The sequence below is a fragment of the Pseudophryne corroboree genome, chromosome 3 (genome assembly GCF_028390025.1).
Source record: "Pseudophryne corroboree isolate aPseCor3 chromosome 3, aPseCor3.hap2, whole genome shotgun sequence".
NCBI classification, from domain to species: Eukaryota; Metazoa; Chordata; class Amphibia; order Anura; family Myobatrachidae; genus Pseudophryne; species Pseudophryne corroboree.
Window position 1 is genome coordinate 399,543,926 of NC_086446.1, and position 72,089 is coordinate 399,616,014.

General features: G+C 44.6%; 1 protein-coding gene across 1 annotated transcript; it reads right to left on the reverse strand.

The window, feature by feature from the left end:
- Positions 1 to 27,662: 27,662 nt before the first annotated feature.
- SOST (sclerostin) lies at positions 27,663 to 54,491 on the reverse strand. The gene is made up of 2 exons (XM_063960108.1): positions 54,084 to 54,491; positions 27,663 to 32,506 (listed from the first exon to the last, which is right to left on the reverse strand). The coding sequence occupies exons 1-2, from the start codon at positions 54,304 to 54,306 to the stop codon at positions 32,088 to 32,090; spliced, it is 642 nt and encodes a 213-aa protein (XP_063816178.1). The 5' UTR covers positions 54,307 to 54,491; the 3' UTR covers positions 27,663 to 32,087.
- Positions 54,492 to 72,089: the final 17,598 nt, after the last annotated feature.

The following is a 72,089-nucleotide window of genomic DNA, read 5'->3' on the forward strand; positions in this document are numbered from 1 at the left end:
CTGCTTCATACATTTACCCCGATGGCACAATAGGTGACATTGTCAGTGCAGGCAGGAATATCCAAGTGGGAGGGGCAAGGAGGATGAACAAGAAGGTCCTGTGTGTCGCCAGTGATATGGCCACAGTGTAATAGATGCTCCTTTAAAGCTCCTGCTGCAGCCTGAAGTTTCCAGATTTGATATCACAGGGAGCTGAGTAGCAGTGGGGATGCATTATGTGAACTGGGGCTACTATGCATACTTGGCTACTCTCTTGGAACAGGCAGGAGTCTACTGAAAATCTGGTGGTGGTGCTGCTGGCCACCTGAAAGAAAAGGCAAGTCTCCCAGAGCCAGCCGACACCTGCCCACTTTTGTGCTGAATCGCATCATTGAAGCTCCACCCTCCACTTCACAATGCTGGAAAATGCAACATTGTCTCATAACACCTACCTGCTCACCTATTTTCCCACGTTACGTCAGGGACATAACTCCCATGGAATTGCCTGCCTCTGGGCTCCAAGCCTTGAAGTGGCACCTGCATGTACATTAGCACCTGTGTTGCTCACAGCGGGATCCAACTGTGACCTCTGCTCTTCCAATACAGAGTTAATAAGTTCTGTCCTGGGATCCCTACTCACACCTAAAATAGGGGACAGGACAGCTCCTGCCTGGTACCGCTCAACCCGCTCTGCAGCAAGAGACGGTGCTCCTACGGCTGTTACTAGTTTATGTGATAGGACCCGCCAATGTAAGCTGATTCTGCATGCTACAGAGAGCTGAATCACAGCAGAGCTTGATCCCTGTGACTTCACTACCGTCTGCGGTCCCTGTAGACCAGCTGAGATCACTATCTATACAATTCTGTAAGTTATGTGTATGTGTGTATATATATTTATAAAATGGTGTGGTATATTGAGAAAGATATCACCCACATGATTGGACACATTAAATCACATGACCATGCATTATTTCCCAATGCCCTAATGTACTTCTAACTGTCATTTGAAACCTCATCACACAGCCACAGCTGTATCACTCCACAAGTGTAAACAGTAACAGCTCTCACACAGACACTGCTAACAGGGGAGCAGCACTCCTCACATGACTGATATTTCTGACAGAAACATTACCCAAAATGCCAAATTTACCATATAACTCAATTGATATCACATCAGACCTCATAACACATGACTTGTACAATGAGGATCTATTCAAGCAGCCACTTTAGAATCAGCAAACATCTGTGTTACCCTACATCATCTCCACATAGAACTATTTTGTCACAATAGGGACCATTTTAAAAGATAGATATACCACTGTTGGGTGTGCGGTCGCACTCTGATATGTGCACGCCCGGAGTGGTTGAATGCACTCAGCCTTCGGCCTCGTGTGTCACAATGCACACCAAGGCATGCGTATATCAGAAACTTCAACTTGCCTCCAGGCAACTGTGATGAACTTACGCCCCTGCGTCATGTCCCCCCACTAAGACAACCTTGCTCCCAGAGGGAGCAGCCAGGAAGTTGGAAAGTATATATTAAAACCGAAAAAAAATAGCGCTTTCGGTTTTAATATTCATTTGCATTGGGACTAACTATCCCTTATTCATTGGCTGCTTTTAGCAGAACTAGCTCATAATCAGTGCCAGACCAATTACTTGGTAAGTTGGCAAGTATGCCTGCTTGGTATAATGTGAACTGGAGGTCCTGTGTGACATATAGAGAACCTGCTACACTACAGTGTAACATAATGTAATGTGGACTGGAGGCACTTTTTTGTTTGGATGGAGGGTCTACACGACCCAGCCCACAGGAACCCACTTGCTATGTGTATATATATATAAACAAATTGACCAGCACTCCACTTTCCTTGTCATATCACCTGGGTGCCCTCCCACAGACCAGCGGACCCATGATAAATGTAGAAAAAAATGTGCAGTACTCCCCAGAATTCAAATAAGCGGACAAGCCAACAAGGATCCTGACGAAAGGTGTACAATAAACACACCTGAAACATTGATTATATACAAGTTGGCTTGTCGACTTATTTGAATTCCGGGGTGTACCGCCTGTTTTTATATATATATATATATATATATATACAGGTTGAGTATCCCATATACAAATATCTGAAATACGGAATATTCCGAAATACGGAATTTTTTGAGCGAGAGTGAGATAGTGAAACTTTTGTTTTTTGATGGCTCAATGTACACAAACCTTGTTTAATACACAAAGTTATTAAAAATATTGTATTAAATGACCTTCAGGCTGTGTGTATAAGGTGTATAAAAAACATAAATGAATTGTGTGAATGTACACACACTTTGTTTAATGCACAAAGTTATAAAAAATATTGGCTAAAATGACATTCAGGCTGTGTGTATAAGGTGTATATGAAACATAAATGCATTCTGTGCTTAGACTTGGGTCCCATCACCATGATATCTCATTATGGTATGCAATTATTCCAAATTACGGAATAATCCGATATCCAAAATACCTCTGGTCCCAAGCATTTTGGATAAGGGATACTCAACCTGTATAGGGCTGGTTTGAACCGTCACTCCGTGCTGAAGAAGATAACTCCTCGGTGCCTTCAGTGTAAATGATGAATAGTAGACATGGAGACTGCGGCACTCGGTATCAAAGTAGAAAGATTTTTTACTGGAGCATGTTAGGAAGTTACAGTATGCCTAAGCAAGGCCTTGCTTAGGCATACTGTAACTTCCTAACATGCTCCAGTAAAAAATCTTTCTACTTTGATACCGAGTGCCGCAGTCTCCATGTCTACTATATATATATATATATATATATATATATACACACTGCTCAAAAAAATAAAGGGAACACTAAAATAACACGTCCTAGATCTGAATGAATGAAATATTCTTATTAAATACTTTGTTCTTTACATAGTTGAATGTGCTGACAACAAAATCACACAAAAATTATCAATGGAAAGCAAATTTATTAACCCATGGAGGTCTGGATTTGGAGTCACCCTCAAAATTAAAGTGGAAAAACACACTACAGGCTGATCCAACTTTGATGTAATGTCCTTAAAACAAGTCAAAATGAGGCTCAGTAGTGTGTGTGGCCTCCACGTGCCTGAATGACCTCCCTACAATGCCTGGGCATGCTCCTCATGAGGTGGCGGATGGTCTCCTGAGGGATCTCCTCCCAGACCTGGACTAAAGGATCCGCCAACTCCTGGACAGTCTGTGGTGCAACGTAGCGTTGGTGGATGGAGCGAGACATGATGTCCCAGATGTGCTCAATTGGATTCAGGTCTGGGGAACAGGCGGGTCAGTCCATAGCATCAATGCCTTCGTCTTGCAGGAACTGCTGACACACTCCAGCCACATGAGGTCTAGCATTGTCTTGCATTAGGAGGAACCAAGGGCCAACCGCACCAGCATATGGTCTCACAAGGGGTCTGAAGATCTCGTCTCGGTACCTAATGGCAGTCAGGCTACCTCTGGCGAGCACATGGAGGGCTGTGCGGCCCCCCAAAGAAATGCCACCACACACCATTACTGACCCACTGCCAAACTGGTCATGCTGGAGGAAGTTGCAGGCAGCAGAACGTTCTCCTTGGCGTCTCCAGACTCTGTCACGTCTATCACATGTGCTCAGTGAGAACCTGCTTTCATCTGTGAAGAGCACAGGGCGCCAGTGGCGAATTTGCCAATCTTGGTGTTCTCTGGCAAATGCCAAACGTCCTGCACGGTGTTGGGCTGTAAGCACAACCCCCACCTGTGGACGTCGGGCCCTCATACCACCCTCATGGAGTCTGTTTCTGATCGTTTGAGTAGACACATGCACATTTGTGGCTTGCTGGAGGTCATTTTGCAGGGCTCTGGCAGTGCTCCTCCTGTTCCTCCTTGCACAAAGGCGGAGGTAGCGGTCCTGCTGCTGGGTTGTTGCCCTCCTACGGCCTCCTCCACGTCTCCTGATGTACTGGCCTGTCTCCTGGTAGCGCCTCCATGCTCTGGACACTACGCTGACAGAAACAGCAAACCTTCTTGCCACAGCTCGCATTGATGTGCCATCCTGGATGAGCTGCACTACCTGAGCCACTTGTGTGGGTTGTAGGGAGGTCATACATGCGTAAATATTGGAATCTATGAACACTGTACAGCCTTTCTTGAGAAAGATCCAGCATTGGGATTGAAACGTCCAGAAATATTTGAGGCTACAATAAAATCTTATAAGAAGACCATGGACGTTATAATTCTTTATGTGAGAGTGCACCCTCCACCTTGTGGAATTCTTTCTATATGAGCGGACTATATGAAAGTGCAGGATTCTCATATATATATATATATATAAATCCATATATTGCCGGCACTCACTTGTAAATCAGCATGCCCTGGTGCAGCATAATCCAATTCATAGTTCCATGTAAGAAATGGCACTCAGAGTCGGCATTAGTAAACAAGCAAACAAATCTGTATTGAAGTTGAGTACTTTCGGGGGACAGCACCCCGTCCTCAGAACTATACAGCAGATAAGACAGATAATGGAATAACAAACTTACCCGCAATTTAAACCCCCTATCACCAATCACCTCCAATACAGTCTCCCGCGGTCAAGACGGCGTCCACAGCTGTGTACTGACGAGCGTGACGTACACCCGGCGGAAGTAGTCACATCGCCATGGTAACAACCTGCCTGCGTTCCAATTAGAACGGAAGCCTGCGTTCCAGGACGTGTAACACTACCAAGGGCTGTCACTGCATCGCCAGTCATGTAACTGTGAAACTGAGCCGATCGCGGGGGATCCGAACACTGGGCTGGGACCTGCACCCCAATCCATGTGTACAATGTAGACCACAGTGCAAAATAATATACATAAAAATGCCCATACAAAAACATACAAAAAGATGCAAAAAAAATACATTAAAAAACATATATACTAGCAGCAATGTTGTGGAGACCAACTCCAACCGTGCAGTATGCTCCCTCAGTATACAGAGAGAACAAGTGCACAAAAGGAGACAGAATAAGGATAAAAAGTACATATCAACTATAGGACAAAAAAGAGGGTGATCTATACACCCACCATAGGATGACTCAAAGAACCAACAGTGAATGGTACCAATAATGCTCATAGACAGGAAATCTCCAATATATAAGGGGGCCAATCGTATAATAAGAGGCAGGAACCCAGACGGAACTAGTTTAAACTGTTCCAATTTATCTTGTCATTGAGACCGCCTGGTTTAATGGTACCAAGCCTCACTATCCATCGAGATTCTTTAAGTAAAAGAACCTTAGCTCTATCACCCCCTCGAGGTGATTCTGGGACATGGTCGATCAAAAAATATCTGATGTCCTCTAATTTATGATTAAGCAGCTTAAAATGACGGGGAACAGGTTGGTCAATATCTTTACCCGCTAGTGATAAACGTATCGCTGACCTATGTGCGTTCATACGTTCCTTGAATTTACGTGTGGTCTGCCCCACGTAGAATAACCCACATGGACAGACCACCACGTATATCACAAAGGACATATTACAGGTTAGGACAAACCTCATATCATACGTTTTGTCAACGTGTGGATGTTTAAATTTAGTACATTGAATCATAAAACGACAAGTAGTACAATCATGACATGAATAACATCCAAAGGGTTTCCTATATACATTCGGGGTCTGTGGGATATTACGACCTGTAATATCGGTATGTACCAACAGATCTTTAAGGTTACTCCCACGCCTAAACGCAGCCACTGGTCGTTTACCCCTGAACATTGGAAGTTCACCATCAGTGCTGACAATAGGCCACAACGCTTTAGTAGCCTGTTTGATTATCGGGCTGGCCACTGTATAGTCACTGACCCAAGGCAGAATCTGATCTTGGTCCCTGTTGTGTGGACTTAGTAATTCAGATCTAGACATATTCAACACCCTAGATTTATGAGCCATAAGGGACTTCCTATCATAGCCACGAACCAAAAATTTATCAACAACTTTATCTAGTTCCAAAGGAACCGTAGCAGAATTACTACAATTGCGGGCAACCCGCATCATCTGGGAAAGTGGTAACCCTTGTTTTAAGGCTGGCGGGTGGTGACTAGATGCTACTAGCAACGTGTTTCTATCAGTCGCCTTGGTGTATACTTCTGTAATGAAACGACCATTGGACAAAATCACATGAACATCCAAAAAATTGACATCCGTATAACTTGATGTATACGTAAACTTAATTGGAGTATCTAACCCATTGATGTCCAACATCATATTTTCAAATTCTTGTTGACCACCTGTCCATAACAGGAACACATCGTCTATGTAGCGCTTGTAGAGTAGGATGTTCCCCCGATAGCGACTATTCTGGAAGAACATCCGACTCTCAAGCGCAAACATAAACACATTTGCATAGGAGGGTGCTACGGGAGATCCCATAGCACACCCCCTGAGTTGCAAATAAAAACAACCATCAAAAATAAAATAATTCCTGCATAGTGTCAACTCAAGTAACTGCATGAACAGAGAATGATCAAACTGCTCATGTGGAACATAGGACTGTATAAATCCCCGCATAGCCTCCAGGCCTCCATCATGGGGAATACTAGTATATAAACTACTAATGTCCAAACAACACATTAGGGTTCCACGGGGGACATCTTGGAAATCATCTAGGAGCTTCAAGAAAGTAGTAGTGTCTTTGAGGAAGGTATCCTGAGCCACAAGACAAGGTTGCAAAGCACAGTCCAACAACTGGGAAACATTTGTGTACAAAGAGTCTCTGGCCGAGATTATTGGCCTTCCCGGGGGTTTCTGTCTATCCTTGTGCAATTTAGGAATTGTGTAGAGTACTGGCACCTTAGGAAACTTCACACATAGTACCTCACAGATCTTGCTAGTAATTCTGTGACTTTGAGCTGCCTCTTTAAGGATAGCACTTAGCTCACTCTGGAATTTGGACGTGGGATCCCCCTGTAATTTCTTATAGACAGACTGATCCGAGAGTTGCGCCAAAACTTCATTCTTATAGTCCTCCAGATTCTGGACGACTATGGCGCCCCCCTTATCCGCTGGTCGGATAGTAATATCTTCATAGGATTTGAGTTGTTGTAAAGCTCTAAACTCAAGTTTAGATAAGTTAGGTCTAATTTGATGCGGTACCTGTGTAAATTTATTAACTGATTCATCCAACAATCGACTAAATGATAGATGGGTTATATGAAACCGGATCAAATGTAGATCTAGAAGATTTTTTCAAAAAGGATGAAAATATTGGATTACCGCTATCGAACTGCTTCCCATGGAAATGTTCCTTCAGTCTCAGTTTGCGTGAAAATTGATGGAGATCCCGCTTCCAATTAAATTCATTGAAGAAATTAGTGGGTACAAAACTAAGACCCCTATTAAGAACTTGTAGTTCTAACGGACTCAAAGTTCTGTACCTCACAGAATTACTAGCAAGATCTGTGAGGTACTATGTGTGAAGTTTCCTAAGGTGCCAGTACTCTACACAATTCCTAAATTGCACAAGGATAGACAGAAACCCCCGGGAAGGCCAATAATCTCGGCCAGAGACTCTTTGTACACAAATGTTTCCCAGTTGTTGGACTGTGCTTTGCAACCTTGTCTTGTGGCTCAGGATACCTTCCTCAAAGACACTACTACTTTCTTGAAGCTCCTAGATGATTTCCAAGATGTCCCCCCGTGGAACCCTAATGTGTTGTTTGGACATTAGTAGTTTATATACTAGTATTCCCCATGATGGAGGCCTGGAGGCTATGCGGGGATTTATACAGTCCTATGTTCCACATGAGCAGTTTGATCATTCTCTGTTCATGCAGTTACTTGAGTTGACACTATGCAGGAATTATTTTATTTTGATGGTTGTTTTTATTTGCAACTCAGGGGGTGTGCTATGGGATCTCCCGTAGCACCCTCCTATGCAAATGTGTTTATGTTTGCGCTTGAGAGTCGGATGTTCTTCCAGAATAGTCGCTATCCGGGGAACATCCTACTCTACAAGCGCTACATAGACGATGTGTTCCTGTTATGGACAGGTGGTCAACAAGAATTTGAAAATATGATGTTGGACATCAATGGGTTAGATACTCCAATTAAGTTTACGTATACATCAAGTTATACGGATGTCAATTTTTTGGATGTTCATGTGATTTTGTCCAATGGTCGTTTCATTACAGAAGTATACACCAAGGCGACTGATAGAAACACGTTGCTAGTAGCATCTAGTCACCACCCGCCAGCCTTAAAACAAGGGTTACCACTTTCCCAGATGATGCGGGTTGCCCGCATTTGTAGTAATTCTGCTACGGTTCCTTTGGAACTAGATAAAGTTGTTGATAAATTTTTGGTTCGTGGCTATGATAGGAAGTCCCTTATGGCTCATAAATCTAGGGTGTTGAATATGTCTAGATCTGAATTACTAAGTCCACACAACAGGGACCAAGATCAGATTCTGCCTTGGGTCAGTGACTATACAGTGGCCAGCCCGATAATCAAACAGGCTACTAAAGCGTTGTGGCCTATTGTCAGCACTGATGGTGAACTTCCAATGTTCAGGGGTAAACGACCAGTGGCTGCGTTTAGGCGTGGGAGTAACCTTAAAGATCTGTTGGTACATACCGATATTACAGGTCGTAATATCCCACAGACCCCGAATGTATATAGGAAACCCTTTGGATGTTATTCATGTCATGATTGTACTACTTGTCGTTTTATGATTCAATGTACTAAATTTAAACATCCACACGTTGACAAAACGTATGATATGAGGTTTGTCCTAACCTGTAATATGTCCTTTGTGATATACGTGGTGGTCTGTCCGTGTGGGTTATTCTACGTGGGGCAGACCACACGTAAATTCAAGGAACGTATGAACGCACATAGGTCAGCGATACGTTTATCACTAGCGGGTAAAGATATTGACCAACCTGTTCCCCGTCATTTTAAGCTGCTTAATCATAAATTAGAGGACATCAGATATTTTTTGATCGACCATGTTCCAGAATCACCTCGAGGGGGTGATAGAGCTAAGGTTCTTTTACTTAAAGAATCTCGATGGATAGTGAGGCTTGGTACCATTAAACCAGGCGGTCTCAATGACAAGATAAATTGGAACAGTTTAAACTAGTTCCGTCTGGGTTCCTGCCTCTTATTGTACGATTGGCCCCCTTATATATTGGAGATTTCCTGTCTATGAGCATTATTGGTACCATTCACTGTTGGTTCTTTGAGTCATCCTATGGTGGGTGTATAGATCACCCTCTTTTTTGTCCTAAAGTTTATATGTACTTTTTATCCTTATTCTGTCTCCTTTTGTGTGTCACAACTGAGGGCCTGAGCTGACGGAAGGCAGCCTCAGTTGTAGGGGCTGAGATGTACCGGAACCTGGGAGGTTGTATCAGACCCCTGGACATGTAAGTAACATGAAGAGAAACCGCCCGAAGGCGTGACCACGACAACTTGAGTAAAAGTCAATGATATTTATTTATGACAAACTCCATGCATCACAGTAGCAGTAAAAAGAAACATAAAAATCAGCAGAGAAACAATAATACAGTTCCTGGGTACTACAGGGTGGCAGGGGCCACAGAGCTCTGGTGGTATGAGACAGTTCTTATTATCTGCAAGTTGGAAAGTCCTTACCAGGCTCAACTGTAGCAATGAGGAAAGCCCAGGGTCGTACCAGCTGGTGTTCCAGGGAAAGCTGGACTGCTGTAGATAAAATGCTGCTGTGGGTACTGGTTAGAACCAGACAGGTGTTGGCACGGAGTGGATACTGGCTGGAACCAGTTAAATAATAAATAAAGCTTGAGAGCGATGCAATATAGATGAAATGTAGAATTTGAGAGCGGAGAAATAATAATACCGGTGGAGAGTGGTAAACTGCAGAAAGGACACCGGCCCTTTAAGAGAAGCTGTACACTGCTGGAAGCTGAGCTGGAAGCAGGTGATGTTGTAGCTGGAAACAGGTGAGTCCAGAATGGATCGGAGAGTCAGGCTACACCGCAGATGGAATGCTGGTGCGGGTCTCTATAGCAGAAGTCTGGAGACAGGAGCTGGAACCTGGAAGACAATCACAGGAGAGAGACAAACTGGAACTAGGTTTGACAACCAAAGCACTGACGCCTTCCTTGCTCAGACACAACCTATTTATACCTGCAGCAAGGAAGGCATTGGCTAGGCAATTATGCAAATTAATAATACTGACAACGGATTGGTAGGAAAGATCAGCTGACAGAATCCAAGATGGCTGCGCCCATGCAGACACTTGGAGGGAAGTTTGGATTGTAATCCATGTGGTCTGGAAAACAGTAATGGCGGCGCCGGCCACCGGAGACAGGAGACGCCAGGCTGACAGATGCACATCCGACCACGCGGACACAGCGGTGGCCGCGGCTGACGTAATCGCCACTCTGAATGCAGAAGCTCAGGGACGGCGGCGGAGGCCGCGGGAGACGCCATGCCAGATGTATAAGGCGTTACTGTGACTGCGTCCAGAGAGACAGGAGAGGATGCGGGAATGTGCACATCAGGATAACAGATGGGATCCGGTCCTGGAGCGCTGAGCCAGCCTTAGGAGGCATCTGATAGGTAAGAAATGGCGTCCAGATACCCGGATCGTGACAGCACCCCCCCCTTTAGGAGTGGCCCCAGGACACTTCTTTGGCTTTTGAGGAAACTTGGAATGGAATCTCCGGACCAAGGCAGGAGCATGGACATCAGAAGCATTGGTCCATAAACGTTCCTCAGGGCCATAACCCTTCCAGTCAATAAGATACTGAAGTTGACCGTAACGGTGACGTGAGTCCAGGATCTTGGCTACTTCATACTCAACGCCTCGTTGAGTTTGGACTTTCGGAGTTGGAGGAAGTGAGGAATGAAACCGATTCAAGATTAGCGGTTTCAACAGGGAAACATGGAATGTCCTGGGTATTTTTAAGAAGGGAGGCAACTGGAGTCTGTAAGCAACAGGATTGATGACTTGATCAATTTTAAAAGGACCGATGTAGCGAGGTGCAAACTTCATACTGGGAACTCTTAACCTCAAATTCTTCGTGGATAACCATACCCGATCACCCACCTTGAGAGCAGGAACTGCTCGACGCTTCTTATCCGCAAACTTCTTGTACCTGAACGATGCCTTGAGCAGAGCTGATCGTACGCTCTTCCAGATATTGGCAAACTGATGCAAGGTGATATCCACTGCGGGAACAGAAGTTGCTGGAAGCGGTTGGAACTCAGGGACTTTAGGGTGGAATCCAAAGTTGGTGAAGAATGGTGTTGAAGAAGATGAAGAATGATACTGGTTGTTATGACAGAACTCGGCCCAGGGAAGTAATTGAACCCAGTCATCTTGAGAGGAGGACACATAGATGTGGAGGAAGGACTCCAAGTCCTGATTCACCCTCTCAGTTTGACCATTGGTCTGAGGATGGTAAGCCGTGGAAAACTTTAGCTTGACTTGGAGGACTTGACATAAACTTCGCCAGAATTTGGCTGTGAATTGAACTCCTCGGTCTGAGATAATTTCTTCTGGAAGACCGTGGAGTCGAAAGATCTCTTGTGTGAATACTTGAGCCAACTTGGAAGCTGACGGAAGACCGGTAAGAGGAATGAAGTGTGCCATCTTGGTGAACCGGTCAACTACCACCCAGATGGTATTAAACTTGTTGCACATGGGCAAATCTGTAATAAAATCCATCGACAAATGGGTCCATGGTCGACGGGGAACAGATAGTGGAACCAGTTTCCCCGCAGGCGACTGGCGGGTTACTTTATGTTGAGCACACTTTGGGCAAGATGCAATAAACTACAAAACGTCCTTTTTCAGAGTTGGCCACCAATAGGACCTAGAGATAAACTCCAGGGTTTTTTGGATACCTGTATGTCCGGCAAAGCGGGAAGCATGGGCCCAATGCATGAGCTTCTTCCTTAGTGTCGGCTTCACAAAACTTTTCCCTGATGGGGGCGTAGAGTCCATCCCTACCGTGGAGAATGCCAACGGATTTATAATAGGATGCTTGTCTGAAGACTCTGACTCATTTTCTTGCTCCCATGAGCGGGAAAGGGCATCGGCCTTGCGATTCTGAGAGCCCGGACAGAACTGGAGTTTAAAGTCGAACCTGGAAAAGAAAAGTGCCCATCTGGCCTGACGAGGGTTGAGACATTGTGCGCCTTTCAGATATAGAAGGTTCTTGTGGTCTGTAAGGATGGTGATTGAATGAGAAGCTCCCTCCAACAGATATCTCCACTCCTCTAGAGCGAGCTTGGTGGCTAGCAACTCCTGGTCGCCAATGGCATAGTTGCGCTCCGCTGGGGAGAACTTCCGTGAGAAGAAACTGCAAGGATGTAAATGGCCATCTTTAGCCCTCTGAGATAACACCGCTCCTACTCCAACGGAGGAGGCATCCACCTCTAAGATGAAAGGAGAGTCGATGTCAGGCTGTTTCAGGACAGGCGCAGAGATGAACCTCTGTTTTAAAAGATGAAAAGCTTGCATGGCTTCTTCAGACCACTTGGACGGGTTAGCACCCTTCTTGGTGAAAGCAGTAATAGGCGCCACAGTGGTGGAAAAGTCTCGTATAAACTTTCGGTAATAATTGGCGAACCCTAAGAACCTCTGGACCCCTTTGAGGGTTAAGGGTACCGGCCAATTCTGGATTGCTTGTAGTTTCTCAGGATCCATCTCTAGTCCGGAACCGGACACAATGTACCCTAGAAACGCAATGGACTTGACTTCAAAGACGCATTTCTCTAATTTGCAATAGAGATGATTGACACGGAGACGGGACAGAACCTCCTTTACCCAAAAACGATGTTCCTCTAAATTGTTGGCAAAAATGAGGATATCATCTAGATAGACCACGACATGACGGTATAGAATGTCTCTGAAAATCTCATTGACGAAATGCTGGAAGACAGCTGGAGCATTGCTCAATCCGAAGGGCATGACGAGGTACTCATAATGTCTGTCACGGGTGTTAAATGAGGTCTTCCACTCGTCACCCTCACGGATCCGGATGAGATTGTATGCACCTCTCAAGTCCAGCTTTGTAAAGATGGTAGCTCCGCTAACTCTGTCAAAGAGCTCAGTAATCAGGGGTAAAGGATAGCGGTTCTTGATGGTAATGTCGTTCAAACCTCTGTAGTCGATGCACGGCCGCAGACCACCATCTTTCTTTTTTACAAAAAAGAAGCCTGCGCCGGCTGGAGAAGAAGAAGGTCGAATGAACCCCTTTGCTAGGTTCTCTTTCATGTATTCCTCCATAGAATGCGTCTCAGGCAGAGACAACGGGTAAGTTCGGCCTCGAGGTGGAACCTTCCCTGGAACGAGATCAATCGGGCAGTCCCATTCTCTATGAGGAGGAAGGATATCAGCAGAAGCTTTACTGAACACATCCGTGAAACCTTGATATGGAGGAGGTGGAACATCAGACGACCTGGGGGAGGAAGAACAGACAGGCAACACTTTAAACAAACATGTCTCAGCACAGGAGGGACCCCATGCCAGAATTTGCGTAGTCGTCCAATCGATTGTAGGATTGTGAAGACGGAGCCATGGAAGGCCCAGGACCACAGGATGTGTGGCTCTTGGAATCACTAAAAGTGAAATAAGTTCGGAATGAAGAACTCCCACTCTCAGACGAACTGGTAGAGTCCTTAGAGCAATAACTGTATCAAAAATTTTACTGCCATCCACGGCAGTTAAGGAAAAGGAGGAAGGAAGTCTCTCGGTGGGTAGGGACCACCGTTTAACATAGGCTTCGGTAATAAAGTTCCCAGCTGCTTCGGAATCCAGGAGGGCAATGACGTTCTGATAACGTTGAGCAACTTGAAGCGAGACTGGGAGATTACAATCTTGAGGAGATGGAGAGGAGATCATTACTCCTAGCCGGCGCTCCTTGGCGAGCTAGGATTTGGAGTTTCCCGGACGTTTGGGACAGGCATTAATAGTGTGAGACGGAGCTGCACAATACAGACAGAGAGACTCAGAGAGACGTCTTCGGCGCTCAGCAGGAGTTAAACGGGAACGGCCAATTTGCATGGGTTCATCTTTAGTTGGTGACAGTTGACGAGGAGGAGGAGCAGAAGATTTTGGAGCAGATGATCTTCCACGCTCAGTTGCTCTCTCTCTGAAACGTAAGTCAACTTTTGTACAAAGTGAGATTAGCTCATCTAACTTGGAGGGTAAGTCTCTGGTAGCTAACTCATCTTTAATACGCTCGGATAAACCATGCCAGAATGCAGCATACAGGGCCTCGTCGTTCCATGCCAGTTCAGATGCCAGAATCTGGAACTGTATAAGATATTGTCCTACAGTACGTGATCCCTGGCGTAAACGGAGAATCTCAGACGAAGCTGAAGTTACCCTGCCTGGCTCGTCGAAGATGCGCCTGAATGTTGACACGAATGCAGTGTAAGAAGATAGCAGGGTGTCGGACCTCTCCCATAACGGTGATGCCCAGTCGAGGGCTGAGCCACTGAGAAGAGAGATGATGTAGGCAATTTTTGTACGGTCACTGGGAAAATTGCCAGGTTGTAGCTCAAACTGAATCTCACACTGGTTGAGAAATCCCCTGCAGAATCTTGGAGATCCGTCAAATTTTGCTGGCGTTGGAAGATGAAGACGTGGAGCAGAAACGGGTAAGGTGGGTGGGGTTATAGTTGGAGTCACTGTGGTTGACGCCCCAGATGCGCCTGATCCACGGAGAGTTGTCTGAATCCCATCCAGCCGAGTAGAGAGATCCTGGAGACAGCGGATGATGTGGCCCTGTGCAGCCTCCTGATGTTCAAGTCGGGCTGCCAGTTCTTGCATCGGCCTGGCCGCTTGATCCTGGTCTCCGGCTGGATTCATTTGGTCAGTGCTTACTGTCACAACTGAGGGCCTGAGCTGACGGAAGGCAGCCTCAGTTGTAGGGGCTGAGATGTACCGGAACCTGGGAGGTTGTATCAGACCCCTGGACATGTAAGTAACATGAAGAGAAACCGCCCGAAGGCGTGACCACGACAACTTGAGTAAAAGTCAATGATATTTATTTATGACAAACTCCATGCATCACAGTAGCAGTAAAAAGAAACATAAAAATCAGCAGAGAAATAATAATACAGTTCCTGGGTACTACAGGGTGGCAGGGGCCACAGAGCTCTGGTGGTATGAGACAGTTCTTATTATCTGCAAGTTGGAAAGTCCTTACCAGGCTCAACTGTAGCAATGAGGAAAGCCCAGGGTCGTACCAGCTGGTGTTCCAGGGAAAGCTGGACTGCTGTAGATAAAATGCTGCTGTGGGTACTGGTTAGAACCAGACAGGTGTTGGCACGGAGTGGATACTGGCTGGAACCAGTTAAATAATAAATAAAGCTTGAGAGCGATGCAATATAGATGAAATGTAGAATTTGAGAGCGGAGAAATAATAATACCGGTGGAGAGTGGTAAACTGCAGAAAGGACACCGGCCCTTTAAGAGAAGCTGTACACTGCTGGAAGCTGAGCTGGAAGCAGGTGATGTTGTAGCTGGAAACAGGTGAGTCCAGAATGGATCGGAGAGTCAGGCTACACCGCAGATGGAATGCTGGTGCGGGTCTCTATAGCAGAAGTCTGGAGACAGGAGCTGGAACCTGGAAGACAATCACAGGAGAGAGACAAACTGGAACTAGGTTTGACAACCAAAGCACTGACGCCTTCCTTGCTCAGACACAACCTATTTATACCTGCAGCAAGGAAGGCATTGGCTAGGCAATTATGCAAATTAATAATACTGACAACGGATTGGTAGGAAAGATCAGCTGACAGAATCCAAGATGGCTGCGCCCATGCAGACACTTGGAGGGAAGTTTGGATTGTAATCCATGTGGTCTGGAAAACAGTAATGGCGGCGCCGGCCACCGGAGACAGGAGACGCCAGGCTGACAGATGCACATCCGACCACGCGGACACAGCGGTGGCCGCGGCTGACGTAATCGCCACTCTGAATGCAGAAGCTCAGGGACGGCGGCGGAGGCCGCGGGAGACGCCATGCCAGATGTATAAGGCGTTACTGTGACTGCGTCCAGAGAGACAGGAGAGGATGCGGGAATGTGCACATCAGGATAACAGATGGGATCCGGTCCTGGAGCGCTGAGCCAGCCTTAGGAGGCATCTGATAGGTAAGAAATGGCGTCCAGATACCCGGATCGTGACAGCACCCCCCCCCTTTAGGAGTGGCCCCAGGACACTTCTTTGGCTTTTGAGGAAACTTGGAATGGAATCTCCGGACCAAGGCAGGAGCATGGACATCAGAAGCATTGGTCCATAAACGTTCCTCAGGGCCATAACCCTTCCAGTCAATAAGATACTGAAGTTGACCGTAACGGTGACGTGAGTCCAGGATCTTGGCTACTTCATACTCAACGCCTCGTTGAGTTTGGACTTTCGGAGTTGGAGGAAGTGAGGAATGAAACCGATTCAAGATTAGCGGTTTCAACAGGGAAACATGGAATGTCCTGGGTATTTTTAAGAAGGGAGGCAACTGGAGTCTGTAAGCAACAGGATTGATGACTTGATCAATTTTAAAAGGACCGATGTAGCGAGGTGCAAACTTCATACTGGGAACTCTTAACCTCAAATTCTTCGTGGATAACCATACCCGATCACCCACCTTGAGAGCAGGAACTGTTCGACGCTTCTTATCCGCAAACTTCTTGTACCTGAACGATGCCTTGAGCAGAGCTGATCGTACGCTCTTCCAGATATTGGCAAACTGATGCAAGGTGATATCCACTGCGGGAACAGAAGTTGCTGGAAGCGGTTGGAACTCAGGGACTTTAGGGTGGAATCCAAAGTTGGTGAAGAATGGTGTTGAAGAAGATGAAGAATGATACTGGTTGTTATGACAGAACTCGGCCCAGGGAAGTAATTGAACCCAGTCATCTTGAGAGGAGGACACATAGATGCGGAGGAAGGACTCCAAGTCCTGATTCACCCTCTCAGTTTGACCATTGGTCTGAGGATGGTAAGCCGTGGAAAACTTTAGCTTGACTTGGAGGACTTGACATAAACTTCGCCAGAATTTGGCTGTGAATTGAACTCCTCGGTCTGAGATAATTTCTTCTGGAAGACCGTGGAGTCGAAAGATCTCTTGTGTGAATACTTGAGCCAACTTGGAAGCTGACGGAAGACCGGTAAGAGGAATGAAGTGTGCCATCTTGGTGAACCGGTCAACTGCCACCCAGATGGTATTAAACTTGTTGCACATGGGCAAATCTGTAATAAAATCCATCGACAAATGGGTCCATGGTCGACGGGGAACAGATAGTGGAACCAGTTTCCCCGCAGGCGACTGGCGGGTTACTTTATGTTGAGCACACTTTGGGCAAGATGCAATAAACTCCAAAACGTCCTTTTTCAGAGTTGGCCACCAATAGGACCTAGAGATAAACTCCAGGGTTTTTTGGATACCTGTATGTCCGGCAAAGCGGGAAGCATGGGCCCAATGCATGAGCTTCTTCCTTAGTGTCGGCTTCACAAAACTTTTCCCTGATGGGGGCGTAGAGTCCATCCCTACCGTGGAGAATGCCAACGGATTTATAATAGGATGCTTGTCTGAAGACTCTGACTCATTTTCTTGCTCCCATGAGCGGGAAAGGGCATCGGCCTTGCGATTCTGAGAGCCCGGACAGAACTGGAGTTTAAAGTCGAACCTGGAAAAGAAAAGTGCCCATCTGGCCTGACGAGGGTTGAGACATTGTGCGCCTTTCAGATATAGAAGGTTCTTGTGGTCTGTAAGGATGGTGATTGAATGAGAAGCTCCCTCCAACAGATATCTCCACTCCTCTAGAGCGAGCTTGGTGGCTAGCAACTCCTGGTCGCCAATGGCATAGTTGCGCTCCGCTGGGGAGAACTTCCGTGAGAAGAAACTGCAAGGATGTAAATGGCCATCTTTAGCCCTCTGAGATAACACCGCTCCTACTCCAACGGAGGAGGCATCCACCTCTAAGATGAAAGGAGAGTCGATGTCAGGCTGTTTCAGGACAGGCGCAGAGATGAACCTCTGTTTTAAAAGATGAAAAGCTTGCATGGCTTCTTCAGACCACTTGGACGGGTTAGCACCCTTCTTGGTGAAAGCAGTAATAGGCGCCACAGTGGTGGAAAAGTCTCGTATAAACTTTCGGTAATAATTGGCGAACCCTAAGAACCTCTGGACCCCTTTGAGGGTTAAGGGTACCGGCCAATTCTGGATTGCTTGTAGTTTCTCAGGATCCATCTCTAGTCCGGAACCGGACACAATGTACCCTAGAAACGCAATGGACTTGACTTCAAAGACGCATTTCTCTAATTTGCAATAGAGATGATTGACACGGAGACGGGACAGAACCTCCTTTACCCAAAAACGATGTTCCTCTAAATTGTTGGCAAAAATGAGGATATCATCTAGATAGACCACGACATGACGGTATAGAATGTCTCTGAAAATCTCATTGACGAAATGCTGGAAGACAGCTGGAGCATTGCTCAATCCGAAGGGCATGACGAGGTACTCATAATGTCCGTCACGGGTGTTAAATGCGGTCTTCCACTCGTCACCCTCACGGATCCGGATGAGATTGTATGCACCTCTCAAGTCCAGCTTTGTAAAGATGGTAGCTCCGCTAACTCTGTCAAAGAGCTCAGTAATCAGGGGTAAAGGATAGCGGTTCTTGATGGTAATGTCGTTCAAACCTCTGTAGTCGATGCACGGCCGCAGACCACCATCTTTCTTTTTTACAAAAAAGAAGCCTGCGCCGGCTGGAGAAGAAGAAGGTCGAATGAACCCCTTTGCTAGGTTCTCTTTAATGTATTCCTCCATAGAATGCGTCTCAGGCAGAGACAACGGGTAAGTTCGGCCTCGAGGTGGAACCTTCCCTGGAACGAGATCAATCGGGCAGTCCCATTCTCTATGAGGAGGAAGGATATCAGCAGAAGCTTTACTGAACACATCCGTGAAATCTTGATATGGAGGAGGTGGAACATCAGACGACCTGGGGGAGGAAGAACAGACAGGCAACACTTTAAACAAACATGTCTCAGCACAGGAGGGACCCCATGCCAGAATTTGCGTAGTCGTCCAATCGATTGTAGGATTGTGAAGACGGAGCCATGGAAGGCCCAGGACCACAGGATGTGTGGCTCTTGGAATCACTAAAAGTGAAATAAGTTCGGAATGAAGAACTCCCACTCTCAGACGAACTGGTAGAGTCCTTAGAGCAATAACTGTATCAAAAATTTTACTGCCATCCACGGCAGTTAAGGAAAAGGAGGAAGGAAGTCTCTCGGTGGGTAGGGACCACCGTTTAACATAGGCTTCGGTAATAAAGTTCCCAGCTGCTTCGGAATCCAGGAGGGCAATGACGTTCTGATAACGTTGAGCAACTTGAAGCGAGACTGGGAGATTACAATCTTGAGGAGATGGAGGGGAGATCATTACTCCTAGCCGGCGCTCCTTGGCGAGCTAGGATTTGGAGTTTCCCGGACGTTTGGGACAGGCATTAATAGTGTGAGACGGAGCTGCACAATACAGACAGAGAGACTCAGAGAGACGTCTTCGGCGCTCAGCAGGAGTTAAACGGGAACGGCCAATTTGCATGGGTTCATCTTTAGTTGGTGACAGTTGACGAGGAGGAGGAGCAGAAGATTTTGGAGCAGATGATCTTCCACGCTCAGTTGCTCTCTCTCTGAAACGTAAGTCAACTTTCGTACAAAGTGAGATTAGCTCATCTAACTTGGAGGGTAAGTCTCTGGTAGCTAACTCATCTTTAATACGCTCGGATAAACCATGCCAGAATGCAGCATACAGGGCCTCGTCGTTCCATGCCAGTTCAGATGCCAGAATCTGGAACTGTATAAGATATTGTCCTACAGTACGTGATCCCTGGCGTAAACGGAGAATCTCAGACGAAGCTGAAGTTACCCTGCCTGGCTCGTCGAAGATGCGCCTGAATGTTGACACGAATGCAGTGTAAGAAGATAGCAGGGTGTCGGACCTCTCCCATAACGGTGATGCCCAGTCGAGGGCTGAGCCACTGAGAAGAGAGATGATGTAGGCAATTTTTGTACGGTCACTGGGAAAATTGCCAGGTTGTAGCTCAAACTGAATCTCACACTGGTTGAGAAATCCCCTGCAGAATCTTGGAGATCCGTCAAATTTTGCTGGCGTTGGAAGATGAAGACGTGGAGCAGAAACGGGTAAGGTGGGTGGGGTTATAGTTGGAGTCACTGTGGTTGACGCCCCAGATGCGCCTGATCCACGGAGAGTTGTCTGAATCCCATCCAGCCGAGTAGAGAGATCCTGGAGACAGCGGATGATGTGGCCCTGTGCAGCCTCCTGATGTTCAAGTCGGGCTGCCAGTTCTTGCATCGGCCTGGCCGCTTGATCCTGGTCTCCGGCTGGATTCATTTGGTCAGTGCTTACTGTCACAACTGAGGGCCTGAGCTGACGGAAGGCAGCCTCAGTTGTAGGGGCTGAGATGTACCGGAACCTGGGAGGTTGTATCAGACCCCTGGACATGTAAGTAACATGAAGAGAAACCGCCCGAAGGCGTGACCACGACAACTTGAGTAAAAGTCAATGATATTTATTTATGACAAACTCCATGCATCACAGTAGCAGTAAAAAGAAACATAAAAATCAGCAGAGAAATAATAATACAGTTCCTGGGTACTACAGGGTGGCAGGGGCCACAGAGCTCTGGTGGTATGAGACAGTTCTTATTATCTGCAAGTTGGAAAGTCCTTACCAGGCTCAACTGTAGCAATGAGGAAAGCCCAGGGTCGTACCAGCTGGTGTTCCAGGGAAAGCTGGACTGCTGTAGATAAAATGCTGCTGTGGGTACTGGTTAGAACCAGACAGGTGTTGGCACGGAGTGGATACTGGCTGGAACCAGTTAAATAATAAATAAAGCTTGAGAGCGATGCAATATAGATGAAATGTAGAATTTGAGAGCGGAGAAATAATAATACCGGTGGAGAGTGGTAAACTGCAGAAAGGACACCGGCCCTTTAAGAGAAGCTGTACACTGCTGGAAGCTGAGCTGGAAGCAGGTGATGTTGTAGCTGGAAACAGGTGAGTCCAGAATGGATCGGAGAGTCAGGCTACACCGCAGATGGAATGCTGGTGCGGGTCTCTATAGCAGAAGTCTGGAGACAGGAGCTGGAACCTGGAAGACAATCACAGGAGAGAGACAAACTGGAACTAGGTTTGACAACCAAAGCACTGACGCCTTCCTTGCTCAGACACAACCTATTTATACCTGCAGCAAGGAAGGCATTGGCTAGGCAATTATGCAAATTAATAATACTGACAACGGATTGGTAGGAAAGATCAGCTGACAGAATCCAAGATGGCTGCGCCCATGCAGACACTTGGAGGGAAGTTTGGATTGTAATCCATGTGGTCTGGAAAACAGTAATGGCGGCGCCGGCCACCGGAGACAGGAGACGCCAGGCTGACAGATGCACATCCGACCACGCGGACACAGCGGTGGCCGCGGCTGACGTAATCGCCACTCTGAATGCAGAAGCTCAGGGACGGCGGCGGAGGCCGCGGGAGACGCCATGCCAGATGTATAAGGCGTTACTGTGACTGCGTCCAGAGAGACAGGAGAGGATGCGGGAATGTGCACATCAGGATAACAGATGGGATCCGGTCCTGGAGCGCTGAGCCAGCCTTAGGAGGCATCTGATAGGTAAGAAATGGCGTCCAGATACCCGGATCGTGACATTGTGCACTTGTTCTCTCTGTATACTGAGGGAGCATACTGCACGGTTGGAGTTGGTCTCCACAACATTGTTGCTAGTATATATGTTTTTTAATGTATTTTTTTTGCATCTTTTTGTATGTTTTTGTATGGGCATTTTTATGTATATTATTTTGCACTGTGGTCTACATTGTACACATGGATTGGGGTGCAGGTCCCAGCCCAGTGTTCGGATCCCCCGCGATCGGCTCAGTTTCACAGTTACGCGACTGGCGATGCAGTGACAGCCCTTGGTAGTGTTACACGTCCTGGAACGCAGGCTTCCGTTCTAATTGGAACGCAGGCAGGTTGTTACCATGGCGATGTGACTACTTCCGCCGGGTGTACGTCACGCTCGTCAGTACACAGCTGTGGACGCCGTCTTGACCGCGGGAGACTGTATTGGAGGTGATTGGTGATAGGGGGTTTAAATTGCGGGTAAGTTTGTTATTCCATTATCTGTCTTATCTGCTGTATAGTTCTGAGGACGGGGTGCTGTCCCCGAAAGTACTCAACTTCAATACAGATTCGTTTGCTTGTTTACTAATGCCGACTCTGAGTGCCATTTCTTACATGGAACTATATATATATATATATATATATATATATATATATAAAAACAGGCAGAACACCCCGGAATTCAAATAAGTCGACAAGCCAACTTGTATATAATCAATGTTTCAGGTGTGTTTATTGTACACCTTTCATCAGGATCCTTGTTGGCTTGTCCGCTTATTTGAATTCTGGGGAGTATATATATATATATATATATATATATATATATATATATAAAACAGGGATAAGAGCAGAGCTGCCATCTCCTGGGGTAGATGGCAGCATGCAGCAGCTGAGAGATCACACAAGTTCGTTGGTTCGGTTCAACTGGCCTCAACCAGTTTTATTGTGCAAAAAAATGGAAATAAACATCAAAATAAATACCTTGCCATCCAGCACTAACAGGATAATCTTAACTCACTAGAAAACAATACAAGAAGTTTTTACCAGGCACAGCCTACTGCATTTCACGTTTCCCTCACAGACGGCCTAATTCACTAGTGATTGGAAATGCAGTCCTTAGAATTGCAAATGCTGGAGGACGTGCATACCACCTCCTCCCTGCATTGCGATGCAATTGCACCTCTCTACGATGGCAGGATGAGTAAGCTTCAGCTTTCTCAGACTTGCCGTCGCAGTGCAGCATCCGAGGCCAAGGTAACTGCATCTCGCGATGAAGTCCTTGGCCTCGCCACTCCCAGAAATACCAGACTCCCCCGCCACCGTCCCTCCCCACAAATACCTCTGCCTGTCAATCATGCAGAGGCATTCACATATCTGTGCCGAGATCGCAGTGTCTATTCTGCACATGCGTAGAACAGGTCCTGTTGTGTGCATCACTCAAATATCGGGGAAATAAAGTAAGTATCGCATCATGATCCTTACTAAATTAGCCCCAGAGACTCCATAGACTTTCTTTTTCCCTAAGCAGTATGAGAGACAAATGATCAGGCTGGTAGCCTTTTTAACATGTTATTCGGAAGTAGGTGATGTATATGTATTATATTTCTAGAGGATAGGATCATAGGTAATACTGTCATTAAGGCAGACACAAGGTTTAGAACATTGAAGAGACTCCTTGCACCTCCCCAGCAATGGTAATTGGTGTGGGACCATTGGCCTAATTCAGACCTGATCGCTGTTGTGCGAAATCGCACAGCGGGCAATTATCGAAGCAACGGAATATGCTGCACTATATAAGAAACTGCTAATAAATAAATAAACTTCATTGATCGTTTCCCCAGCTGAGTAGGGAGGAGGAACAAAGAGTGGTGTCTTTCCTATGGGCGTAAATGACTTTGGAAACCACCATAAGCAGAAGCAAGCTGCAGCTTCCTGTGACTTTAAAGGCGTGAGTACTGGAGCTGTCCTGGAATGATGGTGCTGACTGACCACAAGAGCCTGCAGGGCTTGTAACCCAAATCTATCTCAGATACCAGATACTTCAATAAAAGAGTGTAAGGTCACATACATTGTATTCTACAAAGCAACAGGCCAGAAAACTGTAACTTTAAAAAACAACAACTTCTTTATACATTTATACTGTATGTTTTTTTAGAGCTCAGAGCAGCAGTATTATTACTAATCACACTATCAAGTGATAAAGATGTATCCTGCATAGAAGTGGAGCTGTCAGGAAAACTCTAGAGCAAACAACACTCAAAAGAGCACAAAGTGAAGAGTACAAGGCCCCGACCAATTAAACTAAAAAGAAAACAAAAGACTAAAATTTATAGATTATAGGACGAGGACAGAGCAGCATACCTTATTACCTATGCTTCTGCAGTGTAGAACAGTAACACACTTCACAATTTGCATTGACTATATAAAACTGCAAAGAGCACATCTACAGTACTGTAACTAGAGCTCAGCTACACTGTTACAGAGTATAATGGATCTACTGTATAGGCAAATAACTGTATTTAAATCTATCAAACCTGTGTCACATTCTCTGTAATAATTATGCCACTATATATATATATATATATATATATATACTTCCAGTGTTAGCCGGCACTCACAACCAGGGATCAGCTTGCTTCGGTGCCTGTTTAAACAGCATAATATCGATCCAGATGGAACGGCACTCGGAGACCATAAAAAGTGGAAAATGTATTTCACGTCATTAATGTTTCGGGGCAGCAAGCCCCGTCCTCAGAATGAACACTGCTGTGTTCATTCTGAGGACGGGGCTTGCTGCCCCGAAACGTTAATGACGTGAAATAAATTTTCCACTTTTTATGGTCTCCGAGTGCCGTTCCATCTGGATCGATATATATATATATATATATATATATATATATATATATACACTGCTCAAAAAAATAAAGGGAACACTAAAATAACACATCCTAGATCTGAATGAATGAAATATTCTTATTAAATACTTTGTTCTTTACATAGTTGAATGTGCTGACAACAAAATCACACAAAAATTATCAATGGAAATCAAATTTATTAACTCATGGAGGTCTGGATTTGGAGTCACCCTCAAAATTAAAGTGGAAAAACACACTACAGGCTGATCAAACTTTGATGTAATGTCATTAAAACAAGTCAAAATGAGGCTCAGTAGTGTGTGTGGCCTCCACGTGCCTGTATTACCTCTCTACAACCCACACAAGTGGCTCAGGTAGTGCAGCTCATCCAGGATGGCACATCAATGCGATCTGTGGCAAGAAGGTTTGCTGTGTCTGTCAACGTAGTATCCAGAGCATGGAGGCGCTACCAGGAGATTGGCCAGTACATCAGGAGACGTGGAGGAGGCCGTAGGAGGGCAACAACCCAGCAGCAGGACCGCTACCTCCGCCTTTGTGCAAGGAGGAACAGAAGGAGCACTGCCAGAGCCCTGCAAAATGACCTCCAGCAAGCCACAAATGTGCATGTGTCTACTCAAACGATCAGAAACAGACTCCATGAGGGTGGTATGAGGGCCCGACGCCCACAGGTGGGGGTTGTGCTTACAGCCCAACACCGTGCAGGACGTTTGGCATTTGCCAGAGAACACCAGGATTGGCAAATTTGCCACTGGCGCCCTGTGCTCTTCACAGATGAAAGCAGGTTCTCACTGAGCACATGTGACAGACGTGACAGAGTCTGGAGACACCAAGGAGAACGTTCTGCTGCCTGCAACTTCCTCCAGCATGACCGGTTTAGCAGTGGGTCAGTAATGGTGTGGTGTGGCATTTCTTTGGGGGGCCGCACAGCCCTCCATGTGCTCGCCAGAGGTAGCCTGACTGCCATTAGGTACCGAGATGAGATCCTCAGACCCCTTGTGAGACCATATGCTGGTGCGGTTGGCCCTGGGTTCCTCCTAATGCAAGACAATGCTAGACCTCATGTGGCTGGAATGTGTCAGCAGTTCCTGCAAGATGAAGGCACTGATGCTATGGACTGGCCCATCCGTTCCCCAGACCTGAATCCAATTGAGCACATCTGGGACATCATGTCTCGCTCCATCCACCAATGCCACGTTGCACCACAGACTGTCCAGGAGTTGGCGGATGCTTTAGTCCAGGTCTGGGAGGAGATCCCTAAGGAGACCATCCGCCACCTCATCAGGAGCATGCCCAGGCGTTGTAGGGAGGTCATACAGGCACGAGGAGGCCACAGACACTACTGAGCCTCATTTTGGCTTGTTTTAAGGACATTACATCAAAGTTGGATCAGCCTGTAGTGTGTTTTTCCACTTCAATTTTGAGGGTGACTCCAAATCCAGACCTTCATGGGTTAATAAATTTGATTTCCATTGATAATTTTTGTGTGATTTTGTTGTCAGCACATTCAACTATGTAAAGAACAAAGTATATAATAAGAATATTTCATTCATTCAGATCTAGGATGTGTTATTTTAGTGTTCCCTTTATTTTTTTGAGCAGTGTATATATATATATACATACTCATTTCTTTACATGTATTTGGGAGACATTTATGGATTGAGCAGCTGGCATTATATGGCAATTTAAAGCCTAAAAATGTCCCTATTTGCAGTTATGACTGTGAAACGTTGATCAGTTTAGAACTAGTCTGAAATGGTTTGGAAGATCAGGTTTTTCTTCTCAGACTGTTAACAAATTAAATTTCATACACAGATGCTGAACTTTAATCAATGGTTTATTAACAATATATTCAAACATTTGGGATACAATTAATATACTCTGTAAAGCGATATTAATTTTCAATCTTTAATGTAATACATGTATACATAAATAAATAACCGAAAAATAAATACATAATCCATCTTTTATCGTGGGAAGCACATTAACATATAGGCTTACTCTAGAGTACTAAAAACTAAGGGGGACATTTTACTAAGCAGTGATAAGAGTGGGGAAGTGCCCATGGCAACCAATCAGCACTGAAGTAACATCTATAATTTGCATACTATAAAATTATACAGAGCTGCTGATTGGTTGATGGGGAAACTTCTCCACTGGCTCACTTCTCTGCTCTCATCACTGCTTAGTAAAAGTCCCCCTAAGACCTGATTATTTAAAAGTGAGGGTAATGGCTAAGGACTGAAACACTACAGAAAGCACAGAAGCTAATGGCCAGTGTTTCCACTTTGAAATTCAGGATTTTTCTACTTGTTTTTCCTAGTCCAAATCTGAATTTTCCCTGCCACATTCTTTTCTTAAAATACTATGGAATTGTACATAAAATACATAAAATAAATTATAGATTTGACTTGAACACTAACAAAACCATAAATCATTTTATGTTATATCCTTTGTTCTTGTAGCGTTCATAAACTACAGTGAGAGACTGCTGCATAATCTTTCCAATTATTTTTTTATCACACTTCCCTCTGCTGTCTCTTCCCCATCCCATCCCCTGTCTCCTCCACCTCAACTTGACTGTCTCCTGTCCTTCCCCATCCTGCTGTGACCTTGTGGGGGGAGCCTAAAGAGAACATTCCTCCCAATGCATACGTAGAGAAGACTATTAAAGCTCAGCTGGTGATGGTGGTCATTTTATTACTATTATTAAAGTGAAAAACAAATGTATATGTTAGAAGGAAAAAAAAAAACATTTTCAGGAAAATTTCACAATTGTCCAATTCGGTATCAGACTTCTCGGTAATCAGGTGATAAACACTAAATGGAAACACTGTTCATAACTGTACCTACAGATGTATTCACGCGCAGCTCTGCCACAGTGCGTCCTAGTCGTGGCAAAGCTGGCGCAGCTAGTGTGCCCATGACTATGATGACACACACATGTGTATGCACGTGCATGCCATGAGAATACATGGGGCTATGAATAGGCGCAGCCCAATGTACCTAGTCGCACCCACAGCATGCTGCGGAACATGTGCCTGTACAGCGGTTCTGCTTTGGTTTCATTTCTAAGGGAATTGATATTGGAACCCCCCCCCCCCCCCCATATATACAGGCTTTAGTATATAAAAGCAAGAATGCATATACTGATGTATTGTGTTCTGCTATCACTACACCTGGCTGCCTTAAATACATTTAAAGAGACCAAATTATGTTTTCTACAAATTATGGGGTCTATTTACTAAGCCTTGGATGTTGATAAAGTGGCTAAAGATAAAGTACCAGCCAAACAGCTCCTGTCATTTTTAAACCCATCCTGTGACATGGCAGTTAGACACTGATTGGCTGGTACTTAGTCCAAGGCTTAGTAAATAGACCCCTAAGTTTATATTAGACAACAATATATTTTGATCTTTCTGGCATTTATTTACTCATATAATAACATTTTGCAGTGTGTTATATCAGTACTGAATGCAACAAGGATATATGTATGTACTAGAAAGGTTTGTTATCATCTAGGTCTTCAATATGGTTTAATATACTATGGGGGTCATTCCGAGTTGTTCGCTCGCAAGCCGTTTTTTGCAGCTTTGCACACGCTAAGCCTACGCCTACTGGGAGTGAATCTTAGCATAGTAAAATTGCGAACGAAAGATTCGCAATATTGCGAAAAGACATCTCTGTGCAGTTTCTGAGTAGCTCCAGACTTACTCGGCATCTGCGATCAGTTCAGAGCTTGTCGTTCCTGGTTTGACGTCACAAACACACCCAGCGTTCGCCCAGCCACTCCTCCGTTTCTCCAGCCACTCCCGCGTTTTTCCCAGAAACGGTAGCGTTTTTTCTCACACGCCCATAAAACGGCCTGTTTCCGCCCATAAACACCCACTTCCTGTCAATCACATTACGATCGCCTGAACGAAGAAAAAGCCGTGAGTAAAATACCTAACTTCATAGCAAATTTACTTGGCGCAGTCGCAGTGCGAACATTGCGCATGCGCACTAAGCGGAAAATCGCTGCGATGCGATGAAATTTACCGAGCAAACAACTCGGAATGACCCCCTATATACTAAACAGACATACATAATCCCAAACCTATATGTTTATCTAGTACTAGACATCCATCTCTAAGCTACTATAGCAAATAAGTTATGTTACAGTATCTCCGGTACATACTTTTAAAAGTGGAACAAAAATATTGAAACAATGCATTTTTGTTTTATCATCAAAATTTATTTAAAGAGATAATTCCATATTTTGAGAAGTCTTTATTGCATAATTTCTGAGTTACATTACTTTTATACCTGTGGCAGTTTTTTACATTATACTTTATAAATGTATATTTTTTGCTTTAGCTTTGTATTAGACAAACATGTTACTTATTATTTACAGTATTTGGTGAATGTCTGAGAATAATCTTTGAAATTCTGATATGTATTTGTTTTCCTTAGTGTACTTCATTTTTAAGAAACATATAGAAGAATTTAAGGGTAAAATTCCATAGAATTATGTATTTCAATCATTGTTTTTATAGCAACCAGATCAAGAGAAATGTCAAAAAGATATTTCTTATGGCTCGTCATTGGCTAGCTGTCTTCTTTTTTTTTTTTTTTAGGTATACAGGTTGAGTATCCCATATCCAAATATTCCGAAATACGGAATATTCCGAAATACGGACTTTTTTGACTTAGAGTGAGATAGTGAAACCTTTGTTTTTTGATGGCTCAATGTACACAAACTTTGCTTAATACACAAAGTTATTAAAAATATTGTATTAAATGACCTTCAGGCTGTGTGTATAAGGTGTATATGAAACATAAATGAATTGTGTGAATGCATACACACTTTGTTTAATGCACAAAGTTATAAAAAATATTGGCTAAAATGACCTTCAGGCTGTGTGTATAAGGTGTATATGTAACATAAATGCATTCTGTGCTTAGATTTAGGTCCCATCACCATGATATCTCATTATGGTATGCAATTATTCCAAAATACGGAAATATCCGATATCCAAAATAGCTCTGGTCCCAAGCATTTTGGATAAGGGATACTCAACCTGTATACTATTTTTATTTAATTTTTTTCATTTTTGTTTAGCTCTACCTCCACTCCTTTCATTGTACTTACAGGGATTTAAATTGGTTTAGACTTAAGTGCCATAGTGACCAGCATATGATTGGTTGTTAGCAATGGCGGCTCCAGAAGTGGGGCTGCAGCACAGTCCAAAATTCAAATAGGGGAGCCACACCATCTGCCACACCAAACACTGACAAACATCACCATTCAGGACTCACTGGCAGTTGGTGTGGCTCCCCTATGCACTGCAGCCCCACCTCTGGAGCCGCCACTGGTTGTTAGGCACCCACAACTCAGGACCAGATTAAGGGAGGGGCGAAAGGGGCGGTCGTCCCGGGGCCCCCACACATTTGGGGCCCCCACACTCAGGACCGTGGTAGTCTCCCCCCTCCCGGAGGCTCAGCTCAGCTGTTCATTAACAGCGCCACCGAGGAGGTGTAACTGGCACAGCATTTAATACTCTCGCCGGATTTCAATGCAGCATCCCACGAGACTATTAAATGCTGTGCAAGGTGTTAATGAACAGCTGAGCTGCCGGGAGGGGGGGGAGACTACTACGCTCCTGGGTGTGGGGCCCTGACTCCGGCATCCGCTGCACCGCAGGGCGGACAGGTAGCGTGAGCGCATATGTGTGTGTGTGTACGTCTGTGTGTGTGTTGTGTGCAACATGGGTGTAAGTGTGTGTTGTGTGCAGCATAGTTGTGTGTGTGTGTGTGTGTGTGTGTGTGTGTGTGTGTGTGTGTGTGTGTGTGTTGTGTGCAGCATGGGTGTATGTGTGTGTGTGTGTAAGGGGGGGCTCAGGGGTCTGTCATCTACTGTAGTGGGGGCCCTCACAACTTCATTGCCCGGGGTCCCCACCATGCTTAATCCGGCCCTGACACAACTGATCCTACACCATCCACTTTGGTATTTATTATTAATTTCAGACACATATTTCTCATTAATGTCACATGCAGTTACTGGCATTTAAAGTTTGGGATGTTTTTATCTTGTGTGAAACGTGGAATGGAAAGCAGCTTTAAAGATGCTCATAGATAATCAGAGGGAGAGATTACATATGCTTAGAGCGTAGCTTTTACAGTCTTTAGACAATAAATACTAAGTGGATTGTGTAACATATGAAGAACATTTCTATTACACGTCACTTTTAATACATTTATAAAATATGTTTCATTTAAGACATAATAGAATATAAAAATGGCATACTCTTCTGATAATGTGTTACATTAAGTTCACTTATAAAGCATTTTGTTCTGAATAATATACAATGTTATAAGTATTAAAGGCCTACATATATTATACCTTTACTTTCCAACATTATTCTCTTTAAGGGCTGGTAAATACATTTCATAATGATAATGTAAATAAAAAGGCCCTGTGCACACACTTTCTGACAAGCATTTCTTTAATGCCAATGTGCATATACTGCAACACTTACCGTAGTTCACAGTAATGTGGGCTGAAATTGTGTTTTCTTTCGTTTTTCTTTTCTTTTCTTTTCTTTTATAAATCAAGTTATTTAACATAAATTACTGCATTTGAAAATAAGCAGGAAGAAACATAAAATATTTGTTCAAATTTCATATTGGAGGGTATGTAAACTGAGATAAAACAATATACGTGTATAGATATATATTTAGATTGAGGTATGGACTCTATTAGCTTCAGTTATTCAGTAAATTCAGAAAAATAAAAATATTTGAGGAGGATACTCAATGATTATGTCACAAAAAACAGACATTATATCACCAAGGGTTCTCTCCTACTGACACTGGGAAGAGTACAGTTAAACAATGTAATGAGTATGGGAAAAGGAGAAGAGAAAGGCAAAGGTAATTTTTAAAAATATAATTTAGAATATTCTAGTCATTATGCTCCAATATATGGAGAAATAAATATTCCTCATCAAAACTCTGAACCCCAAGCTTTTTAGATATATACAGTATATATATATATATATATATATATATAAAACAGCAAACCCAGTAAAATCATAAATCAGTCTTATAAAGATTATCATATAAAGCATATATATGCAATTAGTCTTAAACTCCATTCTCATGTCTTAAATTATCCATAAGAGACAAGTATCTCCTCCTATACATTTGTGCAGTAGTCTATTAACCTGTGCCCCTCTGCCTCAGTCTGGTGACCAATTCAACAAGCAGGTTGCCCTTATATACACTAAGTAACTAAATGGTGTAACTGCAGTATGACATAAAATACTGTTACAAAAATAATATGCTCAATATTTTCTCTCCTACTTCAGTTCAGCCTTCCTTTCTTATCTCTCTTTATTTGCCTTCTCAGTATAATCTGTGGATAATAGATCAGCCATAATCTAAACTTGCTAAAGCAACTCCTCAGACTTTAATCTTTACGTGTTGCATAACTCAACACTGTCAGCTTATCATAACCACATATAAATAGCATCTGCATTTATTGTGCATGATTAATATGCATTTTCAAGTTCATGGTGGTTTGATTTGCTCCTCATCCTGGCAAGTCGCGGCTTCTTATTCTTGATAGGTCTCACTGTGTCTTTTCCAAAGTCTTTAAGTTCTGACTGGTTATGGAAACGGGTATAGCGCTTGCATCGGCATGATGTCACCACTCTGATTTTGTATATCCTCACTTCATTGTCAGGGCACAGCAGCTGAATGCGTTGTGTGTGGCTATGAGCAGGCACGCAGCGGTAATCCATTGAGCTCTGACGCCACCATTTTCCCCGGCCAATGGAGTTTGGTAGAAGGTGAGATGGTAAACACTGGCCTGAACAAACCAGCTCCTTGATTGGTTTGAGACTGCGACAAGGCCCATCAGTGATAAACTGAGTGGAACGCAACTCTCTGCAACTGAATTCTGATGGATCTGAAGACAAAGAGAAAAGTAAATATATATTTATTATTAATTGTTAAATGACACAGCAGTTATGAGCATACTAAATTGAAAAATAGAAACTTGTCATGTACAATGCAAAGTAAAAAATGCTCAGTTATATTAAACTATGCCCATCATCTGTACAAGACGTGAAGACTGCCATTTTGTAGGTGGAAACAATATACATGAGAATACATCAATTCATCATAAAATTAGTAACAGCCTGTATAGGGCCGAGTGATATCATTAGTTCCTAGTAAAATGATAGGTTGCTTTTTTGATTACAGGTTCAACCTATAAAATTTACAAAATGGCTGCTCCACCTGTGTTTACTGTAGGTGACTGATACACATTAAAGCATCAATGGGTTTGGTTAAGGCTTTCATGTGTCCAGTTTTTCCCAGAACTACTGTATTACTTTTACCCAAAAAAAAAACCCACAATATTTCTTTTCCCATAATTTTAAATCCAAATGAAATCAACATAACTGGACAAACTAGTATAGGTTTTCTTTATGTATATTGTCACATTTGAGACCTTAACAAAATAAGAGGTGGATTTTATATCCTGGGCAAGTTTAAGGCCTTATGGTTGTTATAGTTTTTTTTTCATTTTTTTTTTTTTTCATTTTAAAATTATGGCAGTCAGAAAAATTGGCAGGGAGGCAATTCCAGCACTCTGGTATCTGCTGGGCACCTGCTGCTCAGTCTGCATAGCATGGCACAGATGGACAGATGGATGGATGGGGGGCAGAGACATACAGAACACCATATACGGACATAAATGGATAGATGGACTGATGGATGCGGGGCGGGAATAGATGAACAGATGGATGGAGGGAAGGATGTAGCCGGGCAGAGCACTATTTGGGGGCATAAATGGATAGATGGAAAGACAGACGTGGAGGGGCATAGACAGACAGATAGACAGAGCACCATATGGGTCATAGATGGACAGACAAATGGGCATTGGACAAAGACTTACAGATGGATGGGGCGGGCATAGATGCACAGATGGATGGGCATAGACAGACAGGGTACTACATGGAGGCATAAATGGATAGATTGACAGAAGGACACGGGGGGACATAGACAGAACACCATATGGGGACATACTGTAGATGGATAGATGGATGGGGTCCAGACAGGGCATAGACAGACAGGGGGATAGACAGACAGATAGGTAGGGCAGAGGGGTGTTCACCATAATCGGGAGTATGCGGCACAGATCATCAGCAGCGCAGCTATGCTTCCTGTTTCCCTCCAACAAGCTACAGCTCCGGTCACACATTGAGGTCGGCTCTGCACTCTGCCTCCCATCTGCCCCCCCCCCCCTTCCTCCCAGGAAGTAAAGTGCCAGGACCTGAACCCAGCGCACAGCAGTACTAATTAGACATTTTTGTATTTTTTTTTGGTGCAGTGGGATTGCTTGCTGGGCCATAGCAATTGCATCTCCTGCACCCTCTATAGTTATGCCACTGCTACCAACTGTCCCAATTTTGGTGGCACAGTCCCATTTTTGGGCACTGTCCCACCTGCGGGCAGTTGAAAGGCTTCCTGTCACTCACAGCTCTGCTTAGCACACAGTATCTATTCCCTGGCAGACAGGAACAGGGCAGTGATGCTCAGTGAGGTGGGGCAGGTGGGGCAGGTGAGGCAGAGCCTTTCCTGTGATACTTACCTATACACCAGAGTTTTGACTGTATAAAGTATATGAAAAATACAAAGAATATATTTGAAATATCCTCTTTATTATTCTAATCATTTTTATAGCCAAAACTCTGGAGTAAAATGTCTACGGCAGGTGCGCTTATCTTTTCCGCACATCTCTGATCACAACTCATCAGATATCCAGCAGTATATACTGCCACACCTTTGTATAATGCCCACATAAACCCTTTGGCTTATATATTATGTGTAAATCTGGCTCTGGTACTAGCCAGTGCCCCCTGAGCCATTTACCTCACCGCACGTGCCTGGAACAGGGGGCATGGCCAGCAGTTCACAGAGCACGTATCTCGTTCTTATATATTAACCTTAGTTTGAAATGTATGTATAGATGTCTCCTACTTAAAGTTTTAATACATATTCTATAAATGTTTGTGTTAAAACTATGACTGGCTGAGAGTTGTATAATATTGCATTGGGGAATTCCAGCACAGTTTTTGCTGAGCTAAAGGTTAGTGCTAGTAAGTGCTTATATTGATAATGTATGTAAGTACCTATACGCAGTAGCGGATCTTGCTACGGGCAAGCAGGATTTTTGCCCAGGGCGCCGCCTTCTGGAGGGTGCCGCTGTCCGAAGGGCACCGCCGCCGTGGCAAGATCCGCTACTGGTGCCGGTGCTGTGCAGTGCGCGATTAAGTCATTGCGCACCCGCACTGCATTGTGGGAGCGGCACATAGACGCTAGAGGTCATAATTGACCTCTAGTGTCTATGCGGTGCTATGGGAGAGACGTCATGACGTCTCTCCCATAGATCCGAGGAGCGGCGCCGGCGGCCGGAGACGGAGGGCAGCAGCGGTTGGGAAGCAGGAGTGGAGATTGTAAGTATTCATTTATTTTTTTGTAAGCGGCGCAACTAGGGGCAACAACTCTACAGGGGGCACAGTACTAGGGGCAATACTACTGGGGGCACAACTCTAGAAATCTTCAATATTTTTTAAAAAATGTCACAGCATATAGTTTCTGAAAATAAAAAGGAAATATGTTGATATTCTATCCAGTACTGTAATTCCCTCTTAGTTGGTGATCACACACATACTGTAAAATACGCAATTTTAATAATGAAAACTGGAAAGAAAAATGTGTTCTATTTCTTAAAGTATATATTATGTGCCCTGGGGGCATCACATCTAATTCAAATGCTTCATCAGATTAATGGGTTTGTAAATCCAACATATCAAGCTTTACAGAACTTTGGAGTTACATGGTCTGATGCTTCAAAGCACATTTCAAATGTGCCTTGTGGCCAATAAAACAGGATTTGCTTTATAAATCGTTTATTATATGTGCTGGAGTAAACAGACCAAATGCACCATCTAGATGTGAAGCTTCTGCTTCTCTGATTTCTGTAATTGATTCCTGCAACATTCTATGCGCTGTTTATAGTAAATAAATTTTACATGGGGAAATATTTATCTGTAGTCAAAATGCACATATTTTATATAGCTATATACTGTAGTAATTATTCATGTTAGTTACAATGGTATCCGGACTCCAGGTCGACACCACTTAGGTCGACACCTGAAATAGGTCGACATGGACAAAAGTTTGACATGCAAAAAAGTCGACGTGAGTTTTTCACACAAAAAATTAAATTTTTTTGAACTTTTTCATACTTTACAATCCACGTGGACCATGATTGGGAACAGTAACCTTGTCCAAAGCATGGCGAGCGAAGCGAGCCATGTGAGGGGACACGGTGCACTAATTGGGGTTCCCGGTCACATTACGGAGAAAACAACACAAAAAAACCCCATAAGAAACTCATGTCGACCTTTTTTTTCATGTCGACCATGTTCATGTCAACTTTTGTCCATGTCGACCTATTTCAGGTGTCGACCTAAGGTGTGTCGACCTTGGGTCCCATACCCATTTACAATAACCACATATATTAATAACAAATGCCTATGTAGTTCTGCTCTTTTCATCTGTCCCTCAAAAAGTCAAGTCTATAGTAATCTCCTTTCTACAGTACTATACTATGGTCCATGGGGGTCATTCCGAGTTGATCGCTCGCTAGCAGTTTTTAGCAGCTGTGCAAATGCTATGCTGCCGCTCACTGGGAGTGTATTTTAGCTTAGCAGAAGTGTGAACGGTTGTATCGCAGAGCGCCTGCCCAAAAATTTAGTGTAGTTTCAGGAGTAGCTCAAAACCTACTCAGCGCTTGCAATCAATTCAGGCTATTCAGTTCCAGATTTGACGTCACATAACCTATCGTTTGCCCAGCCACGCCTGCGTTTTTCCTAGCATGCCTGCGTTTTTCCAAACACTCCCTGAATACGGTCAGTTGCCACCTAGAAATGCCCACTCCATGTCACTCACTCTGCGGCAACCAGTGTGACTGAAATGCATCGCTAGAGCCTGTGCAAAACGACATCATTCGTTGTGCCCGTACGTTGCGCGCATTGGGGGTCATTCCGAGTTGTTCGCTCGCAAGCTGCTTTTAGCAGCTTTGCACACGCTAAGCCGCCGCCTACTGGGAGTGTATCTTAGCTTATCAAAATTGCGAACGAAAGATTAGCAGAATTGCGAATAGACACTTCTTAGCAGTTTCTGAGTAGCTCCAAACTTACTCGGCATCTGCGATCAGTTCAGTGCTTGTCGTTCCTGGTTTGACGTCACAAACACACCCAGCGTTCGCCCAGACACTCCTCCGTTTCTCCAGCCACTCCCGCGTTTTTCCCAGAAACAGTAGCGTTTTTTCGCACACACCCACAAAACGGCCAGTTTCCGCCCAGAAACACCCACTTCCTGTCAATCACATTACGATCACCAGAACGAAGAAAAAACCTCGTAATGCCGTGAGTAAAATTCCTAACTGCATAGCAAATTTACTTGGCGCAGTCGCACTGCGGACATTGCGCATGCGCATTAGCGACTAATCGCTCCGTTACGAGAAAAAAATAACGAGCGAACAACTCGGAATGACCCCCATTGTGCCACATACGCATGCACAGAACTGCCGTTTTTGAGCCTGATCGCTGCGCTGCGAACAAATGCAGCTAGCGATCAACTCGGAATGACCCCCCATATACAGTAGTAAGCAGTAGTAAAGTGCAGCACACATCACTAACTTCTGTTTCCCCACACAGCCTCCTGTCAGGACCCTGAGCAGACAGCCAGAAGCTGCAAGATGGCCACCGCCCACCTGAGTCAGCAGGCGATGGCCAAGCAGCATTAGTTCCCTCAGCATACTGCAAACCACAACACTGACTGGAACCCCCTTGCCCCCCTCACCCCCGTACTGGCACTTCTCTGCACACTGTGTTAGTGCACTTCAATAAAATAAACATTTTCTTATACGACAAGGGGGGCGCGTGCCTTGATGCTCCCCCCACCCTGAAACCACCTATTGTTTTTTGAATTTAAGCACTTACAATTTCCCTTTAGGATATGTTTTGGAATCACATTAAACAAAGCGCAAGGCCAGTCCTTTAATGTTGTTGGTGTGGACTTGCACAGCAAGGTCTCCTCACATGGTCAGTTATATGTGGGTCTCTCCCGTAACAGTAATGCCACCAGTCAGATCCTACTCTTAACTGATGCCAAGACACGTAATGTGGTTTATTATGAGGTGTTTACAAGCTGAAGGAATAGGTAAATAATAAGAAAAGAAAATTAAAGTTTTACTACAGAAGATATTAAAACAGATGAGTGAACTAAATAAAATGGGAAAGAAAAACGCATACTTCAAATTTAAAAAAAAAAATATATATAAAATTATTCACTTGACAATGATGGCTAGACACTGCTAGTTTATTTATAAATGAGGTATGGTGGTTACATTCACATTCTAAGGAGGTATGGGGATGGGGTGTTCATTCACAACATAAGGGAGGTACAGTATGGGGATGGTGTATTCATTCACACCATAAGGGAGGTACAGTATGGTGATGGTGTATTCATTCACACCATAGGGAGGTATAGGTATGGTGGGTTCATTCAAACAATAAGGAAGGTATGGGTATGGTGGGTACATTCACATCAATAGGGAGGTATGTGTATGGCGGATTCATCCACACCATAGGGAGGTATTGGTATGGTGAATTCATTTATACAATAAGGGAGATACAGGTATGGTGGGTTCTTTCACATCATAAAGGAAGTACTGTATGTGGATGATGTATTCGTCCACATCATAAATGGAGGATGGATATGGTATTTTCATTCTTAATATAGGTATGTTTAATTAGCGTATACAAAAACAGACTACAAAACCAGTAATAGTAAAGGAATAACATTAACTTGAATCCCAGAGACAAATTATATTTCTCTGACGTCCTAGTGGATGCTGGGAACTCCGTAAGGACCATGGGGAATAGACGGCTCCGCAGGAGACTGGGCACATCTAAAGAAAGAATTAGGACTATCTGGTGTGCACTGGCTCCTCCCCCCATGACCCTCCTCCCAGTTAGATTTCTGTTAGATTTCTGTGCCCGGCTGAGCTGGATGCACACTAGGGGCTCTCCTGAGCTCCTAGAAAGAAAGTATAATTTAGGTTTTTTATTTTACAGTGAGACCTGCTGGCAACAGGCTCACTGCACCGAGGGACTAAGGGGAGAAGAAGCGAACCTACCTAAGTGGTGGTAGCTTGGGCTTCTTAGGCTACTGGACACCATTAGCTCCAGAGGGATCGCACACAGGACCCGACCTCGTCGTCCGTTCCCGGAGCCGCGCCGCCGTCCCCCTTACAGAGCCAGAAGCAAGAAGGTCCGTAAAATCGGCGGCTGAAGACTTCTGTCTTCTCCAAGGTAGCGCACAGCACTGCAGCTGTGCGCCATTGCTCCTCATGCACACCACACACTGCGGTCACTGATGGGTGCAGGGCGCTGGGGGGGGGGCGCCCTGAGCAGCAATAAATAACACCTTGGCTGGCAAACTGACACCATATATAGCCCCAGAGGCTATATAGGTGTACATTAACCCCTGCCAGAAATCTTAAAATTGCGGGAGAAAGCCCGCCGAAAAAGGGGCGGAGCCATCTTCCTCAGCACACTAGCGCCATTTTCCCTCACAGCTCCGCTGGAAGGATCGCTCCCTGGCTCTCCCCTGCAGTCCTGCACTACAGAAAGGGTAAAAAAGAGAGGGGGGGCACAAATTTAGGCGCAGTATAATATAATGCAGCTATAAGGGAAAAACACACTTTATAGGTGATATCCCTGTGGTATATAGCGCTCTGGTGTGTGCTGGCATACTCTCCCTCTGTTTTCCCAAAGGGCTTTGTGGGGTCCTGTCCTCTGTCAGAGCATTCCCTGTGTGTGTGCTGTGTGTCGGTACCGCTGTGTCGACATGTATGATGAGGAAAATGATGTGGAGGCAGAGCAAATGCCTGTAAGTGTGTTGTCACCCCCTGAAGGGTCGACACCTGTGTGGATGGACTTATGGAAGGAATTACGTGACAGTGTCAGCTCCTTACATAAAAGGTTTGACGACATAGGACAGCCGGCTACTCAGCTTGTGACTGTTCCAGCGTCTCAAATGTCATCAGGCGCTTTAAAACGCCCGCTACCTCAGATGGCAGACACAGATGTCGACACGGATACCGACTCCAGTGTCGACGACGATGAGACAAATGTACCCTCCAATAGGTCCACCCGTTACATGATTGAGGCAATGAAAAATGTATTACACATTTCTGATAGTACCCCAGGTACCACAAAAAAGGGTATTATGTTCGGTGAGAAAAAACTCCCAGTAGTTTTTCCTGCATCTGAGGAATTAAATGAGGTGTGTGCGGAAGCCTGGACTTCCCCCGATAAGAAATTGATCATTTCTAAACGGTTATTGGCAGCGTACCCTTTCCCGCCAGAGGATAGGTCACGTTGGGAAACATCCCCTAGGGTAGATAAAGTGCTTACACGTTTATCAAAACAGGTGGCACTACCGTCTCCGGATACGGCCGCCCTAAAGGATCCTGCCGATAGAAAGCAGGAAGCTACCCTAAAAGCTATATATACACACACGGGCATTATATTGCGACCAGCGATTGCATCAGCATGGATGTGCAGTGCTGCTGCGGCGTGGTCAGATTCCCTGTTGGATAATATTGATACCCTAGATAGGGACAATATTTTGCTGACAGTAGAGCATATAAAAGACGCTGTCTTATACATGCGTGATGCACAGAGGGATATTTGCCGGCTGGCATCAAAAATAAGTGCAATGTCCATTGCCGCCAGAAGGGGGTTATGGACTCGACAGTGGTCCAGTGATGCCGATTCAAAAAGGCACATGGAAGTTTTGCCTTATAAGGGGGTAGAACTGTTTGGGGATGGTCTCTCAGACCTCGTTTCCACAGCTACGGCTGGGAAATCGACATTTTTGCCACAAGCTACCCCACAGCAAAAGAAAGCACAGTATTATCAAGTACAGTCCTTTCGGCCCCAAAAACACAAGAGGGCTCGAGGCGCGTCCTTTCTGCCGAGAGGCAAAGGTAGAAAGAAAAAGCTGCAGCATACAGCCAGTTCCCAAGAGCAAAAGTCCTCCCCCGCGTCAGGTAAGTCCACAGCATGTCACTGGGGCTTCACAGGCGGACCCGGGTACGGTGGGGGCTCGTCTCAGAAATTTCAGCACACAGTGGGCTCTCTCACAGGTGGATCCCTGGACCCTTCAAGTAGTATCTCAGGGGTACAGGCTGGAATTCGAGACGTTCCCCCCCCCCCCGCCGTTTTCTAAAATCTGCCTTACCAGCAACTACCTCTGCCAAGGAGGCAGTGTTGGTGGCTATCCAAAAACTGTATTCACAGCAAGTGATTGTCAAGGTACCCCTCCTTCAGCAAGGAAAGGGTTACTATTCCACAATGTTTGTGGTACCGAAACCGGACGGTTCGGTGAGACCCATCTTAAATTTAAAAGCCTTGAACACTTATATCAAAAAGTTCAAGTTCAAGATAAAATCGCTCAGGGCGGTTATTGCGAGCCTGGAAGAGGGGGATTACATGGTCTCCCTGGACATCAAGGATGCGTACCTACATGTCCCCATTTACCCCCCTCACCAGGAGTACCTCAGATTTGTAGTACAGGACTGTCACTATCAGTTCCAGACGCTGCCGTTTGGGTTATCCACGGCACCGAGGGTCTTTACCAAGGTAATGGCCGAAATTATGATACTCCTTCGCAAGAAAGGAGTTTTAATTATCCCGTACTTGGACGATCTCCTGATAAAGGCAAGGTCCAAAGAACAGTTGGTAGTGGGGGTAGCACTTTCTCGGGAAGTGCTACAACAGCACGGCTGGGTTCTCAATATTCCAAAGTCACAGCTGGTCCCGACGACACGTCTTCTGTTCCTGGGAATGATTCTGGACACAGACCAGAAAAAAGTGTTTCTTCCAGTGGAAAAAGCCGAGGAGTTGTCATCTCTAGTCAGAGACCTCCTAAAACCAGGACAGGTGTCGGTACATCAATGCACACGAGTCCTTTGAAAAATGGTCGCTTCGTACGAAGCAATTCCATTCGGAAGGTTCCACGCAAGGATTTTCCAGTGGGACCTGTTGGACAAATGGTCCGGGTCCCATCTCCAGATGCAACAGCGGATAACCCTGTCGGCAAGGACCAGGGTGTCGCTGCTGTGGTGGCTGCAGAGGGCTCATCTACTAGAGGGCCGCAGATTCGGAATACAGGACTGGGTCCTGGTGACCACGAATGCCAGCCTTCGGGGCTGGGGGGCAGTCACACAGGGAAGAAATTTCCAAGGACTGTGGTCAGATCAGAAGATTTCGCTTCACATAAATATTCTGGAGCTAAGGGCCATCTACAATGCCCTAAGCCAAGCAAGGCCCCTGCTTCAGAACCAGTCGGTACTGATCCAATCAGACAACATCACGGCGGTTGCCCATGTAAACAGACAGGGCGGCACAAGAAGCAGGAGGGCAATGGCAGAAGCCACAAGGATTCTCCGATGGGCGGAAAATCATGTGTTAGCACTGACAGCAGTGTTCATTCCGGGAGTGGACAACTGGGAAGCGACCTCCACCCGGGAGAATGGGGACTTCATCCAGAAGTCTTCCAAATGATTGTACACCGGTGGGAAAGACCACAGATGGACATGATGGCGTCCCGCCTCAACAAAAAGCTAAAAAGATATTGCACCAGGTCAAGGGACCCTCAGGCGATCGCTGTGGACGCTCTAGTGACACCGTGGGTGTACCAGTCGGTTTATGTGTTTCCTCCTCTGCCTCTCATTCCCAAGGTACTGAGAATAATTCGAAGACGAGGAGTGAAAACTATACTCGTGGTTCCGGATTGGCCAAGAAGAGCTTGGTACCAGGAACTTCAATAGATGCTTTCAGAGGACCCTTGGCCTCTGCCGCTCAGACAGGACCTGCTGCAGCAGGGGCCCTGTCTGTTCCAAGACTTACCGCGGCTGCGTTTGACGGCATGGCGGTTGAACACCGGATCCTGAAGGAAAAGGGTATTCCGGAGGAAGTCATTCCTACCCTGATCAAAGCCAGGAAGGATGTCACCGCGAACCATTATCACCGCATTTGGCGAAAATATGTTGCGTGGTGTGAGGCCAGGAAGGCCCCAACTGAGGAATTTCAACTGGGTCGATTCCTGCATTTCCTGCAAACTGGGCCTCAAATTGGGGTCCATTAAGGTCCAGATTTCGGCCCTGTTGATTTTCTTCCAGAAAGAACTGGCTTCCCTGCCTGAAGTTCAGACTTTTGTCAAGGGAGTTCTGCATATTCAGCCTCCTTTTGTGCCCCCAGTGGCACCTTGGGATCTCAATGTGGTTTTGGAGTTCCTGAAATCACTTTGGTTTGAACCACTTAAGACTGTGGATTTGAAATATCTCACGTGGAAAGTGGTCATGCTGTTGGCCCTGGCTTCAGCCAGGCGTGTGTCAGAATTGGCGGCTTTGTCCTATAAAAGCCCTTATCTGATTTTCCATATGGATAGGGCAGAATTGAGGACTCGTCCTCAATTTCTCCCGAAGGTGGTATCAGCTTTTCACTTGAACCAACCTATTGTGGTGCCTGCGGCTACTGGGAACTTGGAGGATTCCAAGTTACTGGACGTAGTCAGGGCCCTGAAAATTTATGTTTCCAGGACGGCTGGAGTCAGGAAAACTGACTCGCTGTTTATCCTGTATGCACCCAACAAACTGGGTGCTCCTGCTTCTAAGCAGACTATTGCGCGCTGGATTTGTAGCACTATTCAGCTGGCGCATTCTGCGGTAGGACTACCGCAGCCTAAATCTGTAAAAGCCCATTCCACAAGGAAGGTGGGCTCTTCTTGGGCGGCTGCCCGAGGGGTCTCGGCTTTACAACTTTGCCGAGCTGCTACTTGGTCAGGGGCAAACACGTTTGCAAAATTCTACAAATTTGATACCCTGGCAGAGGAGGACCTGGAGTTCTCTCATTCGGTGTTGCAGAGTCGTCCGCACTCTCCCGCCCGTTTGGGAGCTTTGGTATAATCCCCATGGTCCTTACGGAGTTCCCAGCATCCACTAGGACGTCAGAGAAAATAAGAATTTACTCACCGGTAATTCTATTTCTCGTAGTCCGTAGTGGATGCTGGGCGCCCATCCCAAGTGCGGATTGTCTGCAATACTTGTAAATAGTTATTGTTATACAAATCAAGTTATTATTGCGAGCCATCTGTTCAGAGGCTCCTTTTGTTATCATACTGTTAACCGGGGTTTCCTATCACGAGTTATACGGTGTGATTGGTGTGGCTGGTATGAGTCTTACCCGGGATTCAAAATCCTTCCTTATTGTGTCAGCTCTTCCGGGCACAGTGTCCTAACTGAGGCTTGGAGGAGGGTCATGGGGGGAGGAGCCAGTGCACACCAGATAGTCCTAATTCTTTCTTTAGATGTGCCCAGTCTCCTGCGGAGCCGTCTATTCCCCATGGTCCTTACGGAGTTCCCAGCATCCACTACGGACTACGAGAAATAGAATTACCGGTGAGTAAATTCTTATTTTAATATAGCTCAAAATTATGTCCATATAATACAATGGTTTTCTTCTAAGTAAATATATGTGCTGTGACAACCAATCAGTAAAAAAGAAAATGCTAAATTTGATCGGTTGCCATGAGTTACAACATATATGCGTATATTACACAATACCGAATAAACTTCATAAATTGTTTTAATTACAGTACGTTAGATATGGTAATGCTAAGTACAAAATTCTGTGAGTAAAATAAGTGAGCAGATTTATGTAGCATACATTGCTCAGTTAATTCACTGCAGTCTACTAAGCCTAGTTATCCCCATGGTAACCTCACTTTCAGCAGGTCAGTGTCTCAGTGCACTTGTGCTACAAGGGCCAATGTAAAATAGGTTGAACACCAGTGTTTTACCCACAACCATTGCTGCTTTGTCACAATGTTTGCCCTATTAGAGGTCATCAGCTATGATAACCCCTGGGTCCCTTTTCTCTTTGGTGGTTGTCAGAAGATTGTCAATGTAAATGCTTCTCAGCATGTGCCTGTTTGCTCATTGTATTTCTACATACCACCAATGGACATGAAAGAACTCTGATTTAATTGGCAGCTTTTAAATGGATTGCCCTGGTTGAAATTAATTAAAACCAGAATGCAGACTGTACAGCAGCATTTGAAAAATCCATTCAAACATTTTCTGTGTGGGTGTTTAAGACATTTTTCTACTGAGAATGGTATCAGTCACTGTATAAAAGAACATTTATTCTCAGTTTTAACACAGGAATCATTTATAACCAGAGTAAACTGTGGAAATGAGATTATGTGTGTTGGGATTCAGTCTACAGACCAACAAATCATAATACCACTGTATCACTTTTCCTGCATAAATGTTGTTTTCCATGTCGTAAAGTATGATTTCACAGCCATTTCTCTTACTAGCCTTGAAAATATTTATATAAGCTGGCCCATGCTTATTATATAAACCACTATGGTGCTGATTGAGAATTGCATACAATTCCACCACATTCCATGCCCAGATTTAAATGATGACCTCCATCTGTATTCAAAGTTAGCCAAATGTATATGGCCTCGAAGCCCTATACTGTACATCTACTTGTGAAAGTAACGGCACATCACTACTGTATATCAATATGCACGTGCAGCAGCCCCATCCTTGGTGAAAGAGATTTGCCTGAAATGAATTCCACCTACATGCCATGACTCCAGAGGCGTCACAAGAGGGGTGCGGACTGCACCAGGGTTTTGCCCTCCCAAGGAGTGACACAAAATGCGCATGCGCACAGCATCTATTCACTGGAGTCAGAGGGAGAGGGGGAATGCCAACAGCTCACAGAGCGCTGGGCATGCCCCCTCAGTGACGAAAATGGGGCGTGGCTAGCAATCGCGGGTCATCCACGAAGCCACACCCCTTTTCTTAGGCTGCGCCCCTTTTTCAGGAGTGTCCCTCTTCTGCAAAATCAAAAGTTGGGAGGTATGTCATGGGCCTGGGGCTGAAAATGTTCAAAAAGCGGGAGTGCTATCAGCCCCAATGTCTCCTTAAATATGTAACAGTACAAAAATTGCATAAATTTTGTGTGGAAAATAGAAATACAATTTCATGCTTATGATTTATAGCTGTGTGGTTAGCTGCGCAGCTGGTGGCTGGTGATCATCATGCTGTCATGATGGGCCTATTTTTATGTGGAGGCATGGAGCTGTCACTCCATCCACCCCATTGTTAATCTGGCCCTGTCCAGAAATCGCCACAGCATGACACGCCGTAGTTGATCATATTTGCATATGCCTAGCTGATTTGCACAGTGCAAATAGAAATCACAAGATCCAGCCACAACACAGATTTTCACAGGGCCAGATTAAAAATGAGGCAATTTGGACTATAGCCACAAGCTTCCACATAAAAAAGAAGTCCATAACAATGATAACATGAAGATTACCAGTCACCTGCTGGTTACACAGTAGTAAGAAACCATACAAATTAACATTGTATTTCTATTTTCCTCACAATACGATACCATTTTTCTACTTTTACGTATTCTTGGTAGACATTGATGCTGATTGGTAGATGGGGCATACGTTTGGCACTAACCACATACATGCACACAGGAAAGGTAACAGCTCCCCTGCTTCTGATAATAGGCCCTATAATTTTAGCTCCAGGCGCATGTGGGCTGTTATCTGGCCCTAGACTTGTGCTAACTTACTTACTGTCCTGGAATGTCTGGAAGACGTGCACATTTTCAGGAAGTTCCTGGAAGAATAGGCATCTCTACCTCATCACACCCACTTCCTAGAGAAATGGATGATAATGGAGTATAATGCTGCAAATGCAGGTCTATGAGGAGGGTGTGGGGCAAACATGACGCTTTTCTATGAAAATTGCATAATTTTGGCCTGGAACCTTCTTCATAGATACACAACTCAAGGCATTATGCCACAAGAAGCACCTGACCTCACCTCACCCTCATCATTGGTGTATGTAAAATGGGTGCAGGTATGCGGTGCACATGGGCCCACGCCGCACACCCTGCACCCATTATACTTACCTCTCTGGAGTACCATGTCGGTGGCACTGCAGAACAGCAGAAATCACTAGGAAACTATTGATTTTTCTGGTGTTTTGTGCATGCGCAATAGTGAAATCTCCGGGAATGTAACACAGGCGCCATGTTCCCAGAGACCTGGGCATGTGCAATTGACTGGCACAACAACAAAAGCTACTGTGCTGCTAGAGAGGAGAGGGCCCGCATGAGGGCTGCATACCAGCCTTCTCCTCTTATAAAACCACTTTTGAGTGGTCAGCTGCATCTCCTCCTCTGAGCTTCTCCCAGAAATCTTATTTAAGCAAGTATGACTTGAATTGAATCAGACTATAACTCACTAAAACTATAGTTTAAAAGAATGTTTATTCTCTACATCAGATTGTCCTCTATTCAGTAATGCGGATTTGTAAAGGGCCCTATACACTGGAGAGATGTGTGCTGAGCGAACCTCTCAGCACACATCTCTCCCGCCGCTCAGCACAGCACGATGTGTGCTGAGCGATGCGGGGGAGGATGGGGGGGCCGCTCATTTCACCCAGCGGGTGAAATGAGCGCCGTGCTAGATTCGAGTTTCTATCCTGAAACTCACATAGCATCACATTTTTACCTTATTTTTAAGATATTTATCTACTTTCTACTGCCCAGCTTATGTGTACACAGTTGCTGAGGACTGTGTGATGGCTCCAGTGGGCGTCTACATTCAATTCTGGGCAGCAGCTTCACTTGCGATGATTTGCAAGTCTGTAGCCTGCATAGGCAAGTGCGTACTACAAACATGTACTAAGCAGTGCTAAAAGTGGAGAAGTTGCCCATGGCAACCAATCAGCTGCTCTGTATACGTTTATAGTATGCAAATTATAAATGTTACGTCAATGCTGATTGGTTGCCATGGGCAACTTCTCCACTGGCTCACTTCTCTCCTTTTATCACTGTTTAGTACATGTCCCCCTAAGTTTCAATAGGCCAGTAACTGACATTAATGACATACTCTCTGTACAGGGCGGCGTAAATTAGTAGTGCTATATAAATATATTATAATAATGCAGCAAAATCTCACAAGGTTAAACAAACAAAATCAAAAGATAAGCAAAATCATTATCTGAGGAGTTTATAACCTAGGGGGTAATTCAGACCCGATCGCTAGGCTGCTTTTTCTCACAGCCTGCACTCAAGTACGAACCGCGCATGCACCGCAATGCGCAGGCGTGACAGACCACAGCCACGGGAATCGGTGCATAGCGACGGGATGGTGCAAAAAAGGGATTGCACGGGCGATCACAAGGAGATTGACAGGAAGAGGGCGTTTGTGGGTGACAACTGACCGTTTTCAGGGAGTGTTTGAAAAAACGCAGGCGTGTCCAAGCGTTGGAAGGGAGGGTGTCTGATGTCAATTCCGGTCCCGGACAGGCTGAAGTGATCGCAGCGGCTGAGTAAGTCCTGGGCTGCACAGAGACTGTACAAAATCAGTATGTGCAGCTCTGCTACACATGCGTTCTCACACTTGCACAGTTAAAATACACTCCCCCTGTAGGCGGTGACTATCCGATCGCAGGGCTCCAAAAATCTCTGCCCAGCGATCAGGTCAGAATAGACCCCTAGTTATATGTGCTTGTTGCTCTCTTTTGTCATTATGCACTTGCATTGTATGGTATGTTTCCTCTGCTGTATTGTTGTAAAGTACTATTTAAGTATTTATACAATGAAATGTTTACATGCCAATACCACTATTACTACACGTCTCGCCTACCATCACAACTCAAGTCTAGTGACTCATGAAGATAAGTGTTAATGTTTACATACAAGCACAATGGCCTGACAAATCTAAGTGATGAATGCGCCTTAGTTATCTTTATTATTTCAGAGACAAACAATTCACATATCCAGGAGTCATTAGATTAACTTGGTATTTCTGCTGCATTTAAAGGGGCGATGACTCCTTCAATACTGGATGTGCAGCATATAGCACCAACTTCCCTTGTTCTTTCTGCCATTATGATCAGAGAAAGACACTGAGTGGCATTCAGTAGCACAACACCCCTTTGCTCATTTATAACAGCGAGACAGGATTAGTACAAGTTTAATCACATTTAGATTTGTCACCTGTATAGACCTAATATCAACCACTAAACAAGCTACAGTAATTGGCAATTGTTCTCATTGCTTTTTAAAAGGTCTTTTAGCATTTGCCGTTACTGTAGGTCAAAAAGTGCTGCTAAGACCAGAGTTACAGTATTTCTGCAGAAAGAGAATTAGATTGTTTGTATGTACTGTACGTGATAGTCGCTCTTTTTCCCCAACCTAATATGGCGATCATTCCAAGTTGATCGCACGTAGCAACGTTTTGCTGCCTGTGCGATCAACTAGACGCCGCCTATGGGGGAGGGCTTTTTTTGCATCGAGAGGCTGCAAATGCTTGTGCAGCCCTGCTATGCAAAAAAAAGTTTTGTGTGGAACTAGACCAGGGTAACAGTTACAATACTTACCCTGTGCAAACAATCCAGCGATGCAGGTCCTGGAATTGACGTCAAACATCCGCCCTCCAAACACCTGGACATGCCTGCGTTGGACTCACCACTCCCAGAAAATGGTGAGTTGACGCCCCGGAACGCCTTCCTGCTGTCAATCTTCTTGCGATCGCGCCAGCGACTGCTTTCTTTATTCTTCTGGTCATTGCCCGGCGATGGCCGTCTCTGGGCAATGACGTGCATGTGCATTGCGGCCGCCGCGCAGTCCCGACCCATTCGCACCACTGCAACAACCAGCAGTGTGCGAACGTGTCGGAATGACCCCCAATAGCCACTTTGAAGTTGGCTGTTTTTGAGCAACACTATTGGCTCTCAGTCATGTGAGCACTTTAAGCTTTCCATCTATTTCCATTCTTATTCTAATTCGTTTTTGTCAAACGTGCAATCTTGTCACCAGAGATAGCTAAAGTTACTAGTTACATCAGCATATAAAGATCAATCTAACTATATATTGTCTATATGAGAGGCTAGATTATATAATAACATTTATATACAGCATGAGCACTGAAGTAAAGGCATTAGAGTTCTATGTACAAGTATTTAGTAGAATATGTGTTGTGTATACATAGGGTCGCATTGGACTAAGTCCAAATGTTATTAGTAATTGAACACAATCATAACAGTGGTCAGATGACCACAACCAACTGTAATTCTACTTATACATTAGCATAAAATAATTTTATGCCAGGGTGGTTTAAGAGAGGAGGAGGTCCATCTGCAGTGTTGAGTCTGTTGTGCATGTGCAAATCTCCAGAAAAGTGTTCACCAAGCTAATTTCCCAGTGATATGTGCAGTGCTGATGTGGGACTTCGGTGAGGTGATTATAATATCTGGGTGAAGGGTATGCGGCATGAGGCCTACTGGACCCACACTCATGCTAGATACGTCACTGTGTTATGCCAATTGTATTACTCATAAAGGACCAACTCATTGCCGTGTCTATAATGGGTGCACACTGCACCCATAGTTTAATACTTACCTCTCCGGGGTCCCACGTCGAGCACTGTAGCCACAGCGAAAATCACACTAAAAATGTCCACCGCGCATGCGTAGTAGTGAAATTGGTCTCCGGAACGTGGTGGACACAATGTTTCTGGAGACCTGCACATGCGTAGTAGACTGCAGCACAAGGCCGGAGACTACTGCACCTTACAGAGGAGGGAACCCACCCTGAGTCTGCACAAGGGTCCCTCCATTTGTGTAACTTGTCATATATAGTATATTCATAAATACCAATGGAGATAATGTTGAGTACTACAACAATTCCCATAATTACATGGCTACTAGGATATAAACTGTGTATATGTTGGTTGGGTTTACCATTGAAATGATTGCCACTTTACAAATACAGGCAGACTCGCCAATATCACCCCCGTGCCTCCATCTTGCATACTAATACATAAGCCCATAAGCAGGAAAGAGAAAAAAGCAAGGTCTAAGTGGCATATTTATTCATTATAGGGTCCTAGACTCAATAATTATAATTTCTTGTCAACAATACTCACACCAATAAGAACTTAATCATCGCTGGGATGTATTATAAGATACACTTCCAGGGATATGGACTCCTTAAGGAGCCTCTTCCAGTGGTGTGCTATAAGTGAAGGGATTGCTAATGTGATCCCTTCACTACTCCTTCAGGGAGTGGTATTCAGTATACTGGCGCCGGAATCTCGACACCCGGCATACCAACAACTATTCTCCCTCTTGGGGGTCCATGACCCCCCTGGAGGGAGAATAAATAGGCCACCGTGCCCACAGCGTGGCAAGTGCAGCGAGCCTGCAAGGGGCACATTTGCACTCACCCCGTTGCTGGCATGCCGGCGGTCAGAAACCCTGCACCGGTATGCTGAGCGCTGGGATCCCTACTGCCGGCATAACATACTACACCCCCTTCAGGAGCTGGGAGTCATTCTGTACATTGCCAGTCTGCTGATATCCGATGCCAAAGTGGTGAGTGCCCATACCCAGGTGCTATCCTATGGATCCATCTCTAGGTTCTTTGTTGCAGAAAGTAGGTTAGCTACTGGGGCCAAGCTCTGGAATACATTGCATTCTGGAGTTTGGACCTTGGCATCAAACAGCCCCCACAAACCTACAGTATGAGGACTACTGTGAGCAAAAGCCGGGAACAACAGCAGATATCTACTATATAAACTGGGAAATATAATGTAAATGTATAGGACAGTAATGCAGCATTCAAAGTAGAAGCCGAAGCATTCAAATATTTTAGCCAAACTTTAATGAAAAACAAGTAGGAAAGTCTTGCTAATCTTTTCCACTTCTCGCATGTGTGAGGCTTGAAGAGAAAGACACTGAACAGCATCATTTAATTAATTAGCTTCAACTAACTCAGCTGACAGTGTGTTTTATAATCTCCTAAAGCTGGCCACACACAGTCCTGTGCTAACATTACCAAATTACAGGATGCTTTTTCAATTTGGCCCCGCGCCTTGGTAACTAAGTTGTGTAGTTTACTTCTGAGCGGCCAGATCAAATGGTGCTCTGTTTGCGGATGTCCACACACCACACACCATACTGGGTGGGGCCATAATGATGAGATTTACCGCAAAGTGTGTCATAAAGCTCCCAGGCCATCCACTACTGGGGAAGTGGACGGCTGATCTACTCTCTCAGGATTACAGGATAGCTCTGAAATCTGGAATCTCCTGGACATTCCGGAAGATATGACACACATGTAGACTATACCTGGAATAGCAAGCGTGCACAAAAATGTACAAAATGAGTTTATTTTGTATCTTTGCGTGTAGCCAATATAACGAATCATTGATAGGTCATTGATTCCAGTTTGGACAGATGCTACATTCTAGCCAACAGTCTGCTGCTAGTGAAGTCAAATTATATATACAGGTTGAGTATCCCTTATCCAAAATGCTTGGGACCAGAAGTATTTTGGATATGGGATTTTTCCGTATTTTGGAATAATTGCATCCCATAATGAGATATCATGGCGATGGGACCTAAGTCTAAGCACAGAATGTATTTATGTTTCATTTACACCTTCTACACATGGCCTGAAGGTAATTTTAGCCAATATTTTTAAAAACTTTGTGCATTAAACAAAGTGTGTGTACATTCACACAAATCATTTATATTTCATATGCACCTTATACACACAGCCTGAAGGTCATTTAATACAATATTTTTTAATAACTTTGTATATTAAACAAAGTTTGGGTACATTGAGCCATCAGAAAACAAAGATTTCAGTATCTCACTCTCACTCGAAAAATTCCGTATTTCGGAATATTCCATATTTCGGAATATTTGGATATGGGATACTCAACCTGTATATATATATATATATATATATATATATATACATATATATATATATATATATACATATATATATATATATATATATATATATACACACACACAAGCACACATACATCAGATTCTTATTACCACATTATTCTTATTCCCTCCTCTGAGTGGAGGGCACCCACACATATACACACAACCAACTAAACACAACAGAAGTTTTATGCATACTGGAGTTATATATAGATGTATATAACAGATTTTTAAACATTGCATTTGCAGACATGCATTATGTAACAGTATCATAAAAAAAAATTCTAAGATAAAACGATAATATAAAATAGGCAAATTATTTTCTAGTTAATGTAATGAGCTATACAGTAGCTGCTCCATTTACAACTATCCTTATCTTGTCCCCACAGGTGTCCACAACTGTGTAATATAGTGCCTGTAGTAGTACTATAGTGCCCACTTCAGGATTATATATTGCATATTTCCGCAGAATGAAACTGGCTGGATAATGGGCACATTTGCTTGATAGTAGTCCCATGAATCATAAAGGTACATTAATAGGCATTTTACACAGAAGTACAGAACCAACACAGAAAAGGAAAAAGAACATTCATTATTCATTAAACCCAGTTGTGTAAACACTCCCATAGGCATGAATAATCACAACTTTAGTCTGTTTACACTAAAAGTCTGTGCAATTTATACCTGAAATATAAATTATATTCTGTCAGATAAAATACATCTTATTACATAAGAAATAAGTAACAAATTGTGTATAACTGATATGCTCTGAGAACTAATCACGGTTTATGCAGTTAAATAATAATAATAATAATAATAATAATAGTAATAATAATAATGTGGCATAGCGTTATTCTGGCTAGTGCACTTTCTGTGTGTTTGCTGGGCTGTTACTATTTTGTGTTTGTTTTTTAATGTACACTGCATCAGGTACGGAAAATTATTTGTGGTCATGTGTGAAGGGCACACTGTTTTATATTTATTAAATGCACTTAATGTGCTCCGTCAAGGCATAAACTAAATTATAATTATGCAAATTAACAATATAGAGAAAATGTTCTTTATGGGGCTTTTTTTTCTTTTAAACATGATACATATTTGCGTGTTAATGAGCACAACATTAATTATTGGAAATACTGCATATGTTAGTAGTCCCTTAGTAATGGGGGGGGGGGGGGAGGGGGTTAAAGTGATCCTGTTGGTTTGACAACTGTAGGTCACTTTAAAAGTGCCCCAAAAAAATCACTTGCAAATTGGTTTCTGAAGTGATTATTTATGAAGAGACAGAATCTTTCACATCAGAAACTAGAGATTCAGTATTGTTTTCAATCATTTTGTAGTACAGAACATTTTACATTATGCTGCTTAGTTTTATGCATAAAAAATTTAGTTGTTGCCACACACACACACACACACACACACACACACACACACACACACACACACACACACACGAAACATTAAACAAAAATATAGTAAAAATGCTTCTTACAGTACAAAAAAAGTAACAATACTGAAACTCTAACATTTTGTGATGCGTTGTTACCTGTTGGATCTGTAGTTTGATGCAAGTATCTTCCTCCATGTTTAGCTTGATTCAGAGTGTAATTGTCACTGGTCACAGTAGTTTCTACAATGGCCTCAGTATTTTCCATGTTCCCTGGAATAATTTCCGTAGCATCGTTTTTAAGAGATGGCCATCCCAGTACAGGATCGAGGACTGTCTGGAGCAGGATAAAGGCACAGTTTATAGCCAAAGCAATGTACATGATGCTGTTGCTGCTTCACTGATTATCCTTGCAGCTCAGACACAGGCTTAAGATGTTACTCAGACACAAATGATACTCCCTTTTTTAAATCTTTTCTGTTCAGTAGAACTAGCCAATGACAATAAAGATAGGAAGGACTTAATCCCAGCTTCATTCATGGTATAGAGGTGTCCCACAAAGAGGGCAGGAGGTGTGGTGTGGTTATCCAGCTCCACTAGTTTATCCCTTGTTGTCACTCCTCCCATCTCACAGTTCAGATAGCCACATTTATCCTCCTGGTCCCTGCTTTAGAAAGCAGTCTAGAAAATTGTCACACTGGCAATAACTTCATGTGTTCATCCCTTCAGGATTGTTGAGTGAAAACTCAGGGCTATTAATTAAGTTGTTAGCTGCAAATCAAAACAATAAGCATTTTCACATTTTTTATTACTCGCAGAAGTATATTATAATTGTCTGCCTGGGTGGTAAATAAAAAAACCACAAAAGCTATTTTCCAGTGTTAAAGAGAGACCACCGTCATGCAAACACATGTACATACATATTGTGAGCACTTAGTTTGTGAGTGCTTTAGTTTGTGTGATATAGAACCGCATTGATTCTTTAATCATTTGATTAATGTGTGCAGTGTACCTCTTTTACCTTTACTCATTAATGATACATAGGTCTAACAGCAAGTTTGCCTTATTTTTAAATGTATATAATTCGGTTCATCAGGTGCATTATAGTCGGAATGATCTCTGCTCTTTGCTTTTCTATAGAACATAGGGGGTCATTCCGAGTTGATCGTAGCTGTGCTAAATTTAGCACAGCTACGATCATTCACACTAACATGCGGGGGGACGCCCAGCACAGGGCTAGTCCGCCCCACATGTCAGTGCCGCCCGCCCCCCCCCCCCCCACAGAAGTGCAAAGGCATCGCACAGCAACGATGCCTTTGCACTGCAAGAGTAGCTCCCGACCAGCGCAGCTTTAGCATGCTGGCCGGGAGCTACTCATTGCTCCCCAGCCCACAGCGGCTGCATGTGATGTCACGCACCCGCCGCTGCCCGCCAACGGTCTGGCCACACCTGCATTGGCCAGACCGCTCCCCCTAAATGGCGACTTAACCATTAACCATCCAGCCCCCTCCCATCTAGTGACCGCCTCTGCCTCAGAGGCGATCACTGAGCAACGACGGCAGTTCCGACCCGATCGCTGCGACAAACTGCAGCGAGCGGTCGGGTCGGAATGACCGCCATAGTCAAGTGTATACATGTACACCAGATTTAGGTGAATGTTTGCTGGGCTTTGTAGGTCCACAGCAGCTGTAGTTTCACAGGACGCATTAACTGATATACACCTAATATACACTATTTGTAATCTTACTTTATGGGTTATATTTACTTAAATGCAAATTTTTAGAAGTGGAGATGCTGGCCATAGCAACCAGTTAGGTTCTTAACTATTATGTTCTAGATGGTGTGAGAAAAATTATAAGTGCAGTAGTAGAATCTGATTGGTTGCTAAGTGCAGGGTCGGACTGGCCCACAGGGGTACCAGGGAAACCACCGGTAGGCCCCACTGCCTGAGGGCCCAATCCTTCCTCTAGGGATCAGGTTCAAGACTGTGCACTTGTTTTATACATGGTAGATATGTTGCATTACACTGCACTAAACTATTGTGTATGTCAAGCCTCAGGGAATGCTGGCCACACCCCCTTTGTAGTATGGCCACACCCCAAAATATGGGCCCCTATCACTGCATTCCCCCGGTGGGCCCATCATGCTCCAGTCCGACACTGGCTAAGTGTGATACACCCGGCCCGAGTGTGAGTGCGATTACCTTATCGGTGCGGGGAATACCCCAGTTCTTGTGATCCAGCAGTTCAGAGACACCTGCTGGGGACTCATGGAGCAAGTAACAATAGGGCTATGTAATCAGGGTCTTTTATTATTCCACAATTGTTACAATCTGCATGTGTACTACGTCACTGGGGCGAGAACCCAAGAATTTCTTTATGCTGTCAGACACCTGGTTAACAGGTCACCTCAATAATGCTTCTGCACTTGTAACAAACACAACACGTTTAGTACAGTGGTCTCATCAACACTAAGTGAGTTACTTTATCTATAGCTTATTTAACATATCACAACATTGCTATTAATACTAGTATGTCACAATCACTATTTTAGGCTAACAACGGTATACCTTTTATTACTAACACTTGCAAGTGTGTGGTAAACAAAACCTGACCTGTGCACAGGGATTTAAGTCTCTATTTCAGTAAATAGGGTTTACATCCACAGTCACTGTCCCATTCACCGTTGCTGGGTAGCAGAATTTGCCGTTGGGCAGGTAACCCAGTGTTAATATGAGATATGGAAGGAGAGAAGGGGAGACGTGTCTTTGTAATAGCCCTGGCTCAGTTCTGTGGTGACAGTGCTAATGCCCAGTGTCCCTGGCTCAAATCTGCGGTGGTTGTGAGGGTGCCCAGTCCTTCCCCAGTTGCCAGCTCCAGCTGGATGTCATGATCCCTGACTCACACAGCATCCCTTGGTCACTGTAGTCTCGCCTAGACGCGCCCACATGGCAGCTGCCTGTGCATAGTAAGCCTCTCTGGAAGCGATCACTGGCTGGCTGTCTCCAAACCTGGGTCACGCTAGTGTGGGCGCTATGCGTTGCCGCACTCAGCTCTGACACCTTGTCCTGCTCCGGGAACACCATTGCTGCGTCACTCCTGGTCCGCGCCACATGTGTCCACACACTGGCCCTCCTGCGCGCTCTCCACACTCCAGCTCCTGTTCCCTCCTCTGCACACATCTGCTGCTCCAGCTGCTCAGCTCACTCCTCACACAGGTCAGGGGTTTATCAAAACAGTGGGCTTTTCCCTTCCTGCTTCAGAGATGAGTCTGCCTTTCCTGGGTACTAGTGCCCCTCTTGTTCCATTAACCCTGTGTTGTCAAAATCTTGAATAGTCTGAGGGAATCTTCAATATCTCTAGGGCAATCATGCAGGGATCCCTGCTGGGACAGGGGTACCACACTAAGGACAACATCTCCACTTCTAAAAACCCAAACTTTACTAAATATACACCTACTTATTTCACTTGTGGTCCTTAGCAACAAAACAATGTGGCTTCATTTTATGCTTAGAAACACTGGTAAAATAAGTTTGGTGAAACACTTTGAAGACTTGATTGTCGTTAGAAATAGAGATCCTCACATACAATATCACATAACTGCAGAAGTATGGAATAATGCATAACCAGTGTTCACTAGACTACTGACTGCAATAATGTTATTGGTGATTGGTAACTACAGTGAATGTAAACCACACTTCTTGAGGACAGTAGAGATGTATGGTGTATTAAGCAGTTACCAACTCGGTCTGTTTACAAAGTCGTGATGTGAACTACTCTGTAAAGCAGTGGTGCTCAACTCTGTCCTCAGGTACCACCAACCAGGGCATTCTTAACAGCATTGTAGGCCCTGGCCTAAGCAATGCACTGGGGTACCTAACTAACCACCCATTCATGTGACCCAATATAAAAAACCATAACATGCCCCACTTGTGGTCCTGCACTATCTCCATATGCTTCCACACAGTGAATGGCTGTCAGCCCTCTGATTTGTGGATAGCTCCATCCATCTACCCATCAGCATGCTGACAGCCATTCACTGTCTGGCTTCAGGCTGGGAAGCAGGTAGCACCTCTGACCCAGCACCCCTCTCCCGGCACACACAGCCTTCATATAACAGTACTGAAAGTCACCTACTGGACAAGCTAATCCGCGGTACCTTCCCTGCCATCCGAACACGGACATAATGCTCCCTGGCAGCCACACTAGTGATCCCGATCTGTGTCCCAGCTGGAGCCAGCTTCTAACTCCTCGCCCCAACTACTGATAGGCCCCACCTCTTCCTTTCACACACGTCCCACACACAGACTGAACACTCACCACGCTGCTCTCTCTGTACAAGACAGCGGCAGGGGCTGTGCTTTAACGGAGAAGGTTGTGGGGGAGTCCACAGGAACAGCCTGCAGGAAGTCTATCACTCTGCGGCAGCTGTCGATTATGCGGCTGGGGGGGGGGGGGGGGTGTCCAGTTGAGTCGGCTCTAGCCAGGCAAGCCCCCTGGGTATTCTAAATGCCCTAGGCATTTGCATAGTTTGCCTATGCCTAGGGCCACCTCTGGCAGGTAGAGAATGTTTCCTCGCCACTGTGATTGTTTGACCATCACCTGCCTTACATGCAGTTCCCTAGAATTGTGGAGCCCTGGGCAACAAACATTAAAAGTATCACAAAGTACATTATAAACATGTTCAGTTTTGTAGAGCATCAACGTCAACCAAGATGGTGCTATGTGTTAGTACTGCTGCCTCAGTCACCCAAAGCATAATCCCCGATAAGCAGTCTTCAGAGCCGGCAATAACACATGGACGCTAAAGTGGTAATCCCTGGTATGACTCCCATGCCCGGAAGAGAGGTCAAACCATTCGTCCTGCTTTCAGGGGACTTCAGGGTCAAACCTATTGCCGAGCTGTGTTCCTTTTGGGGATAGTTATTTCACGCTTTTATACCTACATTATATTGTAAGTGCAATATCAAATTAAACCATTTGTTTTAAAAGGGATTATTTCACTATTTCCTGTGTCTTATGTGCCTGTTTAAATCCATACTCTGGCAACACTGTGTGGAAGAAGGGCACATTGTATTCACAGATTCCTTAAGAGGATACAGTAGAGGAGGACTAGAAGATCCAGTATCTCCTCTCTCTGTTTTTAGAACATTCATATAAGGTGAGTATCACCGTTTGTGTGTTTTATAACTACTGGTACAGGTTGAGTATCCCTTATCCAAAATGCTTGGGACCAGAGGTATTTTGGATATCGGATTTTTCCGTATTTTGGAATAATTAGATACCATAATGAGATGTCATGGTGATGGGACCTAAATCTAAGCACAGAATGCATTTATGTTACATATACACCTTATACACACAGCCTGAAGGTAATTTTAGCCAATATTTTTTATAACATTGTGCATTAAACAAAGTGTGTCTACATTCACACAATTCATTTATGTTTCATATACACCTTATATACACTGCCTGAAGGTCAATTAATACAATATTATTAATAACTTTGTGTATTAAATAAAGTTTGTGTACATTAAGCCATCAAAAAACAAAGGTTTCACTATCTCACTCTCACTCAAAAAAGTCCGTATTTCGGAATATTCCGTATTTCGGAATATTTGGATATGGGATACTCAACCTGTATAAAATTGGAAGGCAATATTGTCATTGAGGATCTCTTTTTGGTGAATGGAACCACCTTTTTTCATATGCATATTCTTTAGAGTGTTGATTTTGGATGTACACTTGTGTCGCACACTATTAGCTGCACTTTAGTTTTAATTGCACACTAATTTTAAGTATATTGTCTAAACTGCCCTTAACTTGGCCAAGATCTCAATGACCAGAAGATATAAACTTACAATATCATGTACAAATGACTAATACAGCTTCAAAATACACCAAATATCTAGTTGTGTGGTCGCCTGATCAGGCAACATCTCCACTTCTATAAACCTGCACTTTAGTAAATAATATACACCTACAAGTGAAAAGCTTGTACAGAAAGAGATTCACGGCTGTTTTACAGCCATAACAATACTTTACTGTTAGTCAAGTTTGTGGGTATAAATGAGAATCAAGCTATAAAAACAATGACATTTCAGAAAATTTCAATAACCTTTAATAAAATATAGCGTTGTGTTGTTGAAATGTTCATGTTTTTATTTGTGATGCACAATGGGGGTAATTCAAATTCTGATCACAGCAGCAAATTTGTTAGTTAATGGGCAAATGGGCAAAACCATGGGGTAATTCAGATCTAATCGCTCTTGTGCATTTTCGCACAGCGGGCGATCAGGCACAAACTGCACATGCATATGCACTGCAATGCGCAGGCGCATCGCATGGGTACAAAGCAGATCGATGGGTTTGTGTGACTGATCCGTTCACATGGGCGATCGCAAGGAAATTGACAGGAAGAAGGTGTTTGTGGGTGTCAACGGACCATTTTCAGGGAGTGTCTGGAAAAATTCAGGTGTGTCCATGCGTTAGCAGGGAGGGTTCCTGACATCAATTCCGGTCCCGGACAGGCTGATGTGATCGCAGTGGCTGAGTAAGTCCTGGACTTCGCAGAAACTGCACAAAATCTGTTTGTACAGCTCTGAAACACATGCGTTCGCACACTCCCCCTGTAGGCGACGACTATTTGATCGCAGCAGTGCAAAAATCGCTTGCTAGCGATCAGGTCTGAATTAGGCCCCATGTGCACTGCAGGTGGAGCAGATATAACATTTGCAGAGAGAGTTAGATTTGGGTGTGTTATATTTAGAGATGAGCGGGTTCGGTTTCTCTGAATCCGAACCCGCACGAACTTCATGTTTTTTTTCACGGGTCCGAGCGACTCGGATCTTCCCGCCTTGCTCGGTTAACCCGAGCGTGCCCGAACGTCATCATGACGCTGTCGGATTCTCGCGAGACTCGGATTCTATATAAGGAGTCGCGCGTCGCCGCCATTTTCACACGTGCATTGAGATTGATAGGGAGAGGACGTGGCTGGCGTCCTCTCCATTTAGATTAGAAGAGAGAGAGAGAGAGATTGACCTGATTTACTGGAGCTTAGGAGTACTGTAGAACTGTAGAGAGTGCAGAGTTTACTAGTGACTGACCACAGTGACCACCAGACAGTGCAGTTTTATTTAATATATCCGTTCTCTGCCTGAAAAAAACGATACACAGTGACTCAGTCACATACCATATCTGTGTGCACTGCTCAGCCCAGTGTGCTGCATCATCTATGTATATATCTGACTGTGCTCAGCTCACACATCTTATAATTGTGGGGGAGACTGGGGAGCACTGCAGTGCCAGTTATAGGTTATAGCAGGAGCCAGGAGTACATATTATTATTAAAATTAAACAGTGCACACTTTTGCTGCAGGAGTGCCACTGCCAGTGTGACTGACCAGTGACCTGACCACACTGACCACCAGTATAGTTAGTAGTATAGTATACTATATTGTGATTGCCTGAAAAAGTTAAACACTCGTATCTGACTGTGCTCAGCTCACACATCTTATAATTGTGGGGGAGACTGGGGAGCACTGCAGTGCCAGTTATAGGTTATAGCAGGAGCCAGGAGTACATATTATTATTAAAATTAAACAGTGCACACTTTTGCTGCAGGAGTGCCACTGCCAGTGTGACTGACCAGTGACCTGACCACACTGACCACCAGTATAGTTAGTAGTATAGTATACTATATTGTGATTGCCTGAAAAAGTTAAACACTCATCGTGTGACTTCACTTGTGTGGTGTTTTTTTTTTTTATTCTATAAAAAACTCATTCTGCTGACAGACAGTGTCCAGCAGGTCCGTCATTATATAATATATACCTGTCCGGCTGCAGTAGTGATATATATATATTTATTATATCATTATTTATCATCCAGTCGCAGCAGACACAGTACGGTAGTTCACGGCTGTAGCTACCTCTGTGTCGGCACTCGGCAGTCCGTCCATAATTGTATACCACCTACCCGTGGTTTTTTTTTCTTTCTTCTTTATACATACATACTACTACTACATCTCTTTATCAACCAGTCTATATTAGCAGCAGACACAGTACAGTACGGTAGTCCACGGCTGTAGCTACCTCTGTGTCGGCACTCGGCAGTCCGTCCATAATTGTATACCACCTACCCGTGGTTTTTTTTTCTTTCTTCTTTATACATACATACTACTACTACTACATCTCTTTATCAACCAGTCTATATTAGCAGCAGACACAGTACAGTACGGTAGTCCACGGCTGTAGCTACCTCTGTGTCGGCACTGGGCAGTCCATCCATAATTGTATACCACCTACCCGTGGTTTTTTTTTCTTTCTTCTTTATACATACATACTACTACTACATCTCTTTATCAACCAGTCTATATTAGCAGCAGACACAGTACAGTACGGTAGTCCACGGCTGTAGCTACCTCTGTGTCGGCACTGGGCAGTCCGTCCATAATTGTATACCACCTACCCGTGGTTTTTTTTTCTTTCTTCTTTATACATACATACTACTACTACTACATCTCTTTATCAACCAGTCTATATTAGCAGTAGACACAGTACAGTACGGTAGTCCACGGCTGTAGCTACCTCTGTGTCGGCACTGGGCAGTCCGTCCATAATTGTATACCACCTACCCGTGGTTTTTTTTCTTTCTTCTTTATACATACATACTACTACTACATCTCTTTATCAACCAGTCTATATTAGCAGCAGACACAGTACAGTACGGTAGTCCACGGCTGTAGCTACCTCTGTGTCGGCACTGGGCAGTCCGTCCATAATTGTATACCACCTACCCGTGGTTTTTTTTTCTTTCTTCTTTATACATACATACTACTACTACATCTCTTTATCAACCAGTCTATATTAGCAGCAGACACAGTACAGTACGGTAGTCCACGGCTGTAGCTACCTCTGTGTTGGCACTGGGCAGTCCGTCCATAATTGTATACCACCTACCCGTGGTTTTTCTTTCTTTCTTCTTTATACATACATACTACTACTACATCTCTTTATCAACCAGTCTATATTAGCAGCAGACACAGTACAGTACGGTAGTCTACGGCTGTAGCTACCTCTGTGTCGGCACTGGGCAGTCCGTCCATAATTGTATACCACCTACCCGTGGTTTTTTTTTCTTTCTTCTTTATACATACATACTACATCTCTTTATCAACCAGTCTATATTAGCAGCAGACACAGTACAGTACGGTAGTCCACGGCTGTAGCTACCTCTGTGTCGGCACTGGGCAGTCCGTCCATAATTGTATACCACCTACCCGTGGTTTTTTTTTCTTTCTTCTTTATACATACATACTACTACTACATCTCTTTATCAACCAGTCTATATTAGCAGCAGACACAGTACAGTACGGTAGTCCACGGCTGTAGCTACCTCTGTGTCGGCACTGGGCAGTCCGTCCATAATTGTATACCACCTACCCGTGGTTTTTTTTTCTTTCTTCTTTATACATACATACTACTACTACATCTCTTTATCAACCAGTCTATATTAGCAGCAGACACAGTACAGTACGGTAGTCCACGGCTGTAGCTACCTCTGTGTCGGCACTCGGCAGTCCATCCATAATTGTATACTAGTATCCATCCATCTCCATTGTTTACCTGAGGTGCCTTTTAGTTGTGCCTATTAAAATATGGAGAACAAAAATGTTGAGGTTCCAAAATTAGGGAAAGATCAAGATCCACTTCCACCTCGTGCTGAAGCTGCTGCCACTAGTCATGGCCGAGACGATGAAATGCCAGCAACGTCGTCTGCCAAGGCCGATGCCCAATGTCATAGTACAGAGCATGTCAAATCCAAAACACCAAATATCAGTAAAAAAAGGACTCCAAAACCTAAAATAAAATTGTCGGAGGAGAAGCGTAAACTTGCCAATATGCCATTTACCACACGGAGTGGCAAGGAACGGCTGAGGCCCTGGCCTATGTTCATGGCTAGTGGTTCAGCTTCACATGAGGATGGAGGCACTCAGCCTCTCGCTAGAAAAATGAAAAGACTCAAGCTGGCAAAAGCAGTAGCACCGCAAAGAACTGTGCGTTCTTCGAAATCCCAAATCCACAAGGAGAGTCCAATTGTGTCGGTTGCGATGCCTGACCTTCCCAACACTGGACGTGAAGAGCATGCGCCTTCCACCATTTGCACGCCCCCTGCAAGTGCTGGAAGGTGCACCCGCAGTCCAGTTCCTGATAGTCAGATTGAAGATGTCAGTGTTGAAGTACACCAGGATGAGGAGGATATGGGTGTTGCTGGCGCTGGGGAGGAAATTGACCAGGAGGATTCTGATGGTGAGGTGGTTTGTTTAAGTCAGGCACCCGGGGAGACACCTGTTGTCCGTGGGAGGAATAGGGCCGTTGACATGCCTGGTGAAAATACCAAAAAAATCAGCTCTTCGGTGTGGAAGTATTTCACCAGAAATGCGGACAACAGGTGTCAAGCCGTGTGTTCCCTTTGTCAAGCTGTAATAAGTAGGGGTAAGGACGTTAACCACCTCGGAACATCCTCCCTTATACGTCACCTGCAGCGCATTCATAATAAGTCAGTGACAAGTTCAAAAACTTGGGCCGACAGCGGAAGCAGTCCACTGACCAGTAAATCCCTTCCTCTTGTAACCAAGCTCACGCAAACCACCCCACCAACTCCCTCAGTGTCAATTTCCTCCTTCCCCAGGAATGCCAATAGTCCTGCAGGCCATGTCACTGGCAATTCTGACGAGTCCTCTCCTGCCTGGGATTCCTCCGATGCATCCTTGCGTGTAACGCCTACTGCTGCTGGCGCTGCTGTTGTTGCTGCTGGGAGTCGATGGTCATCCCAGAGGGGAAGTCGTAAGCCCACTTGTACTACTTCCAGTAAGCAATTGACTGTCCAACAGTCCTTTGCGAGGAAGATGAAATATCACAGCAGTCATCCTGTTGCAAAGCGGATAACTGAGTCCTTGACAACTATGTTGGTGTTAGACGTGCGTCCGGTATCCGCCGTTAGTTCACAGGGAACTAGACAATTTATTGAGGCAGTGTGCCCCCGTTACCAAATACCATCTAGGTTCCACTTCTGTAGGCAGGCGATACCGAGAATGTACACGGACGTCAGAAAAAGACTCACCAGTGTCCTAAAAAATGCAGTTGTACCCAATGTCCACTTAACCACGGACATGTGGACAAGTGGAGCAGGGCAGGGTCAGGACTATATGACTGTGACAGCCCACTGGGTAGATGTATGGACTCCCGCCGCAAGAACAGCAGCGGCGGCACCAGTAGCAGCATCTCGCAAACGCCAACTCTTTCCTAGGCAGGCTACGCTTTGTATCACCGCTTTCCAGAATACGCACACAGCTGAAAACCTCTTACGGCAACTGAGGAAGATCATCGCAGAATGGCTTACCCCAATTGGACTCTCCTGTGGATTTGTGGCATCGGACAACGCCAGCAATATTGTGTGTGCATTAAATATGGGCAAATTCCAGCACGTCCCATGTTTTGCACATACCTTGAATTTGGTGGTGCAGAATTTTTAAAAAAACGACAGGGGCGTGCAAGAGATGCTGTCGGTGGCCAGAAGAATTGCGGGACACTTTCGGCGTACAGGCACCACGTACAGAAGACTGGAGCACCACCAAAAACTACTGAACCTGCCCTGCCATCATCTGAAGCAAGAAGTGGTAACGAGGTGGAATTCAACCCTCTATATGCTTCAGAGGTTGGAGGAGCAGCAAAAAGCCATTCAAGCCTATACAATTGAGCACGATATAGGAGGTGGAATGCACCTGTCTCAAGCGCAGTGGAGAATGATTTCAACGTTGTGCAAGGTTCTGATGCCCTTTGAACTTGCCACACGTGAAGTCAGTTCAGACACTGCCAGCCTGAGTCAGGTCATTCCCCTCATCAGGCTTTTGCAGAAGAAGCTGGAGGCATTGAAGAAGGAGCTAAAAGGGAGCGATTCCGCTAGGCATGTGGGACTTGTGGATGCAGCCCTTAATTCGCTTAACAAGGATTCACGGGTGGTCAATCTGTTGAAATCAGAGCACTACATTTTGGCCACCGTGCTCGATCCTAGATTTAAAACCTACCTTGGATCTCTCTTTCCGGCAGACACAAGTCTGCTGGGGTGCAAAGACCTGCTGGTGACAAAATTGTCAAGTCAAGCGGAACGCGACCTGTCAACATCTCCTCCTTCACATTCTCCCGCAACTGGGGGTGCGAGGAAAAGGCTCAGAATTCCGAGCCCACCCGCTGGCGGTGATGCAGGGCAGTCTGGAGCGACTGCTGATGCTGACATCTGGTCCGGACTGAAGGACCTGACAACGATTACGGACATGTCGTCTACTGTCACTGCATATGATTCTCTCAACATTGAAAGAATGGTGGAGGATTATATGAGTGACCGCATCCAAGTAGGCACGTCACACAGTCCGTACTTATACTGGCAGGAAAAAGAGGCAATTTGGAGGCCCTTGCACAAACTGGCTTTATTCTACCTAAGTTGCCCTCCCACAAGTGTGTACTCCGAAAGAGTGTTTAGTGCCGCCGCTCACCTTGTCAGCAATCGGCGTACGAGGTTACATCCAGAAAATGTGGAGAAGATGATGTTCATTAAAATGAATTATAATCAATTCCTCCGCGGAGACATTGACCAGCAGCAATTGCCTCCACAAAGTGCACAGGGAGCTGAGATGGTGGATTCCAGTGGGGACGAATTGATAATCTGTGAGGAGGGGGATGTACACGGTGATATATCGGAGGATGATGATGAGGTGGACATCTTGCCTCTGTAGAGCCAGTTTGTGCAAGTAGAGATTAATTGCTTCTTTTTTGGTGGGGGTCCAAACCAACCCGTCATATCAGTCACAGTCGTGTGGCAGACCCTGTCACTGAAATGATGGGTTGGTTAAAGTGTGCATGTCCTGTTTATACAACATAAGGGTGGGTGGGAGGGCCCAAGGACAATTCCATCTTGCACCTCTTTTTTCTTTTATTTTTCTTTGCGTCATGTGCTGTTTGGGGAGGGTTTTTTGGAAGGGACATCCTGCGTGACACTGCAGTGCCACTCCTAGATGGGCCCGGTGTTTGTGTCGGCCACTAGGGTCGCTAATCTTACTCACACAGCTACCTCATTGCGCCTCTTTTTTTCTTTGCGTCATGTGCTGTTTGGGGAGGGTTTTTTGGAAGGGACATCCTGCGTGACACTGCAGTGCCACTCCTAGATGGGCCAGGTGTTTGTGTCGGGCACTTGGGTCGCTGAGCTTAGTCACACAGCTACCTCATTGCACCTCTTTTTTTCTTTGCGTCATGTGCTGTTTGGGGAGTGTTTTTTGGAAGGGCCATCCTGCGTGACACTGCAGTGCCACTCCTAGATGGGCCAGGTGTTTGTGTCGGCCACTAGGGTCGCTTAGCTTAGTCATCCAGCGACCTCGGTGCAAATTTTAGGACTAAAAATAATATTGTGAGGTGTGAGGTATTCAGAATAGACTGAAAATGAGTGGAAATTATGGTTTTTGAGGTTAATAATAATATGGGATCAAAATGACCCCCAAATTCTATGATTTAAGCTGTTTTTTAGGGTTTTTTGAAAAAAACACCCGAATCCAAAACACACCCGAATCCGACAAAAAAAATTCGGTGAGGTTTTGCCAAAACGCGGTCGAACCCAAAACACGGCCGCGGAACCGAACCCAAAACCAAAACACAAAACCCGAAAAATTTCAGGCGCTCATCTCTAGTTATATTGTTTCTGTGCAGGGTAAATACTGGCTGCTTTATTTTTACACTGCAATTTAGATTTCAGTTTGTACACACCCCACCCAAATCTAACTCTCTCTGCACATGGATTTGCACATTAGCTAACAAATTTTCTTCTGCGATCAGGTCTGAATTAGGCCCAATGTTTATATTAGGAAGGCAATAAAATTGAGCCAACCTGATTAGTTGTGTGAGTAATACTGAAGGAACTCAATGATAAAGTCAGACCCTGTAGCAGTAGAGGATAATGATTTCAAATAGGGGTTAAGGAATACTATTCGTGTATTATTGTATTATTGTCCATATGTTTTACTGCTGCAGAATCATTGATTGGCATTAGTTCAGGTTACAGCAGAATGAAATCCAACATAAACCAATCAAAGATACTGAAAAATAACTCTCAGACTCTATGATCTTCCATCTTTTTTTTTTCCTTTTCTTTTTGCTGCCTTAGGGAACTACAACAGTTAAAGTTGGTCTTGATTTCAGGTCTGGATTGGATTACTGGATTACAAGCGTATCAACGCAAATTCTGCTTTTTAAACTAAAAACACTTCTGCATATAACAAAGTCTTAAGATGTGTCTCTCTTTTAATCACTGGACTTATTTACTATTTAGGGGCTTATTAATCAGCCATTTTCTCATAAAATGATGAAGGCAGCTGCAGTTTCTGCAGAATTTTATGAATTATTGCTATGTACTAATAGCCTAATGCATGAGATTGCACAAAAATCCCCTGCAGAAGGCTTATTAGAGCTGCAGTTCACAGTCCCCATTATTATCATTTTGAACTACGATCTGACTGCTGTGTACCAAATTCTCAAAAGTGAACCTTTTCGGAGTTTGACTTCATAAGCTGACATCTTCAGATGGTATAAACAATTTTAAGCCTATGTCGGCTTTAAATGCAGGAGAGTGATCTTCCAATCCCTCTCCAGCAGCCTCCAGTTTACTCCGTAAACTGACACTGTGGAAGGTTCCTCCAAAAGCCATGGAAGAAACTCGCAGGCACATCGATTATCACTACCACTGTTCCTGCAAGATAACTTAAGTACATAGCAAGTATAGAGTATTGTCATACAAAATGTAAATATCCATTGCACTATAGACTTGTAATAATAATAATAATAATAATACATAGGGCACTTGCACTGGCTGTCAAGCATAGTACATGACTATTGTGTGTGGTGGAATCAGTTAATCTAAAAATATTAATGGAAAAGAGTTTCCAAATCTACACATTTAACTTTTCACTTACTCATACCTCCCAACTGTCCCAATTTTCGTAGGACAGGCCCATTTTTGAGGGGACTGTCCCGCTGTCCCACCCGCGGGCCATAGCGTTCCACACTAGGGGGGGGGGGGGGGCAGTTGGGAGGCTCCTGTCACTCGCTGCTCTGCTTAGCAGAGCAGCGTTGAATAGACGCATGCGCACAGCGTCTATTCAATGGACAGAGGGAGTGGGGGCATGCCAGCAGCTCACAGAGCGCTAGGCATGCCCCTTAGTGATGTAAACTGGGGGCGTGGCATGCTATAGATGCAATGCTGTAAAGCCACACACCCTTTCACACTGGTCACTGCCCCTTTTTTGGGTGCGCGCCAGGTGCACGAAAGTGTCACGTTTTCACTTATTGAAATGTTGCGAGGTATGCATACTTATTTTGTCAAATAAAGGTAAATGTGTTTTAATAAAAAATACCTTTCATACTAAACTGACATCCAGTGTGCCATCTAATTTAAATGCCACATAATGAAAGGTTGTCAGAGTTAAACTATATTATATTCAGCTTAGAGCATAAGACACAGTCAGTGCAAAAATAAACCTGTGTTGTGTCTACTCTCACATACAGCATGCAGTCATGCTGAAAGAATGATAAATATACTTCCTCTACATATATACAGGATGTGTATTTGTGAAATATAGTGGAGGTTATTCATGAAGCGCAAAACGGTTGAGGTACAGTGCTAAGTCAATTCTGTTCCCTCTGTGTGCCGTGTGTTTGTGTCTGCTGACGTTTTCATCACTGATAAGAGGAGCTGTGCAGGGTGAAGGTATGTACGGCTTAGGTGCACTGGCTTAGTATGGCTTACAGTAGGTACACAAAAATGCTACATGTAATAAAAACAGCCCCGATATCTCTTCAATTTTATTATAAATGTAAGATATAATGTAACTAAGCTTAAAATAAACAGCTTTTTGAAAGACTACTAAAAACTTGAATTTAATGGAACAACAGTATGTACTGCTCAAGACATCTAGGGAAAAAGAAATATCTAGGCTAAATACGCAACTCGGTACGGCTAGGAGCGGGCAGGCTTGGACTGGCCCACAGGGGTACAGGGGAAACCACCTGTGGGCCCCACTGCCTGGGGGGCCCCCACCTCCTGCTCTAAGGATCAGGTTCCAGACTGTGCACTTGAATTATACATTATACATATGGTACCTTATACTGGACTTTGGTGTATTTTCTACAGTGCATTACTGTTATTAATCTGTTATTAATCTTATATTGTACATTATTATTATTATTATTATTATTATTATTATTATCAAGCATGCAGCAGCTGAATATACTGTATATATTTATAAAGGGGCCCAAAAGTTGCACTCTCTAATGGTTAGTCAAACCAATGAGGTGGCAGGCCACACCCCCTCTGCAGACTGGCCACACCCCTAACATGGACCCCTCCCACTGCATTTCTCCGGTGGGCCCTACATGCCCCAGTCCAACACTGGGCGCGGGTGTGCCTGGCCGCGCTGAGCGTGCCCGTTTGTCGCAAATGCACTATAGCTACGATGAGCGTGGCTGCATCTATATATGTCACTAAACCTCCTAATGATAATGTGTGGACTTCCATTCTAAAAGTAAAACATTCTATACCCTTAATACCATGAAATAATGACACGGAGACTTGAATTTGGCAGAAAATTGTTAGCTATTTATTGTACCCTAACCATTAGAAAAAACCTCTAAAGTAAAATTTAAGTTAACATGCCGAATCAACTGACATATGGTGGCAGAAAAAAGAACAGCTATAATCCACTGCAAATAAACTCAGAAACATTAAAAACCCAAACAATCCTAATCTACCACAAACCATACATAGGTAATAGGTGCCCGACTCAGACCTCCACGCTGACTGCCCACCCTGATGGGTGATGACGCTGCCCCCTGTTGGGTGATCTAGCGGCCTTAAAAGTCAATGGAGGTGAGTGCACCTAAACCACACCAATACTGTAAAAACTGTGACTAACAAGTCAAACTATAACCTGCCGTTCTTTTCCGCCAACAAATAGCCAACGATAAACCACACTAACAATCCAGAGCCAAGACACTCCGTGCCAAACCATCTACCTAATGGGGTGGGAGGGCGGGAAGGCAAACCAGAAATGAGAGGCCCCTAGATGACCTATACATCCCTATATATGCTGATCCCTCCCCTACCTACCATTGGCTGTACTTTTCATAACAATTAAGTCCACACCCATCACAGGAGGTTTAACTTTCTCCATTCCTATGCCTGTCATTTTGCTCTCCATCTCTCTCCACTTTATCAGTTTTCGAGGCTTAGTACATGATCTGGCCCAAGTCTCCAAACAAGTGATGATCTTGCTATCCACCTTTTTCAATGACCTGCTGGTGCATGGATGTGTATATATAGATACATATTGGGGGTAATTCAGAGTTAATCGCAGCAGCAAATTTGTTAGCAGATGGGCAAAACCATGGGGGTCATTCCGAGTTGTTCGCTCATTGCCGATTTTCACTATACTGCGATTAGTCGCTTACTGCGCATGCGCCAGGTTCGCAGAGCGCATGTGCTTAGTTATTTTACACAAAAGTTAGGTATTTTACTCATGGCATAACGAAGCTTTTTCATCGCTGTGCTGATCGTAGTGTGATTGACAGGAAGTGGGTGTTTCTGGGCGGAAACTGTCCGTTTTATGGGAGTGTGCGGAAAAACGCAGGCGTTCAAGTTGCAAAACGCAGGAGTGGCTGGAGAAACGGGGGAGTGGTTGGGCAAACGCTGGGTGTGTTTGTGACGTCAAACCAGGAACGAAAAGGACTGAGCTGGTCGCAATGGCTGAGTAAGTCTGGAGCTACTCAGAAACTGCTTAGAAATTTCTATTCGCAATTCTGCTAATCTTTCGTTCACACTTCTGCTAAGCTAAAATACACTCCCAGAGGGCGGCGGCCTAGTGTGTGCAATGCTGCTAAAAGCAGCTAGCGAGCGAACAACTCGGAATGAGGGCCCATGTGCACTCCAGGGGGGGCAGATATAACATGTGCAGAGAGAGTTAGATTTGGGTGGGTTATTTTGTTTCTGTGCAGGGTAAATAATACTGGCTGCTTTATTTTTACACTGCAATTTTAGATTTCAATTTGAAGACACCCCACCCAAATCT

What these genes read in the sequence shown, in the direction of transcription:
- SOST (XM_063960108.1), bottom strand. Translation starts at nt 54,306, where the DNA reads ATGTACATTGCTTTGGCTATAAACTGTGCCTTTATCCTGCTCCAGACA. An exon ending in TCAAACTACAGATCCAACAG is followed by an intron (nt 32,507 to 54,083) that starts GTAACAACGCAT and finishes CTTTGTCTTCAG; the next exon opens with ATCCATCAGAATTCAGTTGC.